This window comes from Lactuca virosa, chromosome 9 (assembly GCF_052849685.1).
Source record: "Lactuca virosa cultivar CGN04683 chromosome 9, Lactuca_virosa_CGN04683_v6, whole genome shotgun sequence".
Classification (NCBI taxonomy): domain Eukaryota; kingdom Viridiplantae; phylum Streptophyta; class Magnoliopsida; order Asterales; family Asteraceae; genus Lactuca; species Lactuca virosa.
In genome coordinates, this window is record NC_136434.1 from 284,599,040 (window position 1) to 284,671,128 (window position 72,089).

At 38.6% G+C, this 72,089-nt stretch overlaps 1 protein-coding gene across 1 annotated transcript; it reads right to left on the bottom strand.

The window, feature by feature from the left end:
* Nucleotides 1-32,387: 32,387 nt before the first annotated feature.
* Nucleotides 32,388-33,377, bottom strand: LOC145140603 (uncharacterized). The gene has a single exon (XM_079074037.1). It carries the CDS (start codon nt 33,375-33,377, stop codon nt 32,388-32,390), a length of 990 nt encoding a protein of 329 aa, XP_078930163.1.
* Nucleotides 33,378-72,089: the final 38,712 nt, after the last annotated feature.

Genomic DNA, 72,089 nt, shown 5'->3' on the forward strand with positions numbered 1-72,089 from the left:
TTGCTCCCTTTCCTCCACCCATTTCATCTTCCACTACCACCTCGATTCCAATTCCAAACCCTTTATTCACCGAAGTTACTACCACTACTACTTCTCCAACTGAACCTAATGTCCGTGTCAACGTATCTGATACGGGGGCATCTACTTTCGGTTCTGAACCCCCGATTACCTCAAAACCTTTATCCCCACCTCCTTCACACGAATCTGAACCTTTTCTTGTAGGTGACGACATGGAATTCGACTCTGTCTATTTTAGTCCATATCGGGTACAAAGTGATGATGATGATGACGCTCCTGTCACGAAGAAGCATCTCAAGGCTATGAATGACAAGCTTGACCAACTGCTTTCTTCCTCTTCTGGCAATGCATATTCTGAAGCAGCAATCAAGGCTCTGATGGCAACCTTTGTCAAAGAGCATGACACTTCCATCTCTAATGCTGTTAAGGCGATTGATGCCTCCACTTCCACCTGTCAGAAATCTTCTATTGCAGTCGAGGCTTCCACCAAGGATTGTAAACAAGCGACCGCAAATGTCGAAAAACTAGTTTCTGAAGCTCAACTTTTTCTTGATTCTCTCCAAGCTGCCGCTCAGAAGAATGCTCAAACAGTGAAAGCTTCTGTTGATAATCTTACGCGTTCACTTGAGGCTGAAAAGAAGCATTTTGACGAAACACGCCAAGCAATTTAGACCGCCAACACTGAGCCTCATACTTTAGTTGATGCACGTCTCAGTCAACTTGAAGCTGAACTAGCCGTCGAAAACAGGGTCATGGATGAGCTGGATAAACTAACTTCTCAGCTTAAGATTCAGAATCTGAAGCTCAAGGCTGCGACCATGGAAATTAACGACTTAAAGTCTGAGTGTGCAGTGGTTAAAAGTTCAGTTGGTGATGTGCATTCCATTCTTCTACACCTTCTGGAAGCCCATGACTCAATCCTTACCATCTCAATTCGACGCCACTTGGCTGAGAAGTTGATACCTGCTCTGGATATTTTAAGCAGAATTGAGGGTGTTCCGGAGCCCATTGTACCTCCGAAACAAGGGGGAGAAAATGTTATTCAGGGCCATGGTCAATCTCAACCACCTCCAAAAAGTAAACCTTTCACCCAACCGAAAGTCACTACTAAGCCGAAGGGTAATGAAGCTTCGGGAAGTATGAAGGACAAACGAAAGAAGAAGATTGGTGATGATGATGAGGATGAAAATGATGATGAAACTTATACAGGAGAAAACGCTTCTAAAACCGACAGCCTCAAAGTCAAGCCTGATGCTCAAGAGATTGAGGCAAAGGTTCGAAAAGCGAAGGAAGTTTTTGATAAGGAGAGGAAAACGAACGAAGTGCTAGAACAGAGGAAGTCTATGTTTTCTCTGTGGTCTATGGAAATGCTTCAGAGGGAGGTAATTGAAGCTCCAAGCACTCACTGGCTCAAACCAGTCCTTTCTTTTGCGCTTGAGAATTCCAAGGACTTACAATTTGATATGCCAATCACCCGAAAGGCATTCATTTTTCATTGTTTTGAGTCAACGGTTGCCATTCCTTCCCCGGACCCGAAGGTTGATCGAGATCTGCTTGAGTACTATCTTAAGTTTGCTCAACCGCAATACCTGACTTGGAGTAATCAGAAAATCACAACAGTCAAGGTGTTGAAACCCACTTCAGCAGGGAAATTTATCAATATCAAGTTCAAAGTGACCCGAGGCTCAGACAGTTCGGTTCATACGATCTCCATGGCTGACTTACCAAATTTGAATCCTCATGAATGGATTCTCCTGAACAACATTTTGCTGACTAATCAAAAGGAGTATGAGCCTATTATAGATCACATCAAGCGAATGCTGGTGTGTTATATTCTTGAAGTCGCAAAGATGGATCAGGAAATCGCCTCTTCCATAAAGAAGAAGCCCACTATGAAGCCAATTGGGAAGGAAAGCGATATCAATGTGATGATTAAGGGTAAAATTGACCCCAAGTTTCACACAGTCATGTTCGTTAGGGGCGAAGGTCAAAAGTGCCTGTTCGCTCTTGTTGACAAACACATGTTCTCCACTGCCTGCTTGGAGCATATTCTCGATATCATTCACGAGTGTAATCAGAATAACGAAGCTGATAAAAAGATGTTTACTGATATGCTCTGGCGGTATATTCTTTTTCGTCAAACTCTTCTTGCTATCATCCCCAAGCTATTCAAGACTGTGAGGAAAACTATAGTTACTCAACCGAAGTAGTCTCTCGCCTCAATTGGAGTAAAGGGGGAGATTGTTGGGTTTAAAGGATTGCGCCGTTGGGACTTAGATGTTTGGTCCATTATGTACTCTCAGTTTGGGCCTGTGCAACCGTGCTTATCTTTCTAGGGTTTAGTATATAAGGTGCATGCATGCATCCTTGTCATTAACGCTTTCATTATTATTGTATTGATTGTACTGTAAACCCTAGCACACCTCTACAGAGGAAGTTCTTAATCGAGCTCTTCTGAGGTGTGACTATATTTTAATCATTCGACATACGGAATGATTCATTGAGTGTTCCAGTGTTTATTATTCTTATTGATTTACCTGTTAAAGATCTAATCGATCTAAAGAGTTTTCAACTCATCAAGGTGACTTGGAGGATCTGGTAGGATTGTTGAGGAAAGTATGGATAGGTGTGGCAGGTAGTATTGGGCCCGTACTACTGAAAGCACAGGATCCATACTCGAATCGGTGAGAGTCTTGGAGAATTTGAGAAGCTTCAGGGAGGAATTTGTGACCCAGTTTGGGGGCAGAGTATGTTGCAGCTCAGCCATTGGCAAGTGAGCTAGTGAGCATGAGAGGGTGTCAGACCCTGGAGGATACGACTTCCAAAGTCCGAGGATGCGAGATCGATTTGGAGCACTTTGAGAAGAGAGGGTCGTGCAATGTGTATATAGTAGAGGGTCCCGGGGAGAGACCCAAGACTTTTGATCATCAGGTGAAAGGCCAACAGGGCCGATGTCAGTACAACACGTGCGGGAAAGTACACAAGGGAGTTTTGTTGGGTTTTTTAGCATTCTACCACTCCTATGGTGTACATGCAACCCTATATACCTTGGATCTATGTTTTCTCTATTATACATGCAAACATCAATTTTTCCAAGGTATTATCCTAACTAGCATACAATGGAGTATCTATACTACAAAAGTCTAGTTAGATGACATACCTTTTGATGGAGCTTGAAGTCTTGAACCTTTAAGAGCTTAGTGCCCCAAGTGTTGCACCTCAAATGGAATCACACAACACCACCAACAATTGGAATAACTTGAGAAGAGGTTACTTGGTTCACTCTATGAAATCAACTTTGCCCTCTTTGTGTCTCCACTAGTGCCATTTCATAAACCATGGGGTCCTTTCTATAGTGTGGCTCATTTAGGGTTACACCATGTAAACCCTAAAGTGCATGAATTTCCATTTCCTTCATGATCCATGGGTTTTAACCTCCATGGAGTATCCATGGGTTACCACATGGGTTAAGCCCAACATGAAGGACTATGGATCACAAGCCCACATATATAAGAATGAATGATTTACATAATCAATCCCCATATATTTAATTAGTCTCTTTTGATCACAAAATTAATTCCAAATTAATTCTTGATCAATACTAATTAAATAATATGATTTCATATTAATATATTAGAACTTATAATATATTAATATAAATCATAAATAACCTTTTCTCATTTGTCTATCCAATTGTTCCGATGCCATGCAACCCAAATGGACCATGCTACTCTCAGGTCGAGTACATACCAATAATAGTAATGGGCTTATACATCTAATCCAACAGTCTCCCGCTTGGCTAAGTCTAAAACTATTATTCAAGTATGACTCCAAGATCCCGACTAGCAATCGTAGCTCTTAAAGCCGCTGTCGAACTCTGACCTAGTTAAATGACGTGTCCATTAGATAAGGGATCATGTATTCCTCCATTCTAGATATCATATGGACTGAGACATGGATTATAATTATTCTCTCTGTCCATCTGTTGTTTCCCGATTTCCGATTTATGACGACTGTAACATACACGTTCAGTTTTCGTGTTATGTAATTTTAAAAGTGAAAAATATAATGAAATATTATATGAATTTGAGCGTTGAGTTCTAACAGATAGTTTTTACTAGAAATGAAGTAAAACTATGTTTAGAATCGCTCGGAAAATATTGGAAGTCTTATGAGATTCCAATCAAAAGTCAAATATTGAAATTTAACGAAAATATAAAATTTGAAAATAAGTAAATTATGTTAATGAAAGTTGTAAAGAATCTCGTTAGAAACATTTATGCGAAAACCTCATCGACATCCGAGTTATAACGAAGAAGTTATGACAATTTGAAGTTTCGCGACAAAACTGACACGACGCCGTATGACGTAAAAAATGAGTTTTTGATAAACTACTTTTTAGTCCTAGTGATCTAAATGAAAGTCGTAGTATTCGTTAAACCAAGAATTTTCATAAAAAGAACGTCCAAATCTGACTTCGTATGAGGAAGTTATGATTTTTCTAAGTTTCGGAATAGCAGTAGACAACTAAAAACTCGAAATAAAGATCGAGTGATTTTTAGCCGATGCAACCTAAACGAGAATCGAAGGTCTCGTCTATACTAGTAAAACGGTAAAAAGACAGATGAAAACGGACATCGGATGAAGAAGTTATGAATTTTTAACGGACTTTTCCTGTCCTGGCCCGTTAAAAATATAATATTAAAAATGAAGTTAAAATTAGCCGACGGAGTCTAAACGGAAGTTGTAGAGTATAATCTCACCTACACGTGGATATAAAGAACGCCAAAAACGGAGCTTGTGTGCAAAAGATATGAATTTTTGATATTTTTTTTTAAATAAAAATAAATAAAAATTCGAGGGTTATCCGAAGGGTACGCCCAGTGTACTTCGCTTCGTACGCCCAACGTACTTCGCACGTATGCGACCCGGAGCCAGCCACGTCCCCCTTCTTCGCATGATAGCCACGTAGTGGACACGTCCGAGCCACGTGCTCTTCCTTCAGATCATCGGACACGTGTCCCGTACGCCCCGCGTACCGAGGAACTACGCCCCGAGTAGTGAGCTGCTTCGGACCCTATAAAAGGGATGCGAGGCTGCCCGTATTTTGGTTGCTATTTTTCAATTCCTTTCACTCTAAAACCCTTTTTACCCACTTTTAACCCCCGAAGTCCCGGTATCATTCCCGACACCCGAAGCAAGTCCCGACACTCCGAAGTTCCCGAGAAAATTATATTTTCGAGCCGAAACTCTGCCCGAGTAAGGTCGGTTTTCAACTAAAATCCCTGGTTTCGTCACAGAAAGTCATATTTAGAGCCGAAGTGCTGCCTAAATTATCATTTAATCCCCAGTTATTTCACGGTGAGTTCAATATATAGGAACAATTGTATGTTATGTGTTATATGTGCTATGTGCTTTTCCGTGTTATAATCTCGTGTTATTATTTCCGCTATTATGGTAGCAAAGTTGTACCTTTGACCATGTGATCAGTGAAAGGACTTAGATTCACGGTGGTACTGGTATGTAGCCTCTGGCCATGTAGAGCACGTCTCGTAAGAGAATGACTTCTATTCTATGGCATTGGCAGAAGGTTAGATAGGGCTAAAAGCCTGAAATCTACCAAAATGTTTAATCAGAAATCGTATGTCTTCTGTGCCATTTGTGCCAAAGTGTTATTGATGTATATCAAGTATTGAAATTGTTATGTCTCATTGATTGTATATCATTGAATCAAATCATCGATTGATATGGAAAGCTTGTCGCATTTCACATATGCCTTTGTTTTTCCCTATACCCCTTTGCTTCTGCCATATTAAAGTATATATATGGCATAACGTTATATTGTATCTATTATTGAACTCACTAAGCATCACCGCTTACCCCTCTTAGTGTTTAACAATTGCAGGTAATGAGAATTCAGTAGACATATACTGTTGGAAGATTTATAATAGTTTATACTATTACTTTTGTATTTGGGTTTACGTTTGTATAAAAGCTTAAATATCCTGGGTAGTTATGTAATATACTAAAAATTAGTCGATTTGTATCCAATCTTTTGTAATCAAATTATCAATGTAAAATATTGTTTATAAATATGCATGTAGCATGTTTTGGAGTAACAATATTGTGAAGTATGAAAGTTTTGGTCTTTCAGAAATACGAAAGTTTTGAAAGAGGTTCTTTCAATCATGGTATCAGAGCGGTGGTTTAAGTGAACTAAATTCCACAGATTGGTATTTAGACTAAACCGTCAGAAGTTCAATATATGAACGGATTCATTAGGAGTATATGGATACAAACCATAGGAAAGACTTAAGTAAAGTATTAGGTAATAATAAATCCTAATATTCTAAAATACTATATTGCTCCAAATTTTCAGAAGAATGATGTGTATTTGAATTACATTCGGATGAGATGAATGTTTTGGCATATATAACCGATGAAGTTGTTCCACCGCTGTCCAGATTGAAGCAATAATTGCTTATAGAGTAGGAAGAACCGAAGATGGTGATCAATACTTCGGCAGTATCGCAATTGATGTTGTGCAAGATTTAGAAGAATTAAATGAAGATCAAAGGAAAGGCTAATGAAGTTTTCAGACTCAATAGGCCAAGACTTTGCCTAAACATTTGATGTAGTATGTAGTTCAATTAGTAACCATATACAGGATGTTCAGACTTAGTATTTAATAATACTGAGTGGCAATTGACTTCTATCACATCCTTATGAAATTTCCATTGTGTGTTAAGTCAACTTTAACATACATGATTAGGATGGTGAAATAGGTTATTTGATTGTGAAAAGGCTGAGTGACTTACTTGTTAGAGTAAGATAGAGTACTTAGTTGAAGAAGATATATACTTATAGTATTATATGAGAAGAGATGTTGTAATTAGGAATGACAGAGAATCAAGTTGAAGCTAGTAGAACATGCTGAGATGCAGCTATAATGCAGACTTCCTTGGATAGACTCCTAAGAAGAGGACTTAATCATATACATGAATGACGATGTCATGGAAGGATAATGAAATGAATAAATGTGCATGGTGATTTGCATGAGTTAGAAAATGATGCAGATAGTTGGAGATCGTTCGTCTTCACACTACTAGAGTAAATTCTGGTATAATGTGTCTTGTAAAGTAGACACTACCCGAGAAAGAATTTATATGAAGAATTTGGAAATGAAATTCTCATCGACCTAAGAAAAATATTAGGATATGCTAGATCGAGCTTATGCATAAAAAGAATTCTAGAAGGTGAATTTAAGAAATCCAAAATATGTTTGATAGAAACGTGAAATCCCTAGTTGAGTCTAGGAGAAATTGTTGTATATACTTGTTTGAACACACTCAGGTGTGAAAGTTTCTTTGTGAAAACCTTTCAATAGTGACTTGGGAACTGCGAGAAAATACTTGGGACGAGTATGAGTAGGTGTGAATAGTAGTAGAGGCCTATACTACTGGAACCACATGACTCACACTTGGATCGGGGAAAGTCACAAGGTTACCAAGAAGCTAGAAATTGATTCCGTTTTTGTTCGAGTATGTCATTACCTTCGTTTCGGTGATGACTAAGAAGATGATTTTTGTTTAGACCTTAATGGTCGTAAAGAATCGAGTCCGACTAATATAGATCTGTGAAGTGAATTGATTGGTTCAAAGAACCATATCTCGTGTAGTGATGAAATTTCACTCAGAGAATTGAAGAAGGAGATAGTCAGACGGATAGAACAATCCAAACGGTAGAAGATATGCTTTGTGCATATGTCTTGAAGTTGGTACGCGTCAAGTGGAAACACCATCGAGGCCCAAATTATAATTGGGAAAATAAGAATGAGATAAGAGCGAAATATTCCCAGTCATTTATATCGTTATGATTTCGGGGACGAAATCCTCAAAAGGAGGAGGTATTTGTAACATACACGTTCAGTTTTCGTGTTATGTAATTTTAAAAGTGAAAAATATAATGAAATATTATATGAATTTGAGCGTTGAGTTCTAACAGATAGTTTTTACTAGAAATGAAGTAAAACTATGTTTAGAATCGCTCGGAAAATATTAGAAGTCTTATGAGATTCCAATCTAAAGTCGAATATTGAAATTTAACGAAAATATAAAATTTGAAAATAAGTAAAATCATGTTAATGAAAGTTGTAAAGAATTTCGTTAGAAACATTTAGGCGAAAACCTCATCAAAATTCGAGTTATAACGAAGAAGTTATGACTATTTGAAGTTTCGCGACAGATTCGGCACGACACCGTATGACGTAAAAAGTGAGTTCTTGATAAACTACTTTTTAGCCCTAGTGATCTAAATGAAAGTCGTAGTATTTGTTAAACCGAGAATTTTCATAAAAAGAACGTTCAAATCTGACTTCGTATGAGGAAGTTATGATTTTTCTAAGTTTCGGAATAGCAGTAGACAGCTAAAAACTCGAAATAAAGATCGAGTGATTTTTAGCCAATGCAACCTAAATGAGAATCGAAGATCTCGTCAATATTAGTACAACGGTAAAAAGACAGACGAAAACAGACATCGGATGAAGAAGTTATGAATTTTTAACGGACTTTCCCTGTCCCGGCCCGTTAAAAATATAATATTAAAAATGAAGTCAAAATTAGCCGACGGAGGAAGTTGTAGAGTATAATCTCACCTACGTGTGGATATAAAGAACACAAAAAATGGAACTCGTATGCAAAAGATATGAATTTTTGAACTTTTTTAAATAAAAATAAATAAAAATTCGAGGGTTATCCGCAGGGTACACCCAGCGTACTTCGCACGTATGCGACCCGAAGCCAGCCACGTCCCCCTTCTTCGCATGATAGCCATGTAGTGGACACGTCTGAGCCACGTGCCCTTCCTTCAGATCATCGGACGCGTGTCCCGTACGCCCCGCGTACCGAGGAACTACTCCCCGCGTAGTGAGCTGCTTCGGACCCTATAAAAGGGATGCGAGGCTGCCATTTTTCAATTCCTTTCACTCTAAAACCCTTTTTTACCCACTTTAACCCCCCGAAGTCCCGGTATCATTCCCGACACCCGAAGCAAGTCCCGACACTCCGAAGTTCCCGAGAAAATTATATTTTCGAGCCGAAACTCTGCCCGAGTAAGGTCGGTTTTCAACTAAAATCCCCGGTTTCGTCACAGAAAGTCATATTTAGAGCCGAAGTGCTGCCCAAATTATCATTTAGTCCCCGGTTATTTTACGGTGAGTTCAATATATAGGAACAACTATATGTTATGTGTTATATGTGCTATGTGTTTTTCTGTGTTATCATCTTGTGTTATTATTTCCGCTATTATGGTAGCAAAGTTGTACCTTTGACCATGTGATCAGTGAAAGGACTTAGATTCACGGTGGTACTGGTATGTATCCTCTAGCCATGTAGAGCATGTCTCGTAAGAGAATGACTTCTATTCTATGGCATTGGCAGAATGTTAGATAGGGCTAAAAGCCTGAAATCTACCAAAATGTTTAATCAAAAATTGTATGTCTTCTGTGCCATTTGTGCCAAAGTGTTATTGATGTATATCAAATATTGAAATTGTTATGTCTCATTGATTGTATATCATTGAATCAAATCATCGATTGATATGGAAAGCTTGTCGCATTTCACATATGCCTTTGTTTTTCCTTGTACCCCTTTGCTTCTGCCATATTAAAGTATATATATGGAATAACGTTATATTGTATCTATTATTGAACTCACTAAGTGTCACTGCTTACCCCTCTTAGTGTTTAACAATTGTAGGTAATGAGAATTCAGTATAGACATATACTGTTGGAAGATTTAGAATAGTTTATACTATTACTTTTGTATTTGGGTTTACGTTTGTATAAAAGCTTAAATATCCTGGGTAGTTATGTAATATACTAAAACTTAGTCGATTTGTATCCAATCTTTTGTAAGCAAATTATCAATGTAAAATATTGTTTATAAATATGCATGTAGCATGTTTTGGAGTAACAATATTGTGAAGTATGAAAGTTTGGGTCTTTCAGAAATACGAAAGTTTTGAAAGAGGTTCTTTCAACGACTGACTAATTGAACAAATCTAATCAGTCCAGGCTTGGCCAAGCACTTAGGGGTGTCATCACTAAATCATCGAGGGGCCCACATATATTGCTTTTATCCCTCCAAGGGTAAAAGGAATGGATAAACTTCGACTCAAATGCTCGCTTGTACTTACTCATCAAATTACACACAACGATATGTTTTATAACATCCAAGTTACTGGTGCATTTACATATGTCAATGTGCAACCGACTCGCAACTATAACTCACACGTCTCCCTTTCAAGAATATAAGATATTATCGTCTCATGATCACTCGTGATAAAATCCATGAAGTGATTCAAATGAGCATGGCTTGAATCCAATACTCGAATCTTATTCCAGGAGCACTCATGAACACTGTAGCCACTTTGTCCTAGACAAACTACAAACCCATTCATGACAGCCTTGCCTCAATACCTACTTCCAAAGTATGATCGACTATGGATGGTTTGAATAACCTAGTTTTTTAGGAAGTCAAAACATGCAAAGTGAAACACAAGAATAATACTAATCCTATATGGCCCCAAAACTTTTGAGTCCCATATTGATTACTCATTATTCATTGTATAATGTTTCGAATAATCAACTTATTACTTGAACTAAAACCATAGTCATGCCACGCTCCTGTTGGATATAGTGTCTAAGTCCATAACTTTATTTGGTATGTACTTGACCCGACCCGGCATGGTCCATTTGGGTTGCATGGCATTGCAATACTTGGATAGACTAAATGAGAGAATAAGGCACTTATGATTATTAATATATTATAAGTTCTAATATATTAATAATATTATTATTTAATTAGTATTGATCAAGTATTAATCTAGGATTAATTTGGTGATCAAAGTGAGACTAATTAAATATATAGGGTTGATTATGACAATCATCAATTCTTTTATGGTGGATTAATGATCCATGGTTTATGGTTATGGATGTAACCAAATGGAGCTCCATGGATAGTCCATGGGAGTTACAAATCCATGGGTCATGGGAAATCAAGAGTCATGACAATTAAGGGCATTCATGTGTAAACCCTAATTGTGACAACACTATAAAAGGAACCCTATGGCTAGCAAAAAGTGGAACTAGTGGACATAGTGTTACTAGAGAGGGTATAACCAATTTTGAGTGCTAGAAGTATTCTCTCAAGTTATTCCAAGTCTTGTGGTGTTGTGTGAAGCATTTGAGGCACAACATTTGGGGTGCTAGGCTCACAAAGTCTTGAAGGAATCCAAGCAACAACAAGGTATGTATTTCTACTAGTTTTATGTTTTATGTAATCCCCATGCCATGCTAGTTAGGAAATAACCTTGAAAAAGAAATTTGCATGTATATAGAGAAAACATAGATTCAAGGTTATTAGGGTTGCATGTACACTTAGGAAGTGTTAGAATGCTCAAAACCCATTAGTGGTATCAGAGCCTAGGATTGTTTTCTGTATACTTGATGCAAAACTGCTTAAAAATCGAAAATTATGCATTCTGACGACTGGACTCGCCGAGTCCATGGGGAGGACTCGCCGAGTCCATGAACAAATTCATTCTACTCGCCGAGTAGAATAGTGCACTCGGCGAGTAGGAGCGTGCTGGGCAGTTTTTTCGAGTTTTGTTGCTGGAAATGGATTAAGATCATTATCCCAATCTGTTTTGGACTTGTAAAATCTGTTTTTCAAAATGATAATGATTATGTTAACCCATTTTACATGACTTTTATCAAATTTCAAGTATTGTATATGTTTATATGATTTCTTGAAATTGCTTGACATGAATTTGTGTTCTTATGAGTTTTTAGAATATCATAGGAATTATGTGTAACCACCATGTGTGTTTAATTCATGATCTTAATGGCTATGATGGTGTCCATAACTTGTCCTCAAGTTATGGATAACCAAAAGTCACTTCTTTTAATTGTGATTAAAGAACTAAAGAGGTTTCATAAAATGAAGAGTCTTCATTTTTATGAATCATTAAAACTCATAAGTTACAAATTGAAGAGACTTGGAATAGTTTCAATTCTTGCCCTCAAGTTTTGGAATTTGAAAAGTCTTACACTTTAATACTTTTATTCCAAATTAAACCTTAGATTTTTAAAAAAGTTTAAAAAGCAACACTTATACTATTATTATAATTTTATTATATAGATATGTATAAGAATATGTCATTCTTACCGTTAGTAGGCCTCATTCACGAAGCCGGTCTATAAGGGGGGTATAAGGTTGTTGCCTATAAAATGGTGACTTAATGGGTGTCCACTCTCACCCACCGCTTCCTTGATCGGTGGAGGGTCGTTAGTCGAACGGGTATGATACGACTTTAAATACTCGTTAAAAGTATAATGAATTATAAAGTAACTATACATTATAAATTCCCAATCTTAGTTACTTTAGGAAAATGTGAAATTGGTGCTAGCCCATGAAATTACACTTTGTACCTTACCAAGTCGTTAGTGGAGCGTGTGTGGTTAACCGGCACACTAACATGGACTAGTAAGAGTGGCAAAGGGTAACTTGACCTTATTATAGATCGGTGGAGCGTGTGTGGTTAACCGGCACATCGATTATGTAATATTGTTGAGGGTACCAAGTCAATTTGTATGGTTATTCACACCTTGTTTGTGATCCTCGGCATCCCAGTCACAAACTTGAGAGGGCACAATCGAGATTCAAACATGCCATTGAAAAGTTCAATGTATCTCAAAAGATCTAGGAGTTTCAAAACCAATAAAACCTAATAATAAAATATTTCGTTCTTATGGTGGAAATTGGTAAATCGTCATTTACCTACCTTCAAATATTTTATAGTATGGATTACGGCATCCCTCTTCCAACTATAAATAGTTTGTTGGATCCTAGCCTTAATATTTCATTTGGGTGAATTATTAAGGATTCCTAATCTAATGAAACTTGTCTTTCTTTCCTTTCAGATGTCTTCCAACAATGCTTCTGGCTCAAACCCAACAGGCTCCTTTTCCCTTATGAACTTGTGTGGTAAGGTCATCTTTGATGGATCCAATTTCAATGAGTGGATCAGAAACATCAGAATGATTACCCGCTATGAGGACAAAGAATATGTCCTCGATAGGGAGCTTAAGGTTGTGAATGAAGCCACTGCTACTCCTGAAGAATTTGCGGAGTTTGTTGCAAATGAAAAGGATGCTACTAAAGTAGCATGCATCATGATGGCCACCATGACTCCTGAACTTCAAAAATCCTATGAAGATTTCTACCCCTATGAGATGCACCTGGATCTGATGGAAAGGTACCATCAGAGCGCGCGTCAGGAGAGGTATGAAATCATCTCCTCCATGATAACCGCAAGGATGAAGGATGGTGAACCCATCACCGGTCACTTGCAGAAGATGCAAAGGTTCGTTGACCGGTTGCTGAAGCTAAATGTTGACTTTCCTGAGGAAATGGCGATTGACATCATTCTACATTCCTTACCTCCAAGTTATGATCAGTTTCGTATGACTTATCATATGAACAAGGAGGAAGTCACACTTAGCAAACTTCAAGGACTCTTAAGGACAGCTGAAAATGGCCTTAAGGGTAAAGCGGTTGCTACTTCTACTCCTTCAACAGCCCCTGTTCTGGCTATTGGGCAGGGAAAAGGTAAGAAGAGGAAAAGCCCTTCGAAGGGTACCAAGGGTAAGACTCTTGATGGTTCCTCTTCAAGTGGGACAAAGAAAGGTCCCATTACTCCTTCTTCAAACCCAAAGGAACCACAGTGCTTCTATTGTCAGGATAAGGGACACTTCAAGCGAAGCTGCCCTAAATATCTGCAAGATCTAAAGGATGGGAAGGTTAAACCCACCCATGCAGGTATTTACACAATATTGTCTAACAACTCATCTAATGCTAATTCTTGGGTGCTTGATACAGGGTGTGGTATTCACATTTTTACTGATTTGCAGGCACTAAGAAGAAGTGAGCAAGTGGAGCACGGGAAGATAAACTTAGTCATGGGCAACAGGAAAGCATCACCTGTTACCAAGATAGGAGTTTATTCTTTATTGCTTAATAATGGGTTAATGTTAGATTTGAATAAGTGTTGTTACTCGCCCGAAATGGCGAGAAATATTATTTCCTTTCATGGCTTGTACAAACAAGGTTTTACATTTTCATTTGATAATAAAAATGGTGCTATTAATGTTTATTACAATGATGTATTTTACTTTAAAGCATTACCTTGTGATGGTGTATATGAAGCCGTGAATGTTGTAGACAATCTAGGAAATAATGTGTTGTATATTGATTCTTCAGATAGCTTGGATAAAGCATCCTTGTGGCATTGTCGTCTTGGACATGTTAACAAGAAGCGCATAGGCCAACTCTAAAAGGCTGGAGTCTTGGAATCATTTGACCTCAAGTCAGATGATAGTTGCGAGTCTTGTTTACTTGGAAAAATGACAAAGTCACCCTTCACAGGTACTTGTGATAGGGGTGAAGGTTTGTTGGACCTTGTACACACGGATGTGTGTGGGCCCTTCAGAGTTGCTACAAGGGATGCTAATCGCTATTATGTGACTTTTACTGATGATTACAGTAGATATGGATATATTTACTTAATCAAGCATAAGTCAGAAACCTTTGAAAAGTTCAAAGAGTTTAAGCAGGAAGTGGAGAATCAATTGGGTAGGAACATCAAGATGCTCCGATCCGATCGAGGAGGAGAGTATCTTAGCATTGAGTTCCTTGACTATCTTAAGGAATGTGGGATTGTCTCACAATTGACACCTCCCAGAACACCACAGTTGAATGGTGTAGCTGAGAGGCGCAATCGAACCTTGTTGGATATGGTTCGTTCCATGATGAGTCGAGCTTCGTTACCAATCTCTTTCTGGGGGTATGCCTTAGAGACTACCGCCCATATCCTTAATCTAGTCCCTACTAAAAAGGTTGCCAAAACACCTCACAAGATGTGGACTGGGAAAGTTCCCAATTTGGACCACATCAAGATTTGGGGTTGTGAAGCTTTCGTGAGGCGTGAGACTCATGATAAGCTTGAACCTCGAAGTGAGAGGTGTATTTTCATCGGCTACCCACAGAGATCCTTTGGTTACCTCTTCTACAAACCCAGTGATAATGTGGTCTTTGTAGCAAGAAGAGGAGTCTTTCGTGAGAGAGAATTCATAAGCCAAGGGGACAGTGGGAGGCAAATTGACCTTGAAGAGCTTCAAGAGTCAAGTGGTGAAGGAACCTCAAATGCTATCGACCAACCTGAGGAGGAAACTCCTGTTGATCCGATAGATGAGTCTGTACCTCCGAGACGTTCCACTAGGGTGAGGAACACACCTGATTTTTTATTATGGTTATCACATCACCACTGAAGGTGATACGTTTATTAGTGATAGTACACTAATAGATTTGGATGAACCTAATAATTACAAGGAAGCCATGGCAGGCCCTGAGTCTGCTAAATGGAAGGAGGCTATGGACAGCGAGATTCAGTCCATGTATGACAATCAAGTTTGGAACTTGGTTGACAATGTACCAGGTCGTAAGACAGTTGGGTGCAAATGGATCTTCAAGAAGAAGACCGACATGGATGGGAAGCTACATACTTACAAAGCGCGACTGGTTGCGAAGGGCTTTACTCAAACTCTGGGAGTTGACTATGATGAGACCTTCTCACCAGTAGCTAAGATTAAGTCTATTAGAGTATTGTTAGCCATAGCTGCATTTCATGATTATGAAATATGGCAAATGGATGTCAAAACCGCTTTCCTTAATGGAAAGTTAGCTGAGGATGTTTACATGGCTCAACTAGAGGGTTTTGTCGATACAAGATACCCTAATAGAGTATGTAAGCTTGATAAATCCATTTATGGATTGAAACAAGCATCTCGCAGATGGAATCTTTGCTTTGATGAGAAAGTCAAAGAGTTTGGCTTTTCTAGGAGTGAGGATGAGTCTTGTGTGTATGTCAGGGCTAGTGGGAGCATAGTTAGCTTCTTGGTGTTGTATGTGGATGACATACTTCTCATAGGAAACGACGTCCCAACCTTGCAGGAGGTTAAGTCCTGGCTTGGGAAGTGTTTCGCTATGAAGGACCTTGGAGAAGCTGCCTATATCCTAGGGATAAGGATATTGAGAGATAGGAGTAAGAGACTAATTGGACTTAGTCAAAGTACTTACTTGGATAAGGTGCTGAAGAGGTTCAGCATGCAAGAATCCAAGAAAGGAGAATTACCAATCCAGAGTAATGCCAAGCTGAGTAAAACTCAGAGTCCGAGTACAGAGGCTGAGATAGCTGAAATGAGTCATATACCATATGCTTCCGCTGTGGGCTCGATCATGTATGTTATGACTTGTACTCGCCCTGATGTGGCCTTTGCTTTGAGCATGGTCAACAGATATCAAGGGAACCCTGGCAAGGCACACTGGACAGCGGTAAAGAACATTCTCAAGTATCTGCGGAGGACTAAGGATTGGGTCCTTACCCTCGGAGGCAGTGATGACTTGAGAGTGGAAGGATATAGCGATGCTAGCTTCCAGACTGATAGGGATAATTTCCGCTCTCAGTCAGGCTGGGTCTTTATCCTAAATAGAGGGGCAATTACTTGGAAAAGTTCCAAGCAGGAGACAGTAGCTGATTCTACTTGTGAATCAGAGTACATAGCAGCAAGTGAAGCAGCTAAGGAGGCGATATGGCTAAAGAACTTCATCGGAGACCTTGGAGTTGTACCAGCTATAAAAGAGCCAATGGAAATTTTCTGTGACAGCGAAAGTGCGATTGCTTTGGCTAAGGAACCAAGAGATCACGGGAGATCTAGGCACATTAACAGAAAATACCATTTCATCAGACATCGAATAGAAGAAGGACTCCTCGTGGCTAAGAGGGTATGATCAAATGAGAACCCGGCAGATCCCCTCACGAAGGGTCAAATGAGAACCCTGAAACTTGTAAAATGTAATTGACATTTGATGATAAATAAAAGTTGTTATTTATTTATGAGTAAGGTGTTACTATCTTGTGTTGATTGTTTACTATGTTTCAATTTTGCATGTTTTTACTTCCAGAATAATTATGTAATTATTCAAACCATCCACAGTCAGTCAAACTTTGGAAGTAAGTATTGATTTAAGACTGTCATGAATTTGGCTTGTATGATTTGTCTAAAAGTGCTTTGGACAATGCAATGGTTGCTACAACATTCATGAGTACTCATAAGGGCTGAGTATTGGATCCAACCCACGCTCACTTGCATCACTTCATGGAATTTATCTCGAGTGATCGTGAGACGGTAATATCATATAAATCTTCAAACCTAGAGATATGAGTTGTTGACTATGAGTTGGTTATTCATTGATTGCACGAAAACGCATTGGTAACTCGATGTCATAAAACGTGCCTTTGTGAATAATTCAACAAGTATTTAGTACAAGCATATCAGTCGAAGTTTATCTGTTCCTTCTAGAAATAGAAGCGATATCTGGGCCCCTCGATGATTTGGTTTTGACCTATGTACCGGGCCCGGTCAGAACCTAATTGATGTGTTCAATTTAGTTCTATGTCGAAACAAATCAGAGATCGAGAAACAAATGCTGGACAATAAGTAAAGACCATGTTCCATGTGTTTGTCCGGCTGATATCATGAGAATAGAGGATTATATGATCACTTATCTTAAATGGCGTATCATCATCATCTCAGTTCCGAGAGACTTTGAAAGAGCTACGATTGCTAGTCGGATTTTGAAGTCATATTTGCAAATATAGTTATTAGACTTATCCAAGTGGGAGACTGTTGGATATAGTGTCTAAGTCCATAACTTTATTTGGTATGTACTTGACCCGACCCGGCATGGTCCATTTGGGTTGCATGGCATTGCAATACTTGGATAGACTAAATGAGAGAATAAGGCACTTATGATTATTAATATATTATAAGCTCTAATATATTAATAATAGTATTATTTAATTAGTATTGATCAAGTATTAATCTAGGATTAATTTGGTGATCAAAGTGAGACTAATTAAATATATAGGGTTGATTATGACAATCATCAATTCTTTTATGGTGGATTAATGATCCATGGTTTATGGTTATGGATGTAACCAAATGGAGCTCCATGGGAGTTACAAATCCATGGGTCATGGGAAATCAAGAGTCATGACAATTAAGGGCATTCATGTGTAAACCCTAATTGTGACAACACTATAAAAGGAACCCTATGGCTAGAAAAAAGTGGAACTAGTGGACATAGTGTTACTAGAGAGGGCATAACCAATTTTGAGTGCTAGAAGTATTCTCTCAAGTTATTCCAAGTCTTGTGGTGTTGTGTGAAGCATTTGAGGCACAACATTTGGGGTGCTAGGCTCACAAAGTCTTGAAGGAATCCAAGCAACAACAAGGTATGTATTTCTACTAGTTTTATGTTTTATGTAATCCCCATGCCATGCTAGTTAGGAAATAACCTTGAAAAAGAAATTTGCATGTATATAGAGAAAACATAGATTCAAGGTTATTAGGGTTGCATGTACACTTAGGAAGTGTTAGAATGCTCAAAACCCATTAGCTCCAAGCATGCACACTATGTTTGTCTAAACAATAGTTATGCCATGCTCCAAGAATGCACACTATGTTTGTCTATGGTCCTTACATTGTGAAATAGATCAATTGAAAAACATTTCAATGATGCTCATTTCACAATTCCAAATCCTTACTGCAAGTGTAAGAATTCCAAATTCTTGTCACTGCTAGGAAGTGTTAGATTCTAAACTATCATCCAATGATTCTTTTGTAATGTCTAGGTACCAAAAGTCACAAAGACTTGACCAATGATATTACAAAATATTCCTTTGGAGATTGTTACAAGACAATTCCATGGAAATGAAGTCTTGAATTCAAAGTACATTCCTTTGAACATCCTTCTTGCATAAAAGTTTCTAACTTTCTCATATATTCTCCAACCCCCCCTAATATGGAAACATTCCATATTTTCCATACGACAATTCATGATTAATAGACTCATGTCTATTCATAATAATGTCAATATGGTCCTTCCATTACCATACTTCCAACTGTCCTTAAGCGACCAATCTTTGGCGAACCTTAGATTGTCCTTAACAGTTGCTCAACCACTTTAGTCATAACCGGTTCTAGTCCTTTTTCCCTCTTAATGCCCTACACATTTTGAAAATTTTAGAACACGAGAATATTATAGCATATGCAATCGATCCTATACCTGAAGCATATAGGACACGATTCATAATGTCTAACATAAAGATATGATACTTGATCAGTCTTTTGCTACAAAATTTTTTTATATTATTTGCCATGTTCTCAAAATTCGAATTATGAAAAGGGATGCCGTAATCATAATCAAATTTTGAGAACGCAATTAACACATCCATATATAGAATTTCCTTATGTTGAACCATTCCAACATAACATTCATATATATATATATATATATATATATATATATATATATATATATATATATATATATATGACTAAGTGTGATTAAAATCTCAATCTAAGCTTTTAGAATTGAAATGAAGTATAATTTTCTCTCCCTTAATTATAGCAAAACAACTTTTCAAACTGTGCAACTTGCAAATTGAAACTTTTGTTTTCTATAATTAACATTTCTAACTTGCAACATTCATTATAATTGATTATGCTCCCACTAGCATAATAATTACATCCTTATTAGCATAACACTTATGCTCCCACTAGCTTTGACATGTACTCAGAAATCAGCTGAACTTCTAGAAATCAACACTTTGTTGACTTTCTTACCAAAGTTCAGATTTCTGATATGAGATGCTTTGATAAGACGTTATCTAAGCTTCTTAAACTCATACACCTTCCCTTAGATAGCTCACATGTGTGTCTAAAATTTTTTAGAACTATGAAGAGGTATGTCGTAATCATAGTCTTAATTGTTTAGACCTTTGCCATTTCTCACAATTCGAACTATGAAGAGGGATGTCTTAATCATAATCGAATTTGAGAAATGCAAGTATCACAATTGCTAACTATTTAAATTCTACTTAGTGAAAGCGTTTCCTCACCATCATTTTCCTGAATCAGAGAGAAACCTTATGACACTTAGATTTTATGGTGTATGTGTTCCTATCCATGTGAATTTGTCAAAACCATAATCACAAGACAAGGTTAGTGACAAATCCAAACTCATATGGACTAAACTTGTTCATTCTTAATTTCTTGCCACCTGGCAGCACAAGGGCCTACCATTGCTTCCAGGTTGTTATGCAACCAATTGACAACTCTCAGAACTCATATGCATAATAAACTTCAACTGGAATGGGCACAGAAACAAGAATATGTCAACACGATAGGTCACAAACCTCAAGTTGTGTGCTAGTGTTTAACAATAGGTTTATTCTTGATTTGTTCTTGAAACTTGTCAAGATCCTTAAGACTCCCACTGACCTCTTGACATATATGATTTACTTTGTCAAGGAACATTACTTGACAAACAAATACTCAAGAGTTAGTGCGGTTTCTAATCAAGATAAACACTTCACATAATTGGCCTTAGTTGGTCTTTGTTTTATCCAAAACATCACAACTTACCAATTTCAAATGTACAAGAGTAGAAAACATTTTACTCTACATTTGATGAGTGCTTTAAAGCTTTCTTAATTTTATGTCACTCAATGCTCAATCTTGGAGTATGACTCTAAGACTTGTTTTTGGAACAAAGTATGATTCGCCTTAATTGATTTAACCATTTCAACAATTCACGATTCCTATTCTTAGTCATGCAAATGCACTAAGATGTACTTAGAGAATCAATTGTGATACGGTTTTCCATAAACATTAAGATGATCATATAACACGATACTAAAGTACTCTCCCATCTTTTCAGATTGAAGAAAATTTTATCTTTCTGCCTAATTTGATTCTTCTCATTCGTTCTGCCATACATTGAACCTTTTGCAATGTTTCAGAATTATACTTAAACTTGTAAGCATAACCATGTTTACTAAAATTTAGTAAATCATGAAGAATAGTCTTATCGATCTTTGTGGTGGATCTTGACCAACGCACACCCAGTGTACCCGATCCCCTAGTCCTTCACTTGACTCACATATACATGTGAATAAGGAATTAGTCTTAATTTACCAAAGATGAAAATTCTCATTAATCATACAATACAACTCACATGATTCCAAGTTTCTGTCCAATTGAACCTTGGGTGATGAGAATCGTTCCTCATTTGGTAAATTATGACACTACCACAAATGAAATAATCAAATTCATATTGCTAACATACACATACATCAATTTTCACAAATGCCATTGCAAGGAGATATAATAAAAATAAAACAAAATTTTATTTATTTATAAAATGCGGAAAAAAACTTTTCCTTACAATGCAATTACAAATGAAAACTATGTTATTACATATTTCCTAGCAATCTATGATAACTCTAAGCAGCAGCTCAAAAATCCGATCTTCAAACCATGCGATTGATATCCATCTTCGCGATCATATTCAACATACTCTTCCTTTAAGCTTCCTTCCCTTTGCATGATCCTACAAAACATCAAATTGCAACCTTGTCACAACATGTATTAAGAATCAACAATTAGGAACTTAATAGAGTTAGATAGTAGACTTACCTGAAGCAGAACCATACAATCTTATTAAACTTCTCAGGTAGTCTGGGCAGCTTCGATTCCAATGTCCCTGTCTTTGGCAATAGAAACACACAGGCTCACATGGAGCAATCTCATATTTGGCCTTTCTCTTATGATCAAAACTCTTGACCATGCCCAATTCCTTTCCTTTAGGAGAAGGAATCTTTTCTGGGATGTCCATGTCAACTTGGGATGTACACCTTCCAATCAGATTTGCTTGACCATTACGCCAAATCATTGCTAATTCGGCAACAATTAGCAAATAGGTAAGATCAAATAGGGTCATGTCGTGATCTGTCACATAGTAGTCTTTAACAAACTCACTATATGACTCGGGAAGTGACTGAAGGACCCAGTCAATAGCCAACTTCCTTGGGAAGACGACACCCAACATCCTTAGCCTGTCAATATACAGCTTCATATCCAAGACATGAGCACATATAGGCTTTCCATATTTGTGTTTATTATCCAATAGGGATTGAGTGATCCTGAACTTTTCAAGTCTTCGAGCTTGTGGGTCAGGGAGAATGATTGGAGGAGGTGGAGGAAGTGAAGTATCATCTTCGAGAGAAAAACTTGTTCTAAAAGATTTGGGAAGACCATAGCTGTCTGAACCAGACATCTACACGGGAGAAATTCAAGTTAGTTGATTTAAGTCCTTAATATAACACCCAAATGAAATATTAAGGCTAGGACCCAACACAATATTTTACAATTTGGAAGAGGGATACCGTAATCCAAACCGCAAAATATTTGAAGGTAGGTAAATGACGATTTACCAATTTCCACCACGAAACACGAAAAGGAGTATTAGGTTTTAAGTGAATTGAAACTTCTAGATCCTTTGAGATTCATTAAACAATTCAATGACATGTTTAAATCTCGATTGTGCCCTTCAAGTTTGTGCCTGGGATGTCGAGGATCACAAACAAGGTGTGAAAAACCATGCAAATTAGCTTGGTACACCCAATGTTACAACCACCTAATCAATGTGCCAGTTAACCACACACGCTCCATTGATCTATGATTAACATCGAGCTACCCTTTACCACGCACTGTCAGTCCCGATTAGTGTGCCGATTAACCCCACACGCTCCACTAACGGCTTAACAAGGTGCAAAGTGCAATTTCATGGGTTAGCACCATATTCACATTTTCCTAAAGTAACTAAGATTGGGAATTTATAAGCGTTTAGTTTTTTTATATTTATCATTATACTTTTAATTAAGGGACAATTAGAGTCCTATCTTACCCGTTCGGCTAACGACCCTCCACCAGTCAAGGAAGCGGTGGGTGAGAGTGGACACCCATTAAACTGCCATTTTATAGGAAGTAACCTTATACCCCCCTTATAGACCGGCTTCGTGAATGAGGCCTACTAATGGTAAGACTGACTTTTACTCTTATACATATATATAAATATTAAACCTATAATATTATAATAGTATAAGGGTTGAATTTTAAACTATTAAAATTCTAGGGTTTGAAACTAAAGTATTCAAAAGTGTAACTTTACAAATTCCAAAAATTGAGGGCAAGTTTTGAACAATTCAAAAAAACTTTTGGAATCCATAAAATATGAGTTTAATATAGGTTTAAAGACTTTAATAAAGAAACTTTTGAAAATCCATAACTTGAGGACAAGTTATGGAGGTCATAAAACAATTTATGGGAAAAGACTCTTCAAGTTTATAACCTATGGCTTTAATGATTCTTTTAAAAGGAAAAACTTTTGGTTTTCCATAATTTGAGGACAAGTTATGGAGTCCATTAAAAAAAATCATTAAGATCACCAATTAAACTAACAAACATGTCAAGAAAACTATGATCTAGATTAAACTCATATGAACAAGACAATTCAAATCAAACAATTTTCATGTAATTAACCTAACCATTAAACTAATACAAAACATGAAAATTTTGACAATTATCTTTTGAATTGGATTAGTATGATCATTACCACATCAAAAACATGTTTATAAGTTCAAAATCAGCTTAGGGTAATGATCCTAGTCCAATTCTGGCCAAAAAACCAAGAAAATCTGCATTCCGGAGCACCAACTCGTCGAGTGTATGAACAAAATCGGCGAGTTGTCAGTTTTTGCCTTGGACTCGGCGAGTCCATCAGTGGACTCGACGAGTCCATCAGTGGACTCGACGAGTCCACAGTCCAGAACAGCAGAAAATCGATTTTTAAGGCATTTCCAAGCAAGTAGCATCAAGTATAATTGAAAACAACCCTAGTCTTGGATACCACTGTTGGGTTTTTGAGCATTCTAACACTCCTATGGTGTACATGCAACCCTATATACCTTGGATCTATGTTTTCTCTATTATACATTCAAATATCAATTTTTCCAAGGTATCATCCTAACTAGCATACAATGGAGTATCTATACTACAAAAGTCTAGTTAGATGACATACCTTTTGATGGAGCTTGAAGTCTTGAACCTTTAAGAGCTTAGTGCCCCAAGTGTTGCACCTCAAATGGAATCACACAACACCACCAAAAGTTGGAATAACTTGAGAAGAGGTTACTTGGTTCACTCTATGAAATCGACTTTGCCCTCTTTGTGTCTCCACTAGTGCCATTTCATGAACCATGGGGTCCTTTATATAGTGTGGCTCATTTAGGGTTACACCATGTAAACCCTAATGTGCATGACTTTCCATTTCCTTCATGATCCATGGGTTTTATCCTCCATGGAGTATCCATGGGTTACCACATGGGTTAAGCCCAACATGAAGAACTATGGATCATAAGCCCACATATATAAGAATGAATGATTTACATAATCAATCCCCATATATTTAATTAGTCTCTTTTGATCACAAAATTAATTCCAAATTAATTCTTGATCAATACTAATTAAATAATACGATTTCATATTAATATATTAGAACTTATAATATATTAATATAAATCATAAATAACCTTTTCTCATTTGTCTATCCAATTGTTCCGATGCCATGCAACCCAAATGGACCATACTACTCTCGGGTCGAGTACATACCAATAATTGTCATGGGCTTAGACATCTAATCCAACAAGTTTGACGTTCCATGGGTTTAAGCTGCTCCAAGTGTAGCGGGGTTGGTCCTGTTAGCAGAAGGAGTCAGGCCCTGCAGTGTCAGACAGGAAAAGTCAGAACTTCAGTAGGTGATGTTGCGGGTATGTAACCTTGCCTTCTTTCAGTTTTATATGCACATTGTTGTGGGAATTATGATGTGGTTGGGATACTATAGTAGGATGAGTAAGTGTATCCCTGGTTGTCATATGCCAATTGCATACCGTAAAATTACCAGTGGTCAGTGTAAGATCGTTTCCCTTTTGCTGGTTCGGGGTGTTCAATGTTCTCTCGGTTCATAGTACAGATTTGTCACGGGGCAATTAGGGGCTCATCTGAAACCCAAAGCCTGTGAATCCTTAGAGTCCTTCAGGAAGGAGGGTCCTATTGTCAGTTCCTGTCATCAAGATCGGGAGGGAGTTTTGCACCATGATCTCAGGATGGTTGAGTATCTCTGGAAAAGGTGACAAGGATCCCTCCAGATGTTACGGGTATATCATCTTCTACTGCTACTAGGTGGATGTCGGGAATCTGTATCGCTTTAGAATTATAAGTGAGTTTGGACCAGTCAGATTTCAGGTCGGTTCTCTGCTATTGTCTGGGTTATCAAGGATGTTATATGTCATTCTGCATGCCGAAAAGTCCTTGATGAACCTACAGAGGGACGTATCTTGCAAAGTGGGTTCCGTGTGTACCGTTATCATTCCGGATCTTTGTCGAGACCTGTGCAGGAGTATTATTTAGAGGATAGTCGGTCAGGGTTAGAGCGATAGTTCTTCAGTGAAGTCATCGTTCAGTGGTTCTATCATGGTTCAGGTATGGTCGACAATTGTCTATGGAAGAACTTTGGAGTTCAAGGCACTACCGTTGCTAGGAAAGGGCTGGTAGCATGAAGAAGGTGGTGTCAATTGTGGGTGTTCGATGCATGGGTGTTCAGTCATTGGATGTTCAAGAAAATTACATTTCTCGCATGGGTTGTGTTCGGTTAGAGTTTAGTGGTGCTGTGAGATTGGAAGTGGAAATAAGGATTCGTTAGCCAGGGTGAAGGTTAAGTCCTCCAGTAGTCAGCATGAGAGGTGGTCTGAGGTGTCAGACTGGACCAGATTTCAAGAGTACTCTTCAGGATTTTCAGAGGATGGGCGATCTTAGGGTTTAACCGGTGATTGATCGCTAGCATTGGTAAGCACAGGTTTCCATCGGTGGATTATTAGAAAGCAAGAAGGATTGGGAATCCTTCAATTCTCACGTGCCGCGAAGAGTTAGTCGAATCTAAGTGGGGGAGAATCGATTAGGTATTCAAGAGCAATTATAGGTGTGAAATTAGGATGAGCTTCGCATCCTCGTCAGGACCGAAGGCGGTTGGGTGGCCGTCTAGGTTGAGGATTGGGAGAGTTGGAAGTTTAGAAAACGCCCCAACATTGGGTTCACGCTTTTCCTTGGCATCAGATAGCAGGTTTCGGGAACCAGGTTAGAGCTCCAGTTAGGACTCAAGTTTAGTTGAGTGTTAGGTCGAGTGTGTGTTCGACCAATATGGAAAGTGTTGTAAGACTGCGGGGGTAGCCGTAGCATTCACTAGCGATCAGATACTAGGGAAAGTGTTGTAATACTACGGGATAGCCGTAGCATTCACTAACCGCTAGATAGTGTGGGAAGTGTTGTAAGTTTGCGGGTGTAGCCGTAGCCTTCACAAGGTTGGAAGATAGTGCTAGAGTGTTGTAAGACTGCGGGTGTAGCCATAGCATTCACTAGGTTGGTAGATAGCGTGAGAGCGTTATTAAATCGCAGAAGGAACAGTAGTACCCACCAGTTCAGGTGCAGCGGTGAGGATATGGAAATCTACGGATTGGTTTATGGATTTCCCCAGAGGGATTGGACCTGGTTGAGCCAGTAATAAGACTATAAGAACGCCACTACAGTTAGGAGATCAAGGAAGCAATGGACTGCTTAAGGTCGTTTGTGATATAAGGCTTCCTTTTGGTCAGGTAGAAATCACTTTTAGCCTTGGATTTAGTGACGTCAGGACTCGACGTATGGACCCGATCAGTTAGATCAAAAGTTCGCTAGAGCCACAGTGGCATGATAACTAGTGGGAACTAGTTCCAGGGAAGGATTTCATTCGGAAGTCGTGTAAGGTAACTATGTGGAAGTCCTTTGGCTCCACAGCCGGGCCGGAACCCAGTATTTCAGATGACTGACAAATGAAGTGAGACCAGGAAGGTCTCAATAGATTTTGGAAAGCAGCTATGTAACAGCATGCAGTTTCAGGCAGTTTCAGTGTTTGGACAGTGTTACTATTTGCGTTTTAGGGTGCAAGTACAGACGGAATAGCTGGTTGATTGTGAAGTGACAAGTCACTCACAACGGGATTAAGTAATCTTAGAGTAGTCGATTTGATCCTGTTGCGCAGCTCTCGTCTGAGTCTAACCGTTGCAAGGATGGATCTTCTACTCGAAGGATTATTTGAGCCTTCTGTCAAGAATAAATGCTCTATTGTTGACTATGGTCAGTGATTTTGTTCTAATGGTAGCATTGAGGTAACCGAGGCAAAAAGTGTGCATTTGGTCGGTCATTCGAAGAAGATTAAGCTTGGTAAAGCTCAACATGGGTGGTCTGCCAGGGAGTCAGGCCATCTCGAGACTACAGATTTCAGACAGAGTAGCCGTAATTTTGTTGCAAGGAATTCGTTCATCTGCGTATTTTAGGGCCTTGCGAAGGTTGGTCATGGTTACCCTGGGAAGGCTAGGGTGTGCCCAGGATTGTGGCCATGTTACTTGGGTGGTTCGGCGTGTAAGGAATGGTAAGGAATGATTTCGAGGACGAAATCTAATTTAAGTGGGGGAGAGTTGTAACACCCCGTTTATTAAATAAATAAATAAACAAATTATAGAACGAATAGTAGCCCTAAAATCAATAATTATATATCAAGTGTTGGTCTCTACGAGTTAACTGTCACAGTTTTAGAAGTTGGGGGTTAAAAGTGTAAGTTCTGAGATTTATTTTGTAAAGATTTTTAGAAGACAGGGGGTGTTTGATATCATTTGGACTTAACATGAAAGGATTTTGGATGGCTATGGCTAAAAGGGTAAATTATGTACCAAAGTTGAAAAGAATTTGTCAAGCAGGGGCTGCTTGGTAAAATTTTGGACTTGATTTGTAATAGTTTTCAGAAGGCAGGGTTTAAATGGTAAATTAAACATTTGTTTTGAAAAGAATAATGGGAGGAGGGGCTGGAAGTGCAAAAACCATATGACATTGTATGGATACGGGTGAACCCGTCACCCTCGCCTCCATATTTATGCCTCATAACCCACATACACCCGTCCAACCCTAACCCTAATTGATGCTCAACCGCCACCTTTCCTTCCTCCATCGTCTAGCCGCCACCACCCGACCCCTTGTTGTCCCGATAAACCAACAACACGACAGACCATTGTTGCCGTCGAAGACGAAGGGTCGCCACCGTTCGGTTGCTGTCGTTGCTGCACCGCCGACGATGAAGACGGGTTCTCATCTTCACCTGCCGCCGCGTCGCTTATGTTAAGGACGGAGCCACAGTAGAGTGTGTGGTTGTCGTTGCTGCTGTTCCAATCGTTTCCCTTTCTCCTCCTTCTTCCTGCCAACGCGCCACCACCACTACTCTCTTCGCTGGCGAAGGCGAGAGTTAGAACCGATACGGTGGTCGTGGGAGGGACCGGTTGAACCGTCTGCTGTTGGGTTTCGATGTTGCCATCGCCTCCATGCGGCTGTTTTGCCACGAGCTGCTGCCAATCGTCATGACTGCCACCGGCCGCTAGCACTGCTGCTGTTTGCAAGCGCAACCCACTACCACCGCCGTACGCCGCAAGGTGGGTAGTTGTGTTACTGTTCCGCGCACGCGTGTGTGTGTATCGTTGGGTGTGTTTTAGTGTAGGTCGTGTGGGTATGTGTTTGTTTGGACGGAATTCGAAAGAGGATCCACCACCACCACCGTGAGGTGGTGGCTGCCGCCACGCACCACTGCCGGCCACCACAAGGTGGCTGTGTGTGTTTATCTATTTTGTGTGTGTTTATTTTTTTGGGTTAAAGTATTGTAAAATGTAATTAGAAAGTAGAATAATGAAAAGAAACTCATAACCACCACCGTGAGGTGTCGTGTTGGGTGGCGGTGTGCTTTTGATTGTGTTTAGTTGCTTTTTGGATGCTTGGACAAAAATGGACTAGAAACCATAACCACCACAGTGAGCCGCCGTTGACCACCACTACCCGAGGTGGTAGTTGGTGGTTCCCGACTAACGAAACCGTAATGGGCCTAATGAAACCCTAATGGGTCTAGGGATTTAGTTTTGGGCCTATTGGGCTATGATTGGGTTGGAAACCCTAATTAGGGTTTAGAAAACCCTATTTTTGGAATTATGGGCTTGGACTTATCGGGACCCGCATTTTGGGTCATTGGAATTGGATTATGTATTAAGCCCGACCACACCATATGATTTGTCTAGTAGAGTGATGGACTTAATGGATTAAGTCCTTAATGGGTTAAGTGAGAAACACTTAACCTTAATCGTCATTTTATGTGAAAACCCTAATTTCACTTGGGCCTTAAGTTGGGCCTTTCTATTGAGCTTTAGTGATTGGGCTATTGATGGGCCATCCAAGAATAATCATATGGACTAAGAATTATGGATGGGCTTTAGGGTAAGGCCCATGTGAAGGTTTGGGCCCAATTTGGAAATTTGGGCCATATGTGGGCCATAATTGGGCCTTTATGATTATGAGATATTGGGCCATTAGAAATGCCAAATGTTTGGACTGGACTAATTGGTTGGGCCTTAGAATAAGACCATATAAAGGATTGGGCCCAATTTGGAAAATTGGGCCATATGTTGGGCTTTGATTCATAGTTGGACTTCTGGGCCTTTGGATTGGGCCTTGAGTTTGAATCAAGCTAAGATGGGGGGTAAAGTAGTCTTTTACCCCAAGCATGGAATTATGGATATGTATTGGAACCCAATTACTGATTGGGTGTTATTTTGATGATTGACAGTTCGAGAACCTGTCATCCAGCAACTAAAGTTTTGTCTATGGGACTTTAGCATTGCGAGGTGAGTTACCTTCCAGTAGAAGTGGGTCTAAGGTCACAATGTCGGCCCACTAGTAGGAGTTGTTTGTTAGATGATTGTCTCTGTGATAATTATATGGTATGTCTTTAACTGTTATGTTTGTGTGCTAGGATGCTATGTGATACATGTTAGTAGTAGTAGGGGTGAAATAGTCCCCGGATACCGGTTGGAAGATACCGAAGGGGTCGTCAGAACCCATGCATGCCTAGCAGTATGTTTATGTTGTGTTATTATGTGGTAGTGGTAGGGGTGAAATAGTCCCCTGTTACCAGTTGAAAGATACCGAAGGGGAGGTTAGCTCCCGGTTACCGGTTGAAAGATACCGAAGGGCAGGTTAGCTCCCGGTTACCGGTTGAAAGATACCGAAAGGGAGGTTAGTTCCCGGTTAACGGTTGAAAGAGACCGAAGGGGTAGGTCGGGCACCCAGATATGCCTGACAGTATGATGTTGTATGGTATGTGGTATGATGGGGGAATTCACTAAGCTTCGTGCTTACGGTTTTTAGTTTTTGTTTCAAGTACTTCGTTTTTAAAAAGGAAAGGAGCCGGCTCGATCGCAGCACATCACACTATGATTTTCTGCACATGAGATCTTTGAGATTACACTCTGATATTATTTTATGACAACATGTTTTGATTATTGACACTTTGGTCCTGACACATGATGATACTATGGATGTTTTTATACTGTTGGTTTATGAATTGTTAAACTAAAAACGAAATTTTTGGTCTTAAATTTTGGGATGTTACATCAACCATACACTGTGGTTGGACTTAATTCATAATTCCAATCCAACGGTCCAAAACGGGGGTCCCGATAAATCCAAAACTAACATCTCCAAAATTAGGGTTTTCTAAACTCTAATTAGGGTTTCCAACCCAATCGCATGCAAATTAGTCCAATGGTTAAGTTCTTATGTTAATTAGGGTTTCACTAGGCCGGACACCACGCATTGCCACCTCGGGCGGTGGTGGTCGACGGCGGCAGCCATCACCTCGCGGCGGCGGTGGTGGTTTTCGAGTCAAAATTCCGGCAACAAACACCCAATACATTAATATGTAGAAAAACCCATGCACACACGTTAACTTATGTACACAACCACCAAACACGGCGGCTGGTGGCTGTAGCAAGGTGACAACCACCATGGTTGGCTGCCATGGTGGTTTCCCATGATTTCCGGCCAAAGAACCCCTATATACACACCTCACAACACAAAATAACTCTAAAAAAACACACCCACAGCCACCCTCGCGGTGGCAGGTGGTGGTCGGAGATGATAGCCACCATCCTTTGGTGGTGGGTTTCTTGCGATGTTCGGCCAAACAAATACACACACACACGACATGCACACACATGTATTTTCTTAAAATATGAACACAACCACCCACATAGTGGCGTACGACGGTCAGTCACAAGTAACCAGCTGTGGAACGGAGTGAAAACGGGAGGCGAAGGGGTGGTCGAAGCGGGGAACGAAGGTCACGCCTTCGTCGGAGAGTGACAGCGGCGGCCCACTGTTGGCGTCAACGTGCTGCCCTTCGTCACTGTCGACAGCTTCACCGGCGACTTGGATTCGGTGGTTTCCGGTTTCAACAGGCAAGGAGGCGGCGACCGGAGGTTAGGGGAAATAAGGGTGGCGGCCGATGCATAGGGTTAGGGTTAGGGTTACATATTACCTTATATATGGGGCTAAGATAAGGGTGACGGGTTATGCCCGCCCATAATCAAATTATAACTCATAACTACACTTCCAGCCCCTTCCCCCATCCTCCCCTCTCAATTCTTTTCAACTTAGATCCATAATTTACCAAACAACCCTCAACCTTCATAATTCTTTGCAAAACTATCCGAAAATTATATTTTAATCCCCAAAATCTCAATTATGAAATTTAACTCCCCGAAGACCAACACCCTGCTAAGATATTAAGGATTTAGGGCTACAATAAAATTTAATAAACATCTCGGGGTTTACGGTTAATTATTTATTTATTTATTTCATTTTAAATAGAATGTTACAACTAGGGGGCCGAAATCAAAACATCAAAAAAAAATTATATAGCAAGTTTGATATGGTTTAGCGTTATGACATTTCAAAACAAGAAAAAAATAGATTATTATGAAATACTTTTATGTCGTTTATCAAAGGGAAACTCTCATATCTTTTGCGTCTTTAAAGTCTCGTCCAACTGTCTCTAAACTAATCTTTTCAGCAAGTTCCCTTTCGAATTACAAAGCCATTGAGTCGTTCAAAAGTCCGTCTTCCATTTTATTCTGTAATCTTGTTTTAGTAAGACTCATTGTTGAAAATGACTTCTATGTTGTAGCAGTTGAATTTGGGAGAATAAGTAAGTATGAGACTATCTACTCGATATATAAGACTAAAATTTGTAACTCTTCTAGTCTTTATCAACCACCATTGACACATTTCTGAAATGGATATCAATTGTTTATAAATTACATGTTGAACGACATCAACTTTGTAATGTTGAAGTTGCAACTTTAAAATTAATTTCTCACGGTCATTAAAAATCTTTGGGATAAAACTTCTCTGCTAATTGACATACATCATCACTTCGAAAAGGCTCATGAGCATTTTTAGGATCTAAAGTTGCTGAAAGTTGAAGCAACTTCATAGAACTATCATTGAATCGATGATCTAACTCCCTTAGGTGACTTGCTTCGCAAAATATATCCACACGGTAAGGATGCTCAAGTGTATGATCGCTATGCTCATTACGAGCTCGAGCCCCTCTACTAAAATAAGAGGAAGATAAATCTTGGATGTCAATGTTGCGTAGCTCACAAAATGACTTGACAACAAAGAGAAAATCACCCCATATTTCATCTTTTATTTTTTGCAAAGACATTTTAGTGGATGCAACTAGCCTCATTGCATTACAAATATCTTGAGTTTGTATTTGTAGAGCTTGACAAAGTAAATTAGTGATCTCCATTATTTCTTTCCTTGGATGAAAAATAAAAATGAACGCAAATGTAGTAATAGTCTCATATGTTGAATCTAATTCTCCTTTGATTAAATAAGTTCCCTCAATAATTTTAAGTAAAAGCTCACAAATCGGAGTAAACATCTTGATAACAAAATATAACTCAATAAAAAACTTTCTTAATGTAATAACTACTTGTAAAGCGGCCATTAATGATAATTGCAAACGATGAGCAAAGCAGTGGACATAATACACATATGGACAATTATAAAAAATCAATGCTTGCAAACGTTTGAAATGACCATGCATATTGTTTTCACCACCATACCCTTGCTCACGAATTGACTTGAAATCAAAATTGTAATGTGATAATACATAATATCTTTCTTTCTTAAGATTTTTTGATGTTGTGTCAGGTACATAAACTAGACCAAGAAAACGCTCCATAACAAGTCCATCTTTATTTACAAATCTCAAAACAATGGACATTTGTTCTTTGTTAGATTCATCACATGCTTCATCAACAATTAAACAAAATTTACCACCTTCAATCTCCTCACAGATCATCCGTTTCACCCTACTTGAAATGAGGTTTAAAATCTCCTTATAAATTTATGGTGAATGTGTATAATGCATGTTTAGGAGTATTGTGAAATATTTGTTTCATCTCAATTTTAAAAGTTCCAATTGCCTCCAACATTTCAAAAAAAATTCTTTTGTTGATGGAATCTAGGCTTTGTTATGGCCTCTAAATGCAATTGCTTGAAAGGCGTACCAACGAACTAAAAAGAATAATAGCCTTAATCTCAGTCTATTGTTCTTAAGCTCTTTATTAGTAATTTTTTCAAACATATTTCGTATATCTTGCGCCCGATTTAACAAATTACCCATGCTTTTTTTGTGACGCTGTGAAAAGATGTACACTCGGTACCCATATGACGCAAAAAAGCACATATTTTCCCACAAACTTTCTTCCAGTTTTTAAATCCATCTATAGTAAATGTTCATTGGCTTTAATATCCATATCCATAAGGTTTGTTGAAAAAAAACATGGGAAGTAAAACACGACATCTGAAGGCACTAAATATTAAATCCAATGATAAGATTTAAACCAAGACACTTGAAAGCTACGCTTATGGGTTTCTGTCCAGATTTTGGATATTCAGAAAGTATTTTTTGGAGGGGAACAAAATTCATATAAGCATATCGAACGACATCTCGCTGATTAATTGGATAGTCATAGATTTAAATACGTAAACCTGGATCTCGTTTTATTATATGAAGATCAACTTCATTAAGTCCAAGATGAATTTTTTTGGATTGATTCTCAGTAACAAGAAACTTTTTTTTCTTTTTAAAAACCCTTCAAGAGTAGATTGTTTCTTCATGTTAATGTTCACTAAAGTCAGTAGCTTTTATTGCTTTTGTTTTCTTTGGTAGCCGATACAGAGATAGACCACTCAGACTATAGAATACATTATTGTCTATAAGGGCATCCACAATGGGGTTTAATAGGAGTTGAATAGATGATTACTATAATTGAATAAAAATTGATTGAAGTGTGAATGATGACATAGATGAGAGTTGAATGGAAGAGTTGTCTGATCATTGAGTGGTTCAATGAAATTAATGTTTTTCGTTTTCAGATAATTGTCAAACCAAATATATATGTAATCATATATTCGTATCATTTTTATATTCGATTTTTGTATTATTTTCAAATTTGATTTACCACAAATAAAATTAACCATATTTTTGGGTATTATATTATTTAATGTATGATATTTTTAGGTGTCGAATTTTTCCAAATCAATAAACCCAATGAAGACATCAACCTTTTTCCTAGATCCGAGTACCATGTCGGAGGAGGGACGAGAGATTTGGATGACCCATTGTTAAGAGGTCAAGATATATTCCTAAAATATAATTTGTAGGTATCGTGTTTTTTATTAAGTATTTTTAAGTTTCATGTTTTTTAATTAATATATTTTTAGGTATTAAATGTTTTAGGCTTCATAACTTTTAGTTATTTTATTTTTTAACTATTATATCTTTTATTTTAAAATTTATAATAATGTTTAAAAATTGCAAAAATGGTCCCTGTGGTATCCATTTTTTTGGGGTTTTGGTCTAAACTCCAACTTTTTTGGATTGACGGTCCTTTTGAGCTAGTTTACATGCTGTGTTGGTCCATGTTCAAACTAAAAAGACTATTATACCCTTAATGAATTTAATTTTTATTTTTCTTTCACTTTTTAAAATTATTATTATTATTAAAAATAAAACCGGGCCCACCTCTCTCTCTCTCTCTCTCTTCTCTTTCTCTCTCTCTCTCTCTCTCTCTCAAAAGAACACCGAGCACACACGATTAAATTAAACACATACACAAATCACAAATATACACAGGAGGTGGAGAAACATACGAGAAAGGATCTTGTTGGGTTTTTGGAACTCGATTTCAAAAATAAAAACACACATACACAGTCAAATCAATTTTTGGGGATGAACTCATATACATAAATCGATTCCGATTTCAGGATTTTTTTTGTTTCAAAAACGATTTGAAGAAACATACCTAAACCACAAGCACACAATTAAAGAAACTGGGCCACACTGTTATTGTTGTGAAGCACTGATTTGTGTAGAGGAATCAGACAACGCCACTGCTTCCATTTTCTTCATGATTTCAAACTTTTGGGGCGAAAATGGAGGCACAGAAGGTTGGCTCTTGTAAATCTGAGCATACACAAGGTCATTATCATACTCGTTTTCATTTAAATCGTGGATGAAGGATTGTAGGTTATACTCTCGGATTCAGGAATCATTTGAGATTCGTTCTCATTACCTTTCAATCGAACCAAAGCAGCAGATACTTTAACCTTCTTATCCACTAACTCCATCGTCTTCGTTGTTAACCCTAATTTAGGTCAAATTTGAAGCTGAAATCGACGAATTGATCGATCCAAAAGAGGAACAAGTTTACAACACCATTGATTCCGACACCGAATCCGAATCACCACTAGTACCACCCATTTCCCCGAATCCCCATTGTTCATCAAATTCTCACCATTCCCTTCCAAACAATCCAAACGAAGAAGAAGAAGAAGAGAGAGAGAGAGAGAGGTGGGCCCAACTTTATTATTTATTTTCTTTTTCATTTAATTTAAATGGAAAAAAACATAAAAAAAAATCAGAATGGCATTACAGTCATTTCAATTTACCGAGGGACCAAAATCACAAACAAATCACCTCAAAATGACCACCAATCCAAAAAAGTCATGGTTTGGACTAAAACCCCAAAAAAAATGCATACCACAGGGACCATTTTTGCAATTTTGGCTTTATTTTTTAACTATTATATCTTTTATTTTAAAATTTATAATAATGTTTAAAAATATAATGATGATGATGATGTGGAAATTCATTAAAGTTTGTAGGGTTTAATGGAGTGTGAATATTAACAAGTAAAGTTGAATAAAAAATAAAATGTTGATGTTGTAGTGATGTGACAATCCACTAAAGAGTTTAGTGAACTATAGATGACCTAAGACATACCCATCACAACTTGAAAAGAGAGTAGGAAAAAAACTACATACCTATTTAAAGAAGACTGGAGAGTGAGTAGTATCGTCAATATATCAATATCTGTATTGACGAATAGCAATTTCGCAACAAGAAGAATGTAGTGATTTCTAATTCTAAAGAAAGTAAACCTATTAAAACCACAAGACTTGTAAAAGCAAAGACACATCATAGAAAAATAGAACCAAAATACAAAATCAATGTAATAACTAGGGAGTAGAGATGGTCTAAGGGTAGCAACGATGTCAGTCCGTCGGTGGTTAGTGGTGGAGGTTAGCGATTAACGAGAAAATGAGAACGTAAATCGTTATCTTTTGTTCGGGTTTTGAAAATTATATAGTTCAATGAGATATTAGATTAATATATTGTTTATCTAAATATTTATATATGTTGGTTTTTTATTTTAAGACAGTACCTCTCCAAATAAATCTGAAGATTAATTTACCATAAATAAATCTGAAGATTAATTTACCATATGTATAATTAAGAGCAAAAAAATGAGGGAGGGAGGCATTCTAATAAAACTGAATATAACTATTACCATATATATATAGTATTAATACTTGAGAAACGACAAAATTACAAAAATGGTTCCTGTGGTTTTTCATTTTATGTTGCTAATGTCTAAATCTTTGAAAAGTTGCAGAATTGATCATTTTTAACAAAACGTTTCGTCGTGGTTTTGGTCTCTCTTCCAAACTACAATGACCATTTCTACATATGTACTTTATAATTCGATTGAATTATTATATGTTAATAAATATTATTTTTAATATATAATATTTATATATAAATAAATATTATTTTATTTGATTATTAATATGTTTAGTTAATTTTATATTGGATTAATTCTTTTTTATTGGACTATTATATATTAATAAATATTATTTTTAACATATAATATTTATATCCTAGTAAATAATTAAATATTAAATTATTAGATTATTAATTTTTTTGGTTATTTTCTAATTCTTTTTTTGGATTAATTCTTTTTTATTGGATTGTTACTTTAAATTTACTAGTTCTATTATATAATAAATATTATTTTATTTTATTATTAATTTACTTTTAATGTATACTATTAATTCTTTTTAATTTTAGTGATTCCACCACAAAATCGCCGAAATACGCAAAAGCGCCGCCTCTCATCATCGAAAATCATCAGGATCACCATCAAACACCTTCATCGGAGGTTGGTCGGAAACCCCACCAACCTTTTCCACCCAACGATGGCGGTAGTAACTTGCAGCAACACCGCCACCATTTTTAATGTTTATAAGGGTTTGTTGCGCATTTTGTGTGATATGGAAGATTTTGGCGGATTGAGAAGAGGTTATCGCAGGTGGCTATTGGTGACGTTGGGTGAAAAAGTTAGTGTGGTTAACATCCGATCTTCGATAAAGGTGTTTGTCGGTGATCCCGACGATTTACGATGATGAGAGGCAACGCTTTTGCTTATTCCAGCAACTTTGTGGTTGAACTGATAAAATTAAAAAGAATTAATATTATACATTAAAAATAAATTAATAATACAATAAAATAATATTTATTATAAAATGAAAATAATAAATTAAATGTAATAATCCAAAAAAAAAATTAATCCACAAAAATGAATTAAAAAATTAACAAAAAGAAATTAATAATCCACTAAAAGAATATTTATTAGTATATAAATATTATATATTAAAAATAATAACTATTAATATATAATAATCCAATTAAAAAAATCCGATAACAAAGAAATTCATTAAGTAATTAAAGAAATTAATAATCTAGTAAAATAATATTTATTAATATATAAATATTATATATTAAAAATTATATTTATTAATTTATAATAATTCAATAAAACTAAAATGAAGATGTATAATGGTCATTGTAGTTTGGTTGCAGAAATTATCCATAAGGGTAAAATTGTCATTGTTGAGAGAAAAACTTTTGAGAAACACACTTGAACAAACGTTAGAACAAGTTATAATGCGGAATAAGTTTAACTCAAAGGATCATAAAGTTCAACAATAATAATAAGTTAGAGTTAGAAAGTTAGATAATTAGATGCGGAAATATAATGACGAAAATGTAAGGAAATATAAATGACAACAAGTATTATATCAAGTAAACACTAAGCTAATTCTTAACGAGGATTGCATTCAAACCAAGTTAGTAAGTGCGATCAGCTTAAAGTGATTAAGTCAAGAATGACTTGCTCCAAAGGTGAGATTACGATCTTAAGGTAAGAATTTAAGTTCTGTAAGATCTTTGAAAATGAGAGAGTAGTAAGATGAGATGTAAGAGATAAGAGAGATGTAAGATAAGAGATATGTGATATAAAAAGAGCTGTAAGTTTCATTAGAGGCGGAAGACTCTATTTATTGTGTTCCGAGAACATTACAAAGGCTAAAATTTCAAAGGAAGTGTCCATGCAAGGTACACTGGACAGTACATTGTAAAAGCATAAGTTAAAAAACTAAGTCTTTGTTCCAGACAAGGTGGTTGCGAATGGCTTCATGTTGTGATAGCAGAATCAACATTGCGGTAGAGATGAGGACTTAGGATTAAGGTTCAAGAGGGTCACTTTCTTGATTCAACAATTTCCCCCTAAGTGACCTCTTTAACCTTTTCACTTGTTCAGCTTCAGAAACTTGATCAGCATCCACCAAAATTTTCTCACTTCACCCAGCCAAGAGATCCTTCTTGTGATCTCGAATTTCACTTCATCAGTAGTGTGCTTCGACCTCTGCACCGAAGTCAGAGTGAATTCCAGTTGTTTGTGGCTAAATCAGTGCATGGTTGTGATGGGGACGAAGTATTTCACATCGTTGTCAACTCTTTTGAACACAACTCCCAGCTCTGGAAAGTTGGTTGCACCCAAGGATCGCTCTTGATATCCTTCAGTATAAACAGGTGCGGGTTCAAATGGCGTAAGGTTGAATTTTTGAACGAGGGCCGGATGAATATCAGCATCTATTTTGGCAAAATCACACACTGCGCATCTCAGGTACTCACAAGCTTTTTCATAAGCAATCTTCATTTTGGGATGTTTCTCCGACTTGAGCTGAAACACCCTTGCAATTAAGAACACCTCTTCTGGATTCATACACGGAAAGTCAGCCTAAGTTCTGACATAATCACAACCTCTTCTTGTTAGAGTGTACTGGATGAACTCGGACTTCATGAATTTCCTAATTTTGTAGTTCTTGACTCCGGAAGGTCTGTCGTTGGACCATATGTTTTCAAAGAATGACCCGTGTTTGACATGAAACTTTGTCAACCTTTCAAACTCAAGTGGAAGCCTCTTGTCATCTGGGAGATTGCAGTCAAAGGGTTCAAAGACCGTGAAGAATTTAGCGTTTGGTGAGATGAGAATGTCCCAGTAACCATCTTCAGGAGGTTTGACATACGTCAAGACTGGCCTGTAGTCTTCGTCAAGTAATCTTCTTGTAGGATTGACCCAGGAGTTTATGAGGGTTTCATCCATTGTCGTTTCGAAGCCATGATCTCTCCATATTTGTTCGGCGAATTTTACGGCTCGCCAGTCTGCTTTGTGTTGTTTAGTTGCGGGAGAGTCATTGGAGTGATCATCTGACATGGTTGGCTCGAGGTTTCGAAATTGAGGAGGGGTTTCTTGACGAGGTGGAGATTGCTGCGGAGAAGGAGGATGTTGCGGAGGAGATTAGTGAGATGGCACTGGAGTGGGAAGTTTCACTTGTTCTGGAGTTAAAATTGGTAAGGACTAATGAGTTTCAATCCTTGGCTGATCAGAAGTACGGTGAGATGGACCGTAGTTTGGTATAGGGATTGCTGATTGAGATTGATGGAGCTGCGGTTCTCATCGTTCACTTCCCCCTTTTTAGGAAGTAACTTGTTGCTCCTCAAACCATTGACGGAGGCCATCAATCTTAGTGAATACATGATTGAATTGAGACTTGAGAAGATCAGATAGTTGCTAATTGTCGGGGATCTTTGTGTTGAACAGTAGTTGATGGATGTCTTTTGTGAGCTTCAGAAGTTCTTGACCATGAAAGCTTGCGGTCAGGGAGCGTCAGAGATTATTGATCATGGATTGAAGCACTGTAATGGTTGATTCATAAGTATTGTGAGTTTCCTCAAAAAGCTTCTTGGATTGAACAACTTTATCATCAATGGATGATTGAAGTTTGGTTTTGATTGTGGTGACTTCCTGAATAAGACGTTCAGCAGTTGCTAGGAACTTTTGTGGTCTGCGGATCTATTGTTATCCAGGGTTCGAATACCCATTTCAACTTTGAGCGATATCCTTTCAGCAGCCACTCGTTCCTTTGTCTCTAATCGTTCAAGGCGTTCAGCAATGGACTGCGGACCATTAACTTCCGTTGGTTGCGGGGTTGTGACTGCGGTTAAGATTTTGTCAACTTTATCCTGAAGACTTAAGAATTCCTTGCGAGTAACAGCCAGCTTCTTCTTTTTCTTCTTCTCCTTTGGCTTGGAAGTGGAGTGCTGAGAACCGCTGGAGTCTTCTTCATCAAATATCATCATAAAATCATCTGATTGAGTTGGTTGATTTACTTCAGTCATATCCAGATCATCCAGACCAAAGGTTGGTCCGGAGCTAACTTCAATCGTTGTACCGTCTTCATTGGATTCGTGGATTTCGGCAGTTGGAGGGGGCTTGGAAGCTCCTGCGCCACCTTGAAAATTCTGAGCATTGTGGATTGTTTCGGCCATGGTGGTCATCCAGTCTTGAACTTTGAGGATGGTGGCTACGGTGTTGGCGTTGTTGATCGCATCCACCCAGTATTTAGCAACTGTTTGTATGTCCTTCCCCTTCTGCTGTTGTTGTTTGGTTTGTTGATCCTTGCGGGCCTGGAATGCCCTGAGAAAATCTTCATATTTCTTGATACCGGACTCGGTAGTGGGACGATCCCGAATCCATGTACCATCAGAATCATAACAGTCAAATCCTTGATTTCGCACCGGGGTGTCCCCCGGGTTCATGGATCCTTGCACAATTGTGCTCACCATGCCTAAACCACCTGATTGTAATGTAAGGAGAGTAGGATTTCTTGAGCTTCCTTGGTCTCCTTGACCCGTAGTCAAGTATGGCCTCGACTCAGTTCTGGCTAGGGCTGAAGAAGTGCCCTGTGATTAGGAAAGTGTATCAAGTGTTTGAGTGACGGCAAGATGTATGGAGTGCAACTCCTGTGGTTCAAAGAAGTGAAGACGGGAAGCCTTGGATACCTTAGGGCGGTTAAAGCCAATTATATCCTCTTGGGATTCAACTGGGGTCGAGTCTCCATTATCAGATGAAACAGACACACTTGTTGGGTCCGAGTAGCTAGAGAGGGTTGAAGCGAGTCGGTCTGCAGGGACCGCAAGGACTACCGGAGTCTTTTGAGAGACTGTGGTATTTGTCCGGTCACGCATATGGCTAGGACTTGGGTTGGTATTTCGTCTTTTGTGAACAAAAGCTGGACCGGAGTCATCATCAGACTCATCGTCAATGTCGACTGGAGGGCTTTGAGAATGAGCAGGGCTTTGAGAATGGAGGGCTTTGGAAGTTTGACCTTTCTTGGATTTGCCACGGGGGGCTTTCTTTGAGGATACCAGTTTCTTTTGCCTTCGGGCAAGAGGTTGATTTGAGTGCGTAGTAGCAGGGACTGCGATACTCACTGGACCATGGGGTTCTGTTGAGGATAGAACGTTCTGACTGGGTAGAGGAGGGGTAGAAAGGTATGGGTCAATACCTTCCGTAGCCTCTATGTGATCTGTGACTTCTTTGGTTTCAAGTCCAACAGATATTAAGACGTGTACAGGTAATCGTCTTAGAGGTCCAAAAATAGATTGGTCTTTCGAGAGTGTGTACCTTTTAAGATTGCGAGTGATGAAAAGATTGATGTCATTTCCCATGCTGAGTCTTGCATCCCGGTGGAGGTCTTAGATGCACAAAGACCAGAAACATGCGAAAGTAAGCTCAGTTGAGGTTGTCCTTGGATTCTCCTTTGGAATGTACTGAAGGTAGTCATCCCATAAGATCTGCCCGTAGTTAATGTCATTCCCTGTAAAGATGCTCCACACCAGTTCAAGTAGCTTGAGACCCATGTTGTCTGTGCCTCCGGTTCTCCCAGAGAGACTTCGGATGATGAAGTGACAGACATATTGCCAGACCGCAGGCAGTTGATTTTTCTTGAATTCACCAATGCCCTCCAGTTTCTTCTGATACCCCATCTGGTAGACAGTAGAGATGATGTCACTTGTGATTGGAGAGTAAAAGCGTGTGGAAGGAAGAACACGAAGATTAATTGCATTCAGGAACTTTTCTTTAGTCAAGATGACCAAAGAATCATCAACTAAGTTCATATGAACTTCTTGCAGGCTGTTGATTGGGAGAAACACAGAGAATGCACATTTGAAAAGGGTTGAAAGTGGAACAACATCAGTGAATGAATCAAAAGCACCAAACAGGGGGTGAGAGGATATGAACTTGATCATCAGGCGAATGGATTCGTTGTAGGATGGATGATCTTCAAATATTGCCCTAAAATTGCTCGAGGCAATTGATTGCGATTGATTTCTTGTGGTGGAATCAGAACCAGTGGGTCGCACTGATCCTGATGCTTTAGATTGCTTCTTCGATACACTAGACTTCACCATTTTAAAAATATTTGAAGAACTTGTAGAAAGTTTTGGAGTGCAAGAAGATGAAGAAGATGAAGATCGTCTAAGAGTTTCAGAAAGCGTAAAGCTTTCTTGGGAGGGAAAAAATGTTTATATAGTTCCGAATCTCAAAAGGTTATTAAATTTACCCTATCGATAACTGTTAATGGTAAAAACCCTTAGGTTATAACTATTATCAGCCACAAATAAAATAAATTAAAAGAAATTGATTTTGTTTTTTTTTTAAGAATGGGGCATTTAATGAAATGTCAGCCCACGTTGAAGATCATGTGGAGGGGGAGAGCTGAAAAATCCATTGGGTAATGGAGAAGTTGAAACGTATTAGACAGCTTGGGGAAGGTGATGTGATGGAGAAAAGGTAAAAGATTTCTTAAAAGATTTCTTTTATGGGTAAAGCAAATTAATTGTCTTTTAACCTAAAATAGGTCTGACATGAAAAATGTGATTTTGAAAGCGAATGAAACGTTGTATGCTACAAAAAGAATATTTTGAGAATGTTTTTCTTATTTAATGAAGATCATTAAATAACACACAATGTTCCGAAATTTATGAAGTTGTTGAGAAGTCATTCAATGTGACTGCGGATTGATTCTTCATTGCTGATTGATTCTTCATTGCGGTGGATGGTGATGTGACTACGGTAGTAGAAACTGAGACACTTGACAAAAGAGTCAGAAATAACAAACAATAAGGACCCAAAAGATATAAGTATGATATATGGTTGCGGTATACGAGGTATACTGAGACCATGTATGATAGATATATTTAACTAGGACCGCAACGGAGACCAGAGGTGGTCTGCGGTACCTATAAATTCAAAAAGAATTGTGGATCCGGATTCATCATCCCTAACATTTGAAGAAAACTGTTGATTTTTGTTGTATCAAGTGCTTTTGTAAACACATCCGCAATCTCTTCGTGAGATGGGACAAAAATCAGTTCAATGTTACCTTTGAGTATGTGGTCCTTGATGAAATGGTACCGAAGTTCAATGTGTTTCGTATTCGAATGGTGAATAGGATTGTGAGAAATCGCTATAGCACTCTCTGAATCACAATAAATCGGTATCCGCAGCATTCGGTATCCGTAGTCCATCAGTTGGGTTTTCATCCATATGACTTGAGAGTAGCACCTGAAGTGCTTTTCCTATCCAATCTACATCCGGCATGATCCGCATCTGTAAAGGCTTGAAGACTGAAGTCATTCCCTGCGGGATACCAGAGGCCTAGAGCTTTGCTTCCTTTTAAGTATCTGAGGATCTGCTTGACTGCCTTAAAATGCGATACTTTGGGATCGGCTTGGTATCTTGCGCATAACCCGGTTGCGAAGACAATATCTGGTCTGCTTGCAGTGAGGTACATCAAAAAACCAATCATTCGTCTATAAGTTTTATGGTCCACTGATTCTACGGAAGGATCAGCAGAAATCTTATATCCGAAGGCCATAGGAACCTTGGCTGAGGAACAATTATCCATTGCGTATTTCTTCAGCAGTTTAGAGGTATATTTTTCTTGATGAATGAATATCCCTTGAGGGACTTGCTTCACTTGGAGTCCTAGAAAGAATTTAATCTCTCTATTCATGCTCATTTGGAACTTGTTAGTCATGAGCTTTGCAAATTCATCCACCATACCCTGATCTGTTGACCCGAATATGATATCATACACATAGATTTGAACAAGCATAAGTTGATTTCCATTTGCCTTTCGAAATAATGGGGGATCAATCACACCTCTTTTGTATCCAAATGTGACAAGGAACTCGGAGAGAGTCTCGTACCACGCCCTCGGTGCTTGCTTAAGACCATAGACTGCTTTCTCAAGCTTGTAACAATAATCTGGGAATTCTAGAGTTTCAAAGCCTGGAGGTTGTTGCAAGTAAACCTCTTCTTTCAATTCACCATTCAGGAAGGCACTTTTTACATCCATTTGATGTACATTGATATTTTTGTGTGCCGCATATGCTAAGAAGATGTGTATTGCTTCCATCCTGGCTACGGGGGTATATGTTTCATCATAATCAACACCTTCAAGTTGACTATACCCCTTGGCAACTAATCTTGCCTTGTTGCGCACGACGGCACCAGATTCATCGAGTTTGTTTTTGTACACCCATCTTATTCCAACAATAGTGTGACCTTTTGGCTTTGGAACGAGCTTCCAAACTTTGTTTCTTTCAAATTCTGCTAACTCTTCTTGCATGGCAGAGATCCAGTCAGGCTCGAGAAGGGATTCTTTGATGGATCGGGGCTCGACTGCGGACATAAAGGCTGCATAGTGGCAGTGGTCCGTAAGATCATGCGATGATCGAGTCTGTACGCCTGCGGATGGGTTTCGGATGATTTGACCCGGAGGGTGTTCTTTTGTCCAGACATGTAAACGAGGTAGTTGATGATCAGCAGCTGCGGTGGAAGGAATATCAACAACATCATAGGATTCTGCAGTAGGAGACGGCAATTCCCCCTCGACTTGTAAGCAACCTGCAGAAGTGTCTTGGACTTGGACTGTGGTAATTGGATCAGAATGAGGTTCCCCCTGGATTGCGGATGGGATTCCCTCTGGAACCGAAGATGGTTCCCCCTGGAATAAGGAATGCGTGATAACCCTTGGATCAGTTCTTGTGTCGATATTTTCTTCATCAGAGTCCGAGGATGCATTTGATGGATTAGAGACTCTGCGGATGGAAACAGGAGCTACATTTTCGATAACTGGAACCTCGATTGTTGTCATAGGAACTGGAGTAGTGCTTTCCCCCTCAACCGGCGAGATGGAAGTTCCGTGAGACAAGTCATCAGATATGGAGGGTCCAAAAACTTCTGCGTGTTGTTGTTGAGCTTCTGGTGACACAAGAATTTCGGACAGTTGAGCAGTCTCTACGGGGTCGAAAAGGTCGTCATAGTTGACTTCAACTATGTTGAGAGGACCCGAAGAGGCTGGGATATCACTTTCCAGGATTGCTTTCGTTTCTCTTGAAGGAGTAGTGTTGCGAACGTAATATTCATCGAATTTGACATCGAAACTTTCAACTATTAGCCGCATGCGTCTGATAAGAACTCTGTATGCCACCTTGTTTGTTGAGTAGCCCAGAAATATGCCTTTGTCTGACTTTGGTGGAAATTTGTTAAGGTGATCTTTATTGTTGATCACAAAACATCTACACCCGAATATGTGAAAAAATCAGACATTCGGTTTTCGATTGTTGAGGCCCTCATAAGGTGTTTTGTTGAGACGCTTGTAGACAATGCTTCAGTTTTGAACAAAGCATGCCGTTGCCATTGCTTCGGCCCAGAAGTATAGATGAAGGTTTGCAAAATTTAGCATGGATCTAGATGCTTCTACCAGAGTACGATTCCTTCGATCTACTACTCCATTTTGCTACGGTATGTAGGGAGCAGAGAAGTTGTGACTGATGCCTTTGGAAACCAAGAAACTATCCAGGAGATGATTAGTAAACTCGATTCCGTTGTCACTTCGGATTCTGCGAACTGGCAACTTGATTTGAAGTTCAATTTCTTTGATGAAGTTTAAGGACCCGCGGAGTTTCGGATTTGAGTCTCATGAAGAAGACCCATGTGAAACGAGTAAAGTCATCAACTATAACCAGTATGTACTTCTTGTGATGGAGACTGACTACGGTAGATGGACCGCAGAGATTAATATGCAGCAGCTCTAGAGGTTCAGAGATTGATGAATCATTGACCAGTGGGTGACTTCCCTTTGATTGTTTTCCACACTCACAAGCAGGGCAGAGTGTTTCATTGCTGTACTTTAGAATTAGGAGGCCTCAGACGAGTTCTTCTGTGATAAGATTGTCGATGTACCGAAAGTTTAGATGAGCTAGCTTGTGATGCCACAACCAGCTAACTGCGGATACGGCTTTGGACAGAAAACATAGTTACGGTTTCCCAATGATCAACAAGACATCCAAAGGATACATGGTCCCTTCGGATTTGGATTTGATCAAACAGGTGCTTCTGTCGCTTGTCAAGATGTAGCAGTATTCATTGTCAAACTCAACCCGATGATATGCTTTGCATAATTGGCCTACACTGATGAGATTGTGCTTGAGTCCTTCTACGTAAGCAACCTTTTGTGTTGATAAGTTCCATGTTGTTAATACACCGTAACCTCGGATGATACCGTTTGCGTTGTTACCAAAGGTGACATGTCCTCCATTACAGATAGGCCTGAAATCCCGAAGGTATTCTAACCTTTCGGTCATGTGCAAGGAGTAGGCACTATCGATCAGCCACTCCTCTTCTTATTCCTCACAGAGCCTGAAAAAATTACACGGTTAGTATGGGCACCCAAACAAGTTTGGAGCCCGGGGTTACAAGTGAATTCTTCCTAGATGCATGAACAGGGGTTGCGAAGACAGGTTTCGTATCAACTTTAAGACCTAGGCCTGAGTGTTTCGAAGTCTTTTGAGAATTATGAGGTTTCTAAAAGTTACGAGGTTTCGGAGGATTATGAGGTTTTGGAGGATTACGAGGTTTTGGAGGATTACGAGGTTAGACTTGATTTGGTCTTTTATGATGATAAAATCCAAAGGTAAGATTTTTCTCATTTAGCCAGACACCGTACCTGGTCAGCGGTCCAGAGGGTGTGGTGTGAGGCTTGTGACCAGTCCGAGAATGAGATTTGACTGAGTTGCCCTTGGGATTTGAAAAAGTTTGGGCATTGGACATCCTCCTAGGTTTTGATCTTTTGTCAAATTGACGTGACTTTAAGAGTGTAGGAGTTGGCAAAATTCCTTTCCATTTTGGGTCATATGAGGAATAGTTTTGAAAATGATATCTGTGAAAAGACTTGACACTCTTTTTAGACTTTTCAGAAGATTTTGAAATAACATTTGGAACAGTACAATCCTTTTTGTCTGTATTCTCGATTGGAGTGTTTTTTGAAATTTGATTTGAGATGATATGTTTTTCAGGACCCTTTTGTTTTGATATTTTGGTTTTGTTTTTTGAAAGAGTTTCTCGCTTTTTCTTACGAGATTTGAGCTCCTCTTTAAAAGCCTGTTTCGCTTGAGTTTTTGGGGAACCGCAGTCATTGAGGTTTAACTGCGGCTTCCTGGAAAATTTTGACTCCTTTTGAAAACGAGGACTTGATTCATTTGAACTAGAGGATACAGGACTCTGAGAGCATTGACCATATTCAAAATTTTCTATGGGAAAATCATGAAGAATTGGCTGGATGGTCACATTGCTTTTGACTTTGGTCTGAGGTAAATAGGATTGAACAACCTCAGAGTAAGTCATAGATAGTTCCTTAGTGGGACACTATATGGATGGTAACTGCAGTTCGAGACTGCAGTTTGAAGAACTACGGTCTGAGGACAAAGTTTGACAGTTAACAGGGACTTCGGGTCCTTCCACATGGATTTCCTCATCAACAACTGATGAAGCCTAAGAGTTGGGATAAACTGTGCCAATTATGGGTATTTGATCACATGGATGATCCGAGGTTTCAGGAAGAATTTCCTCGATGACATAATTATTACTCAGACTGTGAAGTCTACCGAAGTGGGCTCTAATGTCTTCGAGAAATGTTTTGTCATTCACTGGAAAGTGAAACTCTAGGTCTGGAGGGACATAGGGACAATCTTTGTTAAACCGGGGTGATGAGTCCTTTGCGGTGGAGTACCTATTGGACCAACCACAATTGTACGTATTGTCTACGGTTCCATTATTAACAAGATTTTCAATGGCTTCACTTTCAGTAAACAATTTTTCGATTAACAAATTCAAATGTACAATTTCTTTTTGTCCTAGATCCCTCTGATCTAAAGCTATTCCTAATTGGGTTTCACATAACCTTTTTGCATCCTTTTCTAATATTAAGTCTCTTTCTAACATGGACACCTTGAGTCTTTTGTCTTCTAGACGTCCTCTTACATGGAACATTTCTTGGGACGCTATGTTCTTTTCATCTAGAGCCTTGTTATAGTCTGAAAGGACGGCAACACAAGTGTCATTAAATTTGTCCAGAAATAGTTGACAATCATGCATGTTATAATGAAAAGTTTGAATCATAAGTTTTACCTGTTTGACTATGCTCAGAGTTCCGTCTTTGGCCATGAAGCAATAGTTCTTTTCCAGCTTTGTCGAACCATCTTCATCAGCAGTTGCCAGCATGCAAATTTTGCCCATGTCCTTGATGTTGAAGTCTTCATCCTCATCCCCTGATGAACATACTTGATGATCTCTTTTCACCTGGGCCACATATGTCCTTCCTTTTTCGTTTTCATCCATCTCCTGTGCCATTCGGAGATAAAAGGCTTTGTCCTTCACTACATTTGCTTTACAGTCCTTAGCAAAATGATTCTATTTGTTGCACTTATGTCAAATGACAACATCTTCTTTAACATCGGTCAAGGGACCGGAGTCAGTTGGTTTAACAGGTTGCAGTATCTCCTTGGCTTGATGAGAGTCCAGAGGTTGCGGAGATTGATGAGGGTGTTTTGGGTATCGAGGGTGATTGTTTTGAGGGTTGAAGTTTCGGTTAAAGGGAGGCTTAGTGAACTGCTGATTTTTGCGAAAGGAGGTTGGAGGTAATCGATTGAACTGCTGACTAACAAGAGCAATAGCATTCTGATATTCCTCTTCATCATCATACTCTGTGTCAGCTTCGTAAGACTACGGTGGGTTTTCATAGGAGAGAGAGTAAGGTTGAGAAGTTATGTTTTGCGGAGTTTGGGCCATGAGAGAAAGTGGCCCTCCGAAGTCAGCACAATCTTTGAGCACGGTTGATTCTTGTGCTTGGAGTTCTCCGTATAGTTTGAAAAGAGAGAGTGAGTGAATCTTCCTGTCACATTGGACTATCATTTTTGCGGTAGTCCAGTGTTTCCCCAAACCATTAAGAAACTGAAGATTGGTTTCATGGTTGCTGCGGATAGTGCCAACATTTGACAACTTGGTAACAATGAGGTTGAATCTTTTGAAGGAGTCCTCAAGGCTTTCACCCGCATGCGCTTTGAAGTTATTGAACTCGTTGAGTGCGGTGGTGAGCTTCTTATCTTGTGCTTGCTCAGAACCTTCATAGAGGTTCTTGAGAACATCCCATATCTCTTTGGCTGATTTGCAAGTGATGATGATGTCGAAGTTGTCAGGAGCAACTCCATAGGATATTTCATAGAAGGCAATTGCATCATTTTCCATTTTATCGAGATCATCCTTAGTGGGACGATTCATGGCAGGTTGTTCCGCTTGCATCCGAAAATAATAAAATAGTCGTGCCGCACTCCCCTATCTTTGTTTAGGTAGCTGCCTCCAAGTCTGGCTTGAGCACCGTCGGCTTGTACTGGAGTAAGAATAGGGACATGAGGTCCTTCTTCTACAGATCTCCACACATCTCGTCCAAGTCTCCTTAGATATCTCTCCATCCTTTGAGACCAATGATGATACTCATTTGCCACCAGTATTGGAGCTCTATTCGAACCTCAAACACTGTTGGAAACGTTAAGAGATAATGCTTGTGCCATATTTCCTTGTTTTGTAATTTTTTTTAAGAGAAATGAGCTTTAGTGGTATAGAAGGCTTTTCAAAATCAGAGTTTTGTTCAAAAAGCAACCACTTTGACTCTGATACCAATTGTTGAGAGAAAAACTTTTGAGAAACACACTTGAACAAACGTTAGAAGAAGTTATATTGCGGAATACGTTTAACTCAAAGGATCATAAAGTTCAACAATAATAAGAAGTTAGAGTTAGAAAGTTAGATAATTAGATGCGAAAATATAATGACTAAAATGTAAGGAAATATAAATGACAACAAGTATTATATCAAGTAAACAATAAGCTGATTTTAGAGAGGATTGCATTCAAACCAAGTTAGTAAGTGTGATCAGCTTAAAGTGATTAAGTCAAGAATGACTTGCTCCAAATGAGAGATTACGATCTTAAGATAAGAATTTAAGTTTTGTAAGATCTTTAAGAATGAGAGAGTAGTAAGATGAGATGTAAGAGATAAGAGAGATGTAAGGTAAGAGATATGTGATATAAAAAGACATGTAAGTTTCATTAGAGGCGTAAGACTCTATTTATAGAGTTCCGAGAACATTACAAAGACTAAAATTTCAAAGGAAGTGTCCATGCAAGGTACACTGGACAATACATTGTAAAAGCATAAGTTAAAAAACTTAGTCTTTGTTCCAGACAAGGTGGTTGCGGATGGCTTCATGTTGAAGTAGCAGAATCAGCATTGCGGTAGAGAGGACTTATGATTAAGGTTCAAGAGGGTTACTTTCTTGATTCAACAGTCATTTTAAAAAAGTTAACAAACAAAATGTTAAAGTTAACGAAAGAAGGACAAAAACTACAACAAAATTTGTTGAAAATGACAAAATCTGCAAATTTTCAAGGATTTGGACGTTAACCACATAAAATGAAAAATCACTGGGGCCATTTTTACAATTTTATCATTGAGAAACCCAAAAACAAGAAGGCGTTGGCCGGCCCCGTGGGCCTCTAGAAGCTTCTGCCTTCAAATCAGTTTTGGAATATATATATAACTCGATAAGAAATATATGTTTTTAAAGTACTTTTTAATTAATTAATAATATAGTTTACCTATAATTAAAACAAAATGACATTGTCATGGTGCCCTAAATTTCAAACCGTTTGTTTTTATATTTCTTTTTTATGGTACCTTTTCCTTTTCCGATGTTGATCCCATGGAATCCACTTCTTATCGTCGTCCCCTTTCTTCTGCATCTAGCTTAAACAATATGTAGTTAAATATCCTTTTATAATCTTTTTGAAATAAAGACAATAATATTATTATTATATTAAGATAAAATTTGTATTTTTTTTTATAATATTCCGATCTAAGTTGAAATTTTTGTCAAATATTAACTATATATATATATATATATATATATATATATATATATATATATATATATAATTTTGATAATAAGATTTTTATGTTTTATCATTATTGGTTGTTGTTTAACCATTTAAAAAGTTTGAACAATATATGTTTTTAATTAGTTGTCTAAAAGGTTATCTGGTATCAGTGGCAGAACTAGAAAAAAAAAATCTAAGGTGTAGCACACATGATTTTGTCGTAAGGTCAAGCCACACCTACATCTTATCACCATCTTCACACTATGTAATGTCTCAAATTTCAAACCATTTTTTTCTTCATTTTTAAAATCAAAGGAAACCATACAATTCATTCATAAAAATAAATATTCAATTATTTCGAAAATATATATTAGAGTATTAATATTATAATACGAAAATCTTGGAAACATAACAGCAGATGCGATGCAATCACACCGTGCTCTTCCCGAACTGCCAAAAAGACCTGCAATATTTAAACTTAAAACCGAAAACAGAAAGTTTAGTGAGTTCCCCAAGATACCTGTAACGACTCGAGAATCCTATCGAAAACGATGTTAGTTGTTCCTGTTACTCGAAGAACTATTTATGCAAAGTATTTTATCTATGAAGTTAAAATGGAATAAATTAACTAAAAATAATATTATTTAATATCTAAAAGAATTAATCCAAAATTAAAAAGGTGTGTAATTTAATGAAATTAATTAATGAAATTATTAGGATAAATATAATTCGTTTTAATGGGGTAATTGGGGTTGAGGGACTCAGGTGTCATAAATGGAAATCTAATTTGTGAAGATAACTAGGGTTAGTGTAAAAGGGATACAATATGGGGAATTAAGGGGCTAGATGACAAAACTCAAATATAACCCCCATGTAGAGGAATCGACAATCGCCATGGGGTGTGCGTTTCTTTTCCACGTTCCTTTTATTCATGAAGGAGAATCAATCGGCCCTCCTATGTGTCAGGACGTGCGACACAAAGACCAAGGAAGAAAAAAAACGTTTAGGGTGGAGAAGGGAGGAACGAACCGTGGAAAGAGGGGGGATAGGAAGGGTTGCAATTGTCGGCTGTTGGAGGTGTATTAGACCTGTGAAATCGATTCTAATCTTGGTAAAATTCTTTACTTCTTATTCAGTTATTCTTCTCAAGTTCATATCTCAATTTCTTGAGAATTGGTGGAATTGGTGAGTCAATTTGGTGTTGTTAGTCATACTTCTTTCAATCTTCGATCTTGTGATTTTATGTAATTAAACTCCAGCCATATTTGATCGAGCCTTGATGGCTAATTGCTGTCAAAACTTGGTTATGAACACCCTCAAGAATTCCTAGTTCATGTTCATGTATTACTCAATGTTTTAGAGAACTTGTTTTCTTTGTTGATTACTAATTTGAACCTTGGTGTGAGGATTAAATTGCTATTAATATTTATTGACAAGTTTCTACTGTTAAGAAGTCAATTTTATCTTTATGGGTGCTTTTGGTTATGACTTAATAGGTTAAGTGGTCAAAAAATCCTTGAAATTCAAAGCTGGAAAATTCAGCAAAATTACCGATCTGTCCCTATTTTCAAAAAAAATCTAGAAAAAATCATTAGAAGTCGGATTAATGATCCGTAAATTTTCAAAGTTTGAAATTCGAGTCTAGTTTGTCCATGAATTTTTCCAAGACATGTTGTTGCCTCCAACTTAGGTGAAAATTGCCTTTTTCACTGACTGGTCGGAAATTAGCTGTACGGATAGACTGTTTTGTAAAAATCATATAAAACTGTAGAAAAATCGTTTGGACTTTTAAAAGTACTTTCTGAAAAGTTAAAAATATAAAATACTGGAATATACAAAAATATTATATAATTTTCAGTCCTTGGTGGTGTTAAAATGACTTTGAACAGGTGGCTGTTACGGGTCAAAATCTGGAACTTTGTTCTAAACGTCCGTCTATATGTTTAGGCATTCTACTCTCAACATTTTGTGTCATCTGTTTGGTATTCTCATAAAGTACACAATCTATGTCTTAATACTATCATTCAATCATCTTGTGTGTAAAATTGAGCAACTATAATCATTTACCTAAAGTCTTGAATCATATAGTGATTTTTGGTGAATGTTGGAATTCTGCACAACAACTTTTCCCCATCTTGCGAGAGCTATAGCTGCTAATCTGGGTAGAATTGGAAGATGCTCCTCTCTATTGAAGTTCTAGGAAATCGAGTCTAGTTTCCAGAATGTCCGATGTCATCCCAAATGGAGCTGTAGAGTAGGTTTTATGCTTAAAACACTAAACGGGGGTCGGACAGGGAAAATATGAAAATTAATATAAAAGTTAGAACAAAGTTGTATTTTTGAAACATATACTTTATTTGTTAATTGAATGTTATGTGTGGTGTTTAGGTGGAGCCTTGAGAACTTCAAGTAAGTTCAAGACTTGGAATAGAAGGAAGATTTCATCAAGGCTAAAGGTGAGTTCATCGTTTTAACTCACTAAGGTTGCATGATTGAAACGTGCATTCTGTAGATGGTGATTTGATTCACTTTAGGATGACCATGACATTACTTGTGCTTGATGATGATATGATATTTGTGATGCTAATATATTCTTTGTGCTAATGCCATGTTATGACCTAATTGCTATGTTGCTTACACTTAGATGTACTTGATGTATATGACATGCTAGTTTAAGTTGCTTGAAAGAATGATGTATGAAAGTGATTTGATGTGTTGGTTATGAATATAATTCATGTTTAAATACACACTTATATTGTATGAATTACATGCTTTACTTAATGTATGACATTGCAGGGTTATGCGTAGAGGGTTTGGGTAGTTCATGATCTTCACCTAAAACCTTATCCGGATCATTGAGGGTGCCTACTAGGTTGAAAGAGTACCTATAGGAAGAGCTATAGCCACACAGGTTGTTAGTTGCCAGTATTTCTAGATGATCATGTGAAACATGGTTTGCGGTCACTTCGGTGTTCGTGGGCTGGAGTGATGTTGGTCCCTCGTTCGCGGCCAGCGCAAACATCACGTGGGAATCGGGAGGTGTATCAGTAGAATTGCCACCGTTTGTACCGATCCTGAACGACACCGAGCGGTACTTGTACTTTGCAAAGTCGGAGTAGCGAAAGTGGAGTCACGGGGTTGGTGTTTCGGGTGGAAGTCATGAGCCAATTAGAGCATTCGGTTGGCCGTGCACACAAGTAGTGAACGGGGTGTTTCTCTTGGGTTAGGTAGCACTAAGGGACACTTTTCTATCAATCGGTTGGATAGATATAATAAAAGGTTGAACAGGTAACAAAAGGTTGGTTGCATAATAAAAGATTGAATATATAACAAAGGTTGGTTGTATATTAAAAGGTTGAATATATAACAAAAGGTTGGTTATTAATAAAAGGTTGAACAAGTAAAGGTTATCTATATATGAAATGTGATTGTTTACATGCTATTCAGTTGTTTATATGGTTTTGGTCGATCATATATGTTATATGGTAGAATTGAGGTTGAACATTTATACATGTATGTAGTGGAATATATGACTGGTTAACTATATTATGCGGTTGTATTGCTATCTTTACTTGTCTATCATTTTTATGTTTCATCATAAAAAGAATGATTGACCCATTTGGGGTTTGTATGTTTTATGTGCAACTTTATGAACACACTCAGCAGGGGCTGACACTTGTATCTTTTCTCTTTTGTGCCTTATGATTGGTGCAGGAAGTTTAGAAGATTGGCCTTGGTGAGAGGGGTTCTTTTGGGTAGTAGATTTATATTAACGATACCACTCTTGGACACGTTTTTGATTATTTACTTTAAAGTAATATTGTTTAAATTTTAAATGGTTTGGAATTATATTTGAATTTTTGAAGTAACGTTGTGGTTTTGAAAATGTTATGAATAAAAAAAACTAAGTCTTCCGCTAACGTATTCTGTTAAATAAATGTTATGGTAAAAATTACGACGTTACAATACCACAAACCATACATAAAAATGGGCCCCACCCTGAATATTGGACCCCGTCCTGAATAATGGGCCCCGTCCTAGGGGTATATTTCAACCCATGTGAATGCTATGATCCCATCATAGTCTTACAGTCACTTTCGTTGCTTTAGTCTCGCTGCAATCTTTCATGTCATGATCTCACCATGGTCTTTCATACAGTTGTCATGGCCCCTCATGGTCTTCCATGCAAGAGTCACACAAACAACTAGCATCCTACAAAGTATAATGAGAAGACTCTCCTAAGCTACTCAACAAAAGCTCAACAACTACCTCAGCAACAAAACAGCTAGCCCAAGGTACCTAATGCCAAACCGAGACCATTTCTTATATAAATACTCGATTCTACTAAAGTTTGATCAAAAGTCAAACTGGTCAAAAAGTCAACGGTCAGCGGTGATCACACTGTAGCAAGTTCTTAACCACGTCATGGCCATGTCCAGACAAAACAGACGCGTTGCAGCACTCCACCATGTTGTGGACCTTCCTTGGCTACATCGTGGTTTTGGTCAGAAAGACTTTTCTTCATTAAGAACTTAATCTATACAGATCAAATCTTATAATATCATATTTGGTACTTAATAGCTTCATAATGGATACAGTTTCCATTTTATCCATTAGGATGGTCCAAACAACCAAGATCTAAACTTTAAGTCTCAAAGTGTCCAAGAATGCATCTTTCCCGACTTAATCCATTAAGTTCATGCCTCCAACTTTCAGGTTTGAATCAACATGATGTTTAGATGGATAAAGTTTCCAACTTTATCCATAATCATGCCACAAACTTCCAAGATCTAAAACTCTAAGCTAAGAAATGTCCAAAAAGCCACTTTCTTCATTCATAGAGTAAGGAGAGTTCTTGTATACACTCTTTACTCCACCAAATCACTAAATTTGAACCATAAACATGGACCAAAGCTCATGGAGTTCTTCAAACACAATGGAACAAGTCACAAAGGGACCAAATCTCATTAAAATGGACCAAAACATCAATTACTCATAAATCTAATGAAGAAACACAATAAAGCAAGGATCTTTGTAACTTACAAGGGTCAAAAAGGTAGATGAAGACTGATCTCTTCAGTTGTAAAGCTTCAAAACCAAGTCTTTGAAAAACACAACACCCAAAAGCCATAAAAACTCAAGAGTATGGATGAGATGAGAGATGAGGAACTTGCTTTATGAAGAGAGGCTAGGGTTTGATAGAAAGAGGGGTTTTTGACGCAATAGAGGCTGCAAAATCACCGAAAACAAGGGGTTGAAGCCTTTAAATATGAACCAAACCCTAATTTAATGGGTTTGGGTTGCACAACTCACCACTCTGTGTTGAACTCCTCACCATGCCGTGGTGACAAGAATTTTTTCCAATTCCATTTCAGCTTTAAACAATCATAAAGTCTTCATTTCAACTCCGTTTTCAGTGATCTTTATATGCACGCGAATCTATTAACAAGCCCCATAGTTCTCTCTAATTACTTTTGACTTAAAACATATCAAAATAAATTCACTGATTCGTGCAAGAAGTCTGAAATATCACTTTTCCCATTTTACCCTTTGGCTCCAAATCATAATTCAAGGGCTTAAATCACTTAACCAACATTATTAACATTGAATAGGGTATAAAATCTATTCCCTTGAAGCTCAAGACCTTTATTTGATCAAATTACGGTCCGCTAACTCAAAATCAAAAACATCCCGGAACTGGATGTTACACAACCTGTCAGCTTAAGGGGGGGGGGTGTCTGATGTTCACTCATGTCAAAAAGAGAGGAAGAAAGAACTAAATAAGAGAGAAGAGAGAAGCAAGAGACGTAGTTAGACCTGTAGGGAGTCACACGGCTCTACCCCGTATTAGCTCCATGAGAGAGGAGGCAATATTCACACCTGTGAAAACCTTACACATCAGCATTACATTATTTGTGTGAGACGTGTACCTAACATAATAACTCTATATAGTTATTATAGTGAAATAAGACGAGTTTATATTGTATGTTTTGTTATGCGTATCCATTAAAACCCAAGGCCAAATCATAATCTACATGTAAACTTAAACTTTTTGTGTACTTTCATTATCAAAACAGGGAGTTGATCATTTGGCACTCTAAACATATTAGAGTTCATACATGATATAAAGGTATTGTAACATGTTATTTTATTTTCTATAATATATTTAAAATCATAACTTTCAACCTTTAATCATAATAAAAATCATTTGTAAGAGAAAACATTCATGATATTGTCCATTGAAACAAAACATGTATCACAGTTTACTGAAAGTGTTTCATAATCAAAATTGTTAAGTCATAATCTCATATTACATATCCAAAATTTCATAATAATAGAAAACTAAAAATCCATGAGAGTGCAAAATCTCACTACATTCATGTTGCTTTCTTTCCTCAGTCTACCACGGAGGGTCCTGAAAAAGGTTAATAAACAACATGTAAACATAAAGCTTTTTAAGTAACCATTTGGCACTCTAAACATATTATAGTTCATACATGACATAAATCTACTACAACATCTTATCGTTTAGAATATATTTACAATTATAACTTTTAACTTTAATCATATTATAAATCATTTATAAAAGGAAAAATTTATGATATCATCCATTGAAACTTTCAAAGCATAATATCACAATTTACTAAAAATGATTCATAACCAAAATGCAGAAGTCATAATCCCAGATTACATATCCAAAATATCAAAATAATAGAAAACTAAAAACCCACGAGAATGCAAAAATTTCGTCATAATCACGCCGATTTCTTCCTTCCTGTCTACATCGGAGGGGTCCTAAAAAAGGTTCATAAACAATAGGTAAGCATAAATTTTATTCAGCATACACTTTAGTCACCCATTATATTAATCATATACCTTCAAATAAAAAAATACATTCACCTAATATTCATACAACACATAAGTTCCTAACATATATTGTTGGTACCAACTACATTCCTCAATGTCCTTACTTCCGAGAATAAGAACTATAACTTGTCTGATACCTCATATTCCCCCTTTCGGGAACAAGAACTATAACTTATCTGATACCTCGTATTCCTTCTTCCAAGAACAAGAAATATCACTTTCCCCCCTTTCAAGAACAAGAAATATCACTTTCCCCCCTTTCAAGAACAAGAAACATATAATCCATTCCTTTCCTTGTCCATTCTACCATGTAGGATATCTATGTACAACATTACACATAAATAGACAAAGTCAACATAATAAGTAAGTTAATGTAGCTCACTTGAATAACAAATCAACTAAGAAACACTACTAGCATGAGCTAATATGGACTTCAACCTCTCTGAAAACCTACATTTTATACCAATAATCTATAATTAGATTGTATTTTGAGGGATTACTTACTAATACTTATATCATACTTAATTTTTACTTTTATGAAGTTAAAAACAATTAGTTCGTGGAAAGATTTAAACTATACACCTTTCTCTAAACATAGTCTAATACCTCATGCTATTTGGAATTTCATAGAATTAACTATGCATTTTACAATATGGCTATTGCAATCATCCATCCGCATGTACCATGCAAAGAATGAAAATTCCATCCAATTTGGATATGGAATTAGGCTAAGGCCTTTAGAGGAAAGAAACTACACATTCTTACCAAGCTCCAGACCAAGACCTCATGTAATTTGGAGTTCTACAGATTTAATTATGAATTTTACAATATAGCTACTATGACCAGTGGGTTTTCTGGACCAGTCTACATTAGATTCAAGTTCTACCACATTTCTAGTTGGAAACAGATTAAAACATTTTGAAGGAAGAAGCTAGACATTTGTACCTTTTTAGGGACATACGTTTCATACAAATTTTATTTGTCATTGATTTTATATGAATTTTAAACGATAGGGGACAAATTTCATAAATTCACACATTAGCATGTTTAAGACTACTTTTCACCCCACCTATTAAGCACTTAATGAACAGGCCCATGAATATTGATTTCAGTGAAACGAAAGATCTAACCATGTATTTTTAGATGTATAAAAGAAAAATCTTAATGGAATAAGAAGTGAGCATGAAATCAGTCCTACAACCTACACTTCTTCACATAATGATCACTAGAATGAAATCATGGATTCTAGTCATATATCCATGGAGATGTAATCATTCATGACCTCACAACCCAGTGGCAGATGCAACATATAAGGAGTGGGGTGAATGGTCCCCACATGGATCTGAGTCCCGCCAAGGATATATTTAAAAAAATATTATTGTTATATTTCTAATGCTTGGTCCCCAAAAAACTTTTTGGTGTATCCTCTCTCAAACTTTTTGAATCCATCTCATTTCATTCTCTTGTTTCATCTCTTCTCCCTTCTTTTCTTTGTTTTGATTTTTGAAGTATAATCTTTTTAATTTCTTAATAACCTTTAAATCGTACAACAAATCTTCTCATACAAAGTTTATACATACGATGCAGATGGTTGCTAAGGCCCTTTTGACTTGTAACAAAATTTTGATGTACAAGATCCACATGAATACTAATTAATGGCATAAAATACTCATGTGTAAATCATGTAACATAACTTCTAGCTTACATTATTCATACACAAACCGCACCACAAAAGTTTTCTAAACCATGTAATGTGATGCAATGTGGGTGGTTTGTGTAAGGTTTATGTGGTTTGATGCACGCCCTTAAGTTGCACCCCAGTTGGCTTCCGGTTTGGATCTGCCACTGTCACCACCACTTAATTATGTACTGGTGATGATGTGATGATTTTCCAGAAGCCACCACCACCATCGGTGGTGGTGGTTTGTGTTGGAAGTATGCATATGGTCATAACAATTTGATAATTTTACTATCAATAGCATAGTACTTTTAGGTTACACTAAAAAAAATATCAAAGCTTCATTTGACAAGAGAGATTATAAGGATCTAGTTTGCTAATTTATTAGTCTATAATAAATTAATAAAAAATCATAGATCTTAAGGGATTAAACTGAAAGATTTGAAATTCAAATCTTTAGGGATAATTACTAAGTGATAAAAGAAGTATCTAGAAGGAAACCAAAACTATAGCCCTATACATAGGGACCTACAGCTGACCACAAGAGTTTCTCGATGCAAACGTAAAACCGTCCCTTTATCTTTCCTCTCTCCCATCGGTTACTTGTGCACCAAGCAAGTCGAAACCCTAGATCTTTAGGGTTTGTGTTCAAGTGTAGTTCATAATCAAATGAGGTTTATCAAGCTTACAATAATCTTCTTTCTTTGGTGTGATCATAAGAGAAGAACTATGGTTTGGTTTCTTTGCATCCACACAACACCTTAAAAACAAGATAAATAAAAGGATTTCAAGGGTATGAACTCTAAAATTTCTTTATGTGTGTTTTAGTTGCATTAAGATTATAGATCTATGATCCATTTGTGGAATATATTTTCTTTGTGCTTCCGCAAGATTTGTGGTTTTTTTATTATTGTTTTATATTGCATATATTCCATCGCGCAGTGACCCAGATTATGATGACATGTGCGGAATAGTAAAGATCAAGTGAATCAATCAATCATCAAGAACACCAAGAGTAAATAAAATCATTATAAGCTCCATTAGAATAGTAAAAGTACAAGTGGGTATTGTTATTTCTCTCACTAAACTAATCTCTCCAAAATGGGTTTTACTTAAAATGGGAGCCACTCATTTCCTATTTATAGGAAAGGATAAACCCATTACACATCACAAGAGGGTAAGCCACATCCAAGGAGAACTTTGCACCCTAACTTTCTCCCCCTCAAAGTTAGGATTGGATGTCCTGACTTCAATTTCCAAATGAGGTCGCGATCAAGAAAAACTCCCCCTCAAAGTAACACCGATCTTCAAATCTTCAAAATGAATACCCGATAAGCTTCGAATACCCATTTCTACATTCTCCCTTTTTTTATAATAAAAAAATGATTATAAAACCCACAAAGGATGAGAAGCGCTCGAGGAATAAACTTGACAAAACTCCCCCTCGATGTGTGACAAAATTGCAACCGTGAAAATCTTACACGAAAAACAATCATGAAAAACCGAGAAAAATTTCCAAATTTTGTGAAATTTTTGGCTCTTGGATAAGAGTTCCAAGAAATTCAAAAACTGGTTATAAACTGACAATCTTGCAAATTTTGCGGGGACCCGTTGCACCAAATCAGCTTCAAATGCGAAACTTTATCCTAAATGCGAAACTGGGCATAAAGTGACAATTCGCATCAACTGCAGGGACTCAAAATGAAAAATCTTCTTCCTTCACAGAAAATTACTCCCAAGTCAAAATCGGGCATAAACTGTTAAAATTCTGAAACTGAAGGGATTCAAAATGACAATCCTTCATTCTACACATAATATTACACCAATTCGAAATTGGGAATATTTTTCCAACCCACTAAAATTGTAAGGATTCGAAGCGAAAATTCTATTTTATTCTCCAATTCGATCCCAATATGAATGAAACAACACCATTAGTCAACACGATACCAGTCAAATGCAATTTCGACTCCAAGCAATGCTTGTTTGATATCAATACACCTCGACTCAAGTCAATTCAACACTAATCGAAATTGTGATGCACACCTTGAACTACTCCAATCGACTCTAATCGACGCCAATTGACTTTCGATTTCAAATTCAGCTTCCAAATCATACTAGTCAAATTTGATATTGACCTCAAGGCGTTCGACTTCCAAAGCCATTTACCAGTTCAAATTAACTCCAACTCAATTTTGATATCACCAAATCCAATTCAATTCAACTCAACCGACCAATATCAGCCGAACTCAATTTCGATCATCAACATCAAAATCGATTTTACCATACAGATGGATTGGACTTTGAATCCAAGTAAACAAATTTCGTTCGAATAATCAGTAGCATGATTTTTGAATATCAAACAGTCGAATACGATTCAAGTGCTTACGACCCAAAATCAAATCCACACTAAAGAGCTTTCCCAATCGAAAATCAAACTATTGATTTCGACTCTAAGCATCAGACACTACAAAATCGATATCTTGATATCGCATTCACTCAAGTCACTTCTTTTTCGATTCCAATTATACTTTTAATTTTATTCGACTCCAATAAACATTCGAACTTCATCGACTCAGGCACAACAATGAACATCAGTCGAACTCACATTCTCCCAGTAAACACTGTCGACTCCAATACGTTTGACTCCAAGTAAACCAAAACGTTCGATTTAGATCGACACTGTAACACCCCGACTCCCAGGTACAAGTTTTAAAGCATTATATACATATTTATGAACCCCGACTCCGCGTGGTTTATTGGATCTACTCGACGAGTCGGAGGACCTGGACTCGACGAGTAGGAGCTGGGAGATGAAAACCTGATTTTTAGAGTTTGCACCCTATTTAAAGGACCTTAAGTCCTTTCCTCCGGTCCCTTATCATCTCTTGACGGCTAGAAGAAACTCTAATCGCTATTAACCTTGTTCTTGAGTTATTTTGAGGCTTAAAGAGTGACTTTGGTGCATTTTGTGAAGAAGGTATGAAGTATAAGATGCTTGGAGCAAAGAGGAGCTTGTGGATCTGACTCTACTTCATCTTGGCATCATTTTGGAGGTATAAAATCGTTGCCTTAGCTTATCTTTAATTAGATCTCTCCATGACTAAGTTTAGTGCCATCTTTAGGATATTTGGAAGTCATTTCGGGTATTGGGGTAAGATCTGAAGTTGTAACTTCAGATCTGGACTCCCCTTGGTCCCTACAGTCATAAAGTTATGAGATTTGGCAAGCTTGGGTCTTTCCCTTTGAGTTAACCTTTCCCTTAGTCTAGTTTTAGCATCATGTACGTAAAGTTTGCAACTTTACATGGAAACCATGCCCTAGGAGGTTGGATCTACAATATGGAGCTTTAGGGTGGCATAAAAACATATGTATAAGAAATGGACTACATGAACTCGATGAGTCGCTTAGCTGACTCGGCGAGTCGGATGAAGATTGTCCGTATATGTTTCTGCATGAACTCGGCGAGTCAGTAAGAGGACTCGACGAGTCAGTTAGGGTTTTCCCCGACAACTGGACATGCATGGACTCGACGAGTTGGTTGGAAACTCGGCGAGTCATTCAGGGTTTTATGACTTTCTGAGTTCTTAAGGAACTCGACGAGTTGCTAGCTGCACTCGACGAGTTGGGTCAACATGGACTGTTGACTTTGACTGATTGACTTTGACTTTGACCAAGGGTTGACCAATTTGACTTCTGGGGGTATTTTGGTAATTTGGGAATTTATAGGAGTGGATCATCGGTGGATGTAGGTGTTGGACTTGGAGCTGCATTTGGTGGAGTTTGACTTTATCACTTCGAGCTACTTGTGAGGTGTGTTTCCTCACTATACTCAAGGGTCTAAGGCACCAAGGCCGGCCCTTTTAGATTGTTATCCTTATATGTTATGCTAGTATGATCCGTTAGATCAGTATCCTGGTAGAAAGGATGGTATTATGTTGCTATGATCTGTTAGATAGGATGATGTTATGCTAGTATGATATGTTATATTGGTATCCTGGTAGATAGGATGATGTTATGCTAGTATGATTTGTTAGATCAATATCTTGGTAGATAGGATGTTATTATGCTAGTATGATCTCTTAGATCGGTTTGTCTGTCTATAGACTGTTATGCGATTATCTGATATATGTGCACATGTTTGATTGGTGGTTGAGGCTTATCTGCTTTATGCGAAGGCCAACAGACCTGGACATTCCAACCCGATGGTTGTGGGCCGTGAGGATTCCATCCCGAGGATGATTGGAGTCATAGTATGAGGGCATTCCAACCCGATGGTTGTGGGCCTGGGGTATTCCATCATGAGGATGATTAGACCCATAGTATGTTAGTATTCCACCCCGAAGGTTGACTGGACCCATAGTATGATGTTTGTGTTTATGTATATGTTGATGTGTGTATAGGTATATTGGGGGAACTCACTAAGCTTCGGGCTTACAGTTGTTGATTATTTTTACGGTACTTCTGATGATTGCGGGAAGGCGAAGGCGTGATCGTGCACATCCTTATGTTTTTACGATTTGATTATGGGAAACTCTGACATTAAACTATTTTGAAAACATGTTTGTAATAATTATTGGTTTTTGAATGACTTAAAAAGTTTTAAATTGGCTTGATTTTTATGGTTGTTACAAGTTGGTATCAGAGCCTTGGTTTAAGTGAATTGGAGGAACACTTGTGTGAATCCAGTCTCAAATCAAGGAAAAGATTTTCAAAATGATTTTTAAATGGTTTTCAAAATACTAAAGGAGGATGCAAAGGGTACGATCAGCCGGAGCCAGTAAGTAGACCCCAAAATACCGTACTATTATTTGATTTATGTGATATGTTAGAACAACATGCTAGTACTAGGCTAGGGATCTCCAAGAATTGCATGATAGGTTTTCCTGATTGTATGATGCCTGATAGCCTAGGGTTTTCCTTATATGAAATTGACATCATTACTATAGTTGCTTAATGTGTGCATCACGGCCATACATAATTAAGATCTTATAGCCTGAGAATGTTTGGTTTTGCCTTATTTCCTGTTCTTGTTTGATGAAGGGCTTAGGGTAGGATCAGGTATTCAAAAGTATATAGGGTCCAACATTATTTATGGCTAGCATACACGGGTGCTGTAGGGTTGGTGGAAGTTTCATGGGTGGGTTGTGCGAGGCCAGTAGTCCAGTTATGAGATAGTTAGCCTTCCTATAGGAGTGAGGATTGAGGGATCACCATGCATATGTATATTGTTAGGGTGTTGTGATGATACTTGAGACAAATATAGGTAGGTGTGTAAGGTAGTATGGGCTCGTACTACTGAAAGCACAGGACCCATACACGTAGCAAGGAAGTCACAACCCCTACGGTCTAGTTGGGAGTTGGTTCCCTATTAATTATGCGGATTATTTGATATCTTCCTGGTATATTTTCAGTATGGTGGTTACGAGGCGTTTTATGACTGGATCTGGATCGGGATCAGGGCAGGGCGGTTAGGATGCCCTGACAGCGCCCGAGACTATCGGCCAGGGTGGGCCAGCATTGAAAGAGGATCGTGTCAGGGAGATCATCCGCGAGGAGGTGGTCGAGATTGTTCGGGGTCAGATTCCGGAGATGTGTGGGTCTATTAAGACCGCCATGATAGAGTATTTTGATGACATATATGCAGCCCTGGCTGAGACGGCTGCCGCAGCAGCTACAACGACTGTAACAGTGGCAGGGGGAGGAGCCAGTCGGGCTTTTCAGTATCGGGACTTCAAAAACATGAAGCCCCCTTCTTTTGATTGGACTCAGGAACCCATCAAAGCCATGAGGTGGCTATCGGACGTGGAGGGGTGTTTCTTCACGTGTTCATGTCCTACTGACCAGAAGGTCAGATGTGCCCTGAACCTGCTGAGGTCTGGGGCAAAGGACTGGTGGAGATTGATGACTGGATCGTATTCTGATGATCATAGGGCTACGGTTACTTGGGAGCAGTTCAGGGATATGTTCCGCGCTCGCTACATTCCACGGGTCGAGCGAGAGCGGCTAGCTCATGAGTTTCTGGATTTGAGACATGATGGTGAGACGGTGGCGGAGAGGGTGATGTTCTGCCCGGAGTTTGCTTCTGAGAAAGCTCATATGACACGTTATCTGAGCATGGTCAAGACTGACATCCTTCAGTTTTTTGCTACCCAACGATGTGATACCTTGCTGGATTTACAGGAGGCCGCTAGGCGGTGTGAGTTAGAGATTGAGCTACAGTTAAGAAAGCAGCGGCAGGCCCCGACACAGTCACAGCCGGCGCCAAAGCTATCCAAGACCAATGATACTAGGTCTGGAGGTCGGTCGAGCCTCACTTGTGGGAAGTGCGGGAAGGCTCATTCGGGGGTTTGCCGATCGGGGAGCGGGTGCCACAAATGTGGGAAGCAGGGCCACATTGCTAGGGATTGTCGACAGCAGACTCCAGCTTCTGGGGTTAGATTATGTTACCATTGTGAGCAGGTGGGCCATATCAAGGCCCAGAGTCCCCTACTAGCCGCCAAGCCGTCATAGGCTCCCGCGCTGGCTATATTGGGGATTACTGACGGGAGTCAGGGTAGAGCAGGGCCCCCGAGGGTTTAGGGACGCGCCTTCCAACTTATAGCAGAGGAGGCCAAGACAGCACCAGACGTGGTTGCTGGTATGTTTCTATCCCTTATCTTACTGATTATATTTGTTTTATGCTTATATGGTTGTACCTGTGATTTGGTACGTTTTTAGTGAAATTCTTACCTGCCTTGGTATTATTCGACTCGGGGGCGAGTCGGTCGTTTTTTCTCAGTCTTTCAGTAGGGAGTTCGGGTCGCCAGTGGGAGAGCTAGAGTGTCTGTTGCGAGTCTCTATCGCCAACGAACACGGGATTTCCGCTTCTTCGGTCTATCAGGGTTGCGTATTGAAGATCTTTAGGGTATCTTTCCCGATAGACCTGATCCCGATTCCCATGGGTGATGTGTGTGTGATTGTGGGTATGTACTGGCTTAGTCGCTTCGGTGCCATGATCGACTGCGAGGGTCAGCGAGTGGTAGTTCGAACCCCAAGTGGGGGAGAACTGATTGTTTACGGCAAGGGCACCAGACTGGGATCGGGGTTTTGTTCGGCTGCCAGGGCTTGGCAGTACACTCAGCACGGGTGTGCGGGTTATCTGGCATATGTGGTGGATACGCGGGTCAGGGATCAGGTTTCAGTATCAGAGGTTCCAGTGGTCAGAGAGTTTGCTGACATGTTTCCAGAGGAGTTACCCGGAGTGCCTCCGGAGAGGAAGGTCGAGTTTAGGATCGACCTAGTGCCAGGTGCGGCCCCTATCGCCAAGGCGCCATACCGGTTGGCACTACCAGAGATGCAGGAGCTGTCGTCACAGTTACAGGAACTGCTGGGAAAGCAGTTCATTCGTCTGAGCAGTTGTCCGTGGGGAGCGCCGATTCTCTTCGTCAGGAAGAAGGATGGTTCACACCGGATGTGCATTGATTACCGGGAGTTGAACAAGTTGACGGTGAAAAACCATTATCCACTCCCGAGGATAGATGATCTTTTCGATCAGTTGCAGGGAGCATCTTGGTTCTCCAAGATAGACCTGAGGTCCGGGTACCATCAGGTCAGGGTTAAGGAGGAGGACGTGGAGAAGACCGCGTTCCGGACTCGTTATGGACACTATGACTTCGTGGTGATGCCGTTTGGGCTCACCAACGGGCCAACGGTATTTATGGATCTGATGAATCGGTTCTGCATACCGATGCTCGATCGCTCGATCATCGTGTTCATAGATGATATCTTGGTGTACTCCAAGACCCGAGAGCAACATGAGGAGCATATTCGGGAGTTATTGGGAGTTATGAGGCGAGAGCGGTTGTATGCCAAGTTCTCGAAGTGTGAGTTTTGGTTACGAGAGGTTCAGTTCCTTGGACACCTCATTAACCAGGAGGGGATTTTGGTCGATCCAGCCAAAATCTAGGAGGTTATGCAGTGGGAGGTTCTGAAATCTCCCTCAGACATCAGGAGCTTCTTGGGATTGGCAGGGTACTACCGGAGATTCATACATGATTTCTCCAAGATTGCAGTACCCTTCACTCGTCTGAAGAGGAAGGGGGTGGATTTTCGGTGGGGCCCCGAGCAGCAGAGGGCGTTTGAGACCCTCAGACAACGACTATGCGAGGCTCCAGTCTTGACTCTTCCGGAGGGAGTTGAGGATTTTGTGGTGTTCTGTGATGCATCCATCACGGGACTGGGAGCAGTCCTCATGCAGAGAGGACGAGTGATAGCCTACGCATCGCAACAGTTGAAGCCGCATGAGATGAGATACCCTACTCATGATCTGGAGTTGGGAGCGGTGGTATTCGCTCTTAAGATTTAGAGACACTACCTCTATGGGGTCCACTGTACCATTTACACGGACCACAAGAGTATGAGGCACATCATGGATTATCAAAACCTAAACATGAGACAACACAGGTGGCTTGACGTAGTCAAGGATTATGAATGCGAGATCCTATACCATCCCGGTAAAGCGAACGTGGTTGCGGACGCTCTGAGCCGCAAATCAGCTGGATCTTCAACTCCAGTGACATGCATGAGGATTTCAGTGGATTCTCCACTTGTGGGCTTGATCAGGGAAGCCTAGGCACATGGTATGTGTTAGGAGAACTGAAAGCTTGAGAGGATTAGGGGTAAGAACATCTGGTTTCTGCAGGATAGCCGAGGATTATTGACCCGTTGCGGTCGGGTCTGGGTTCCGATGTCTGGTGGGGTCAGACGAACTATATTGGAAGAGGCTCATAAGTCTCGTTTCTCTATTCACCCGGGGGCCACCAAGATGTACCGGGATTTGCGATTGAGTTACTGGTGGTTGTGCATGAAGCAGGAGATCGCTTGGTACGTTGAGAGGTGCTTGACCTGCAGGATGGTCAAGGCCGAGCACCAGAGGTCGCATGGCAAGGTGCAGCCTCTAAAGATTCCCATGTGCAAATCGGAGCAGATCACGATGGACTTCATCACCAAATTTTCGAGGACGACAAAGGGGTTCGACGCCATATGGGTCATCGTGGATCGATTGACCAAGAGTGCTCACTTTCTGCCCCTTCGGGAGGGCTCATCGGCCGAGAAACTAGCCGATGTGTATATACGCGAGATTGTTGCTCGCCATGGGGATTCAGTCTCTATCGTTTTAGACTGTGATGTGCGGTTCACCTCCCATTTCTGGCAGAAGTTCCATGAGGAACTGGGCACACGGCTGCACTTCAGCACAAAATAGATAAGAAGCTTGGAGCAAAGAGAAGCTTATGGATCTGACTCTACTTCATCTTGGCATCATTTATAGTCATTGCCTTGGCTTATCTTCAATTATATCTCTTCATGCCTAAGTTTAGTGCCATCTTTAGGATATTTGGAAGTCATTTCGGGTATTGGGGTAAGATCTGAAGTTGTATCTTCAGATCTGGACTCCCCTTGGTCCCTACAGCTATAAAGTTATGAGATTTGGAAAGCTTGGGTCTTTCCCTTTGAGTTAACCTTTCCCTTAGTCTAGTTTTGGCATTTAGGACCATACATGTACGTAACGTTTGCAACTTTACGTGGAAACCATGCCCTAGGAGGCTGGATCTACAATATGGAGCTTTGGGGTGGCTTAAAAACATCTGTATAAGAAATGGACTGCATGAACTCGACAAGTCGCTTAGCTGACTCAGCGAGTCGGATGAAGGTTGTCCGTGTCTGTTTCTGCATGAACTCGACAAGTCAGTAAGAGGACTCGACAAGTCAGTTAGGGTTTTCCCCGACATCTGGACAAGCATGGACTCGACGAGTTGGTTGGAGACTCGACGAGTCAGTTAGGGTTTTATGACTTTCGGAGTTCTTAAGGAACTCGACGAGTTGGGTCAACATGGACTGTTGACTTTGACCGATTGACTTTAACTTTGACCAAGGGTTGACCAGTTTGACTTCTGGGGGTATTTTGGTAATTTGGGAATTTATGGGAGTGGATCATTGTCACACCCCAAAACCGGAACGGCGGAAACGTTCGGGGGTGGAGGACGTCATGTACATATCACAACAAAGTATAGTAGTAAATAAGCAACAACATCATCCATTGCATTAATAATATAATTGCATACAAGTGTGTTCTATAAAAGTTTATAAGACACCAAAATGTAAATCAAAATATGAGATGAGTCTTGAACGAGCTCCATCTTCTCAAAAGCCTGGCATCGGTACTTGTCTACTAATGACCTGAGAATACAAGTTATTTTGAAAGAGTTTATCAGCTTTAAAGCTGGTGAGTTCATAAGTATTTTAGTGTCATTGTTTGTATGAAATTGTTTGTGAGTACTTGATGTATAAGTTTGTAAATGTTTGTAAATGTCTGTAAATGTTTGTATGTCCTAGAAAATCCTATATTTTCTACTAAACGTAGCCTTCCACCAAGGCATCCAATGAAATGTATGTTTGTTTCTTGTAAAAGTGTGTATTTTCCCAAGTATGACTATCATTAACCAAAAATATAGTTTTACATTATCTTTTAAGTGAAAAGATCACAATGTGAATGCAATGGGAAAATAATAAAGTACTGTAGTGCTGTATTATAGTAACTACTGCTGTACTTTCTACCTTAAACCAATTGATATTTAAGGTATGATGTGACCTGATTGTACCATACTATCGACTAATAACACGACGATGAAAGACGTCGGAACAAATGACATTTGGCACCCGTAGACTTGCAAGTCCCACTGTAGCGAACAACAAGGTGTAGGATAGTCAATCCAGTATAGATCCATACACAAATTCACGCTCTCCCTCTAGGAGATTCTGGCTACAAATCGATCCATGACAGGTGATGCCATGCCCCGAACGATGGTTCACATTTATGTTATTGTATACATGTATATGTAATGTATGTACTAGCTGTATTGTATGTTCTCTCTGTCTAGTATGTATGTATGTTCTCTTAGTTTCTCATAATAGTATGTATGTATGTTCTCTTAGTTTCTCATAACAGTATGTATGTATGTATTGACTCATGTATGAACTGACTCTTTGTATGTTTCATTGTTCTAGTAATAGTATTAGTAACTTCCTAAACTATAACTATTATGGTTTACTAGTAATGTTGTTTGTATGAATGAACATGTTTGAATACCCTTGCTACCCAAAGGTATTGAACTGAATGAAGGAAATTTTATATCTATATACATATACTTAATATATAACTAATATTCAAATGACCTTCGTACAAACAACCAATACCCTAAGTCCACAACCAAACAAGGAACAGGAAGTAAGGTGAGCTATCAGTCCTAAGTCCTTTCAATCCTACTTATATAACTATATCTATACAGATACACTTTTGACAAAATATAAGTTTAAAAGAGTTTAATTAAAGTATTTAGCATGTAAAAGAGTTTGTAAAACAATTTAAAGTAATTTGTTTGATAACACATTTTGAAAAGTAAGAAGTCCACTTGTTTGGTAGTTATTAATCACATGTGATTGATATAATAACTATAATAATTCAACTTGTATTCCCCCCCCCATAAAAGCATTTAAAATCATTTAAAAGGTTGATTAAGGGGTATGAACTCACCTGTAGTGAGTGGTGCGAATGAAAGATCGGGTTGAAGGATGCTAAGTGCTAAGTGTAGACTTGAGCACAACGGACCCTAATG

Coding starts and splice junctions, on each gene's coding strand:
- LOC145140603 (XM_079074037.1), bottom strand. CDS start 33,377: ATGATCTGTGAGGAGATTGAAGGTGGTAAATTTTGTTTAATTGTTGAT.